This window comes from Adiantum capillus-veneris, chromosome 21 (genome assembly GCF_014529385.1).
Source record: "Adiantum capillus-veneris isolate H3 chromosome 21, ASM1452938v2, whole genome shotgun sequence".
In the NCBI taxonomy this organism is placed as follows: Eukaryota; Viridiplantae; Streptophyta; class Polypodiopsida; order Polypodiales; family Pteridaceae; genus Adiantum; species Adiantum capillus-veneris.
In genome coordinates, this window is record NC_140951.1 from 98,356,778 (window position 1) to 98,428,866 (window position 72,089).

General features: G+C 41.4%; 1 protein-coding gene across 1 annotated transcript; it reads left to right on the forward strand.

Moving 5' to 3' along the window:
- Nucleotides 1-20,859: 20,859 nt before the first annotated feature.
- Nucleotides 20,860-23,825, forward strand: LOC147431410 (uncharacterized). The gene has a single exon (XM_086494025.1). The coding sequence runs from the start codon at nt 21,437-21,439 to the stop codon at nt 22,979-22,981; it is 1,545 nt and encodes a 514-aa protein (XP_086350151.1). The 5' UTR covers nt 20,860-21,436; the 3' UTR covers nt 22,982-23,825.
- Nucleotides 23,826-72,089: the final 48,264 nt, after the last annotated feature.

Genomic DNA, 72,089 nt, shown 5'->3' on the forward strand with positions numbered 1-72,089 from the left:
AAAATAATCAGAGATGACCTTAGCTTTTGCCCTCTACCAAGGATGCGGACCTGGAAAGAACAAGAGTTGCTGAAGAAAAGCCACCCCACGTGGCTCAACTACCCAAAGCCAGGCTTGAAGGGAGGTGAGGGATTGAGTGAGCAATACATGGTGAAAACCCTAACGGGCGCCATTAAATTGTTCACTGGCTCGCCTAACCTCTCTTGCATTATGATCAGGAAAATATGTAAAACCCTTCTGGCAGATTTTGAGATCTTTAAATCTGGACAGGCAACAGATAGCATATTTTTCTTCCAAGATACATATAGATGTGCGTATGAATTGTCTACTCAACCTTCCCATGAGGTGATACATGCCCTCTATCAGCGAATAACATTTTTGCCCTCATACCATCTCCAGGCCTTTGAAGAAGCCTTCTACACCGGTTTCTTAACCATTGACATAGATATATTCGGCCCTACATTACTGGCCCCGCATGCACGGTATGAGTCTGTTCTGAAGATGCACGAAAGCCTCCACTGAAGAAGCAGTTCTACTGTCATGTCGGGGACGACATGATCTAGGAGGGGGGGAGTGTTAGCGGCTGGACACACTCAAAGGAGGATGATTTTTCGACGGGATACTAATTTCCTTTGTAATCATTCCTTAATTGAGAAGAAACCGTCATTTCACCTTTTTAAATAGTGGGGCTTGCAGAAGCTTCTAGATTGTATCCCATTTTTGACATTTAGACTGAGTAAATGGTTAAATTGGAATATTAGGGTTTGAGATTGTAAGGTATTTATACCACTTTTTACCTTAATGCAAAAAACCTTTTGTCATTTTATAAGTTTTGTCTATGTGAGTTGAGCGTACTCTATGTACTAGAGAGAGTGAGAGTTTATCTTGACGCTACGCGTGCACTGGTGGTCGAAATCAAGTGCGGAGAAGTGTAGCGTGTTGCCCCCAAAGAGAGCTACGCGCCAACACCTACATTGCAGGTGTACGGCCAGTTTTGCGAGATCGACCCCCGAGCTATATCTGGTGATTCGGTGAGCATACGTTGTCCGTTTTTGCATTTCAGCATATCCACACATTCGCAATGAGTAGAGCTACACATAAGCACTTTAGTTTTCAAAAACGATGACCTGTAAAAACCTGTCAGACATCCTACGTGATTTTGCACCGGGTGTTTAGGGTTGGGATTTTGGGTCATGGACCTTAGGGAGAATGACCTATTGGTGTTAATAGGATTTCCCTCAAGTTCCGTAGCGTTTCGAAAACGTTTGATGGGTATTTGGCTCTTGAAAGCGTTGTAAGAAATCTCCTCTTGTGTACTCTTGAAGGCTGTAACTTAGACATTGGGTAGAGACCTCTATAGGAAGTAGTCAATAGTTGGTCGAGTGTAGGTTGACACCCTATGCTTGCTTCCACGCGCCTGCGGGTTGAGCTTCGTCCTTAGCTGACAAATCTTGTTAGGTGAGTTCTCGTTGTGCTGACGTCCGTCGCGGCGTATCCGCCAACAGATGGACAATTCAAATCATTTTCCACCGCACTACTCTCGATTTTGACGGAGTTAGCAAGGCTCCTATACTTTACGAGTGCTCTCAATATCAGGTATTTTTTCTGAGTACCTCTTTCACCGCACTGTCTAGCCATGGATTCGGATATCAATATGACATTCGATTTTGAGCAAAGTACTCCTGATCCTACCAATGATGGCCCGCGGCCGGATCCTCTCAAGGAGAGTACCCGCGACGCTACGGCAGGAGAAGATACTTACGAATTGCTCGATATTCAAGAATTTCGTCCACTTCAGACATGCATGACAGTCATGGATGAAAATCTTTAAATTAAAATGTTACTAAACTATCCACATTAGTAATTCAATTAATGCATCAGTAGTCTAAGAGTCCTGCTGACATGCACCTGCATAAACACGTTGCCACACAAGGGCAAGGCAATTCTAATCTAGGGCAAGGCCCAAATGCTAATACATTGCATACTCTCATTGCCAAAGAGGTGGATGAATTGTTAAAGAACACTAAACCACCAATTTTTAAGGGAGAAGACCAAGATCGCAATAAGGATGCAGTGAATATCTTTCTCAGCAAGTGGGATGGAATTCATGCCTTACGGCGCACTCCAGATGCAGTCAGAGCTCTGAAAATGAGCTTAACTCTAGAAGGCAAGGCCTACAAATGGTGGATGTCTCTCGAGGAGAAGAGCATCATACCGCAGAGTTGGGCAGCTTTTGAAGCAATGTTTAGCAAGGAATTTTTGCCTACAAACGAGGCCGATCGGAATTGGACGGCTTGGGACACATGTTCCATGCGCCAATACCCATCACTCCTTGAATATATCTCTCACTATCGGGACGTTATCCTCAAGTTGGAAGGCTTGGATACCTTTCAACAAGTACGGGGGTCCATACAAGGTCTAACACCCGAGCTTAAGAAGTATGTCAAGACCCAAGACCCTAAAACACTTGAGGAAGCCATAGTGAAAGCACATATTCATGATGATCCTGATGAGAAGAAAACACATAATACTCACATGCCTGCCAGCATACATGGTAATACACGCACTCAGTATGGGCACAATAAAAGAAAATTTTTAGTTGCTAATTCAGATGCCTCTAAAAAACCCAAGGGGTCCAGGGGTCCTCTTTCTCCTAAGGATTTTGATAAAGCCAAGAAAGAAAAGTTATGTTTTCAATGTTTAGGAAGAGGTCATGGAAAAAAGGATTGTCCCAAGGGGAAATCTGCTGCTCAGGGAAAGGAGAAAGCAGTGCACACGGTGCAACTACTACCTCTTGAGTCTTCCTCAAGATTCTCTACAATGGAAGTAACACACACTGAGGTGGTGCATGAATGATGTCTCACCGCTTCCATGTGTCAACCAACCTTTGGACCACATGAGTTAGTACGTATGCACGGATATCTGCAAGGGCACAAGGTGCGCATCTTGGTAGATGACGGTGCTACTCACAATTTCATCAATTACAGATTGGTGAAAAAACTCAAACTGCCTCAAACTCTGAGTACCCACTGCTACAAGGTATCAATGATGAATGGATATGATACTGAAATATGGGATAGTCAATGCCAAGTTGTTCCATTGGAGGTACAAAAGTACTCTACATGTTTGGATTTTTAGGTTATGAACATGGAAAGGGCTGATGTGGTTCTTGGTAGGGAGTGATTGCATCGCCTAGGACCATCATTGAAGCGTAGCTATGAGCACAACAGCTTGATGTTTGAATCCCATGGCGTACATGTTTTGTTGTTAGGAGAAAAAGATATACCTTCATCACCACTGATTTGTACCGCTAAGCTTATGCAGCTCATTTCTGATAATGAAATAGATCAGGTTTTCTTGTGTTACTCACTGTCTCATTTTCTTTCTAACAAAATGAGTCTGTTGAACATTCCTCAACGCCGCATGATTCTCTCTCCTCTATTCCACCAATTGCTAATTCTAAACAAGCAAACATTGCTAGTCAATTACCAAAATTATTGAAGGAATTTCAAGATGTATTTCCTAATGATTTGCCATCAGGACTACCGCTGACAAGATCAGTACAACATAGCATTGACGTGGCTGCAGGCTGTAAACCTGTTAGTAAACCACCTTATCGTATGAGTTATTCAGAGGCTGTTGAGGTGGAACGTCAGCTTGCTGACTACCTTAGCAGTGGGTTTATACAACCCAGTTCTTCAGCATGGGCTTCGTATATCCTCTTAGTGAAGAAAAAGGACGGCAGTATGCACATGTGCGTAGACTATCGGGGCTTAAATGCGGTTATAGTTAAGAACAAATACCCATTGCCAAGAGTAGATGAGTTGTTTGATAAGCTCACTAATGCTCGCATTTTTACGAAAATAGACTTGCGGTCAGGATATCATCAAGTCCATATTCGACTTGCCGATATACCTAAAACTGCATTCCGAACAAGGTTTGGACACTATGAGTTTTTGGTAATGCCCTTTGGGTTTACCAATGCACCCCCCACATTCATGACACTTATGGATAGTGCCTTAAAGCCTTATTTGGGCAAATTTGTCATTGTTTTTCTCAATGACATCCTAGTCTATAGTGCTTCTGAAGAAGAACACTTACAACATCTCAGGCAGGTGTTTGAGTTGTTACGCACAAACAAGTTATATGCCAAGGAATCTAAATGTGATTTTCTAAAAGATGAAATTCATTATTTAGGGCATGTTATTTCAGCTAACGGCCTATACATGGATCAATCCAAAGTGGATACCATCAGGAAATGGCCTCCTCCTAAAAATCTGGAAGAATTACATATATTTTTAGGATTTGCAGGTTTTTACCGAAGGTTCGTTAAAAACTATGCTCAAATTGTTGTTCTTATGACGGATCAACTAAAAGGCAAAGGTAAAGCTTTTCAGTGGGGATCCGCTCAACAACACAGTTTTGATATGCTCAAGGATGCATTAGCTACAGCTCCTATCCTAGCTATTGTAGATCCTTTGAAACCATTCGTTTTGGAAACGGATGCAGCTTAGCATAACTATTCTGCTTACAAACGCGAACTCTATGCAATAGTGTCTGCCTTAAAAACATGGCGGCATTATTTGTATGGTGCTCAGTTCGAGATTGTGTTTGACCATGAAAGCATCAAATGGTTTACACAACAAACAGATTTAAAGGGTCGAAAATCCAGGTGGGCCGAGATCCTTCAGGAATATGACACCAAGCTAAGGTATCGCAAAGGATGATACAATGTAGTGGCAGACGCTCTAAGTCGAATTCCAGAGATCAATTCGCTCTTGTTCACGGAACTTTGTAGTGAATTTTTAGATTCTCTCAAGGGAAAATATGAGCATGATGAAGCATAATCCAACGTGTGGAGCCATGTTCAAAAGAGGGATCCTTCTCACTCCAATGACGGTGATGTATAGTTAACCTCCACACCAAGTTCTCCTTTATCAAGTGATGAACTACAGCGATGGAAGCATTTTACCATCGACAATGGGTACCTACTCTACAAGGGGAGAGTTTCTGTACCGACAGACACAGACATTTGGCGCCAAATTCTTTATGAATGTCATGATAGTCCAAGTGTAGGGCACCCGGGGATTAGAAAAACTTATGCTCTTATACGACGACAGTTTTACTGGCCAGTTTTACATGGCTTTGTTCAAGCTTACGTCTTACATTGCCAAAAATGTCAAGTTAACAAAGCAGAGCGCCTGAAAGCAGGAGGACTCTTACATCCTTTGGAGATTCCCAATGGAAAATGGGAAAGCATCTCTATGGATTTTATTGTAGGTTTACCAACCACTGTACGAGGTCATGACTCAGTATGGGTGGTCGTAGATAGGTTGACTAAACTATGTAAGTTTATTCCGACCAAATCAACGGTTAAGACACCAGAACTAGCCAAGTTATTTGTGGACAATCTATACAAATTATATGGTTTGCCAAGTAACATTGTTAGTGACCGTGATCCCAAGTTTAACAACCACTTTTGGAGAGTTGTATTTAAATGATTGGGTACACAACTAAACCTCAGTACAGCTAATCATCCAGAAATGGATGGTCAAACGGAACGGGTTAACCAGGTGCTAGAGGATATGCTAAGAGCATACGGCAAAAAACAGTCAGACTGGGAAGAATACTTACCTATTCTCAAGTTTGCCTACAGCAATGCTAAGCATGTCACAACTGGTTTTAGTCCTTTCATGCTCAAGTACGGGTTTCAACCTAGGTCACCATATACGGTGGGGTTGGCAACCAAAAACTCCAACAGGTTAAGGATTTTCTCCAAGACCACATGGATATGCTGAAACTTGCTTGTTAGAATGTCCGGCAAGCACATGATCGGTATAAGAAGTACGCTGATGAGAAACATCGGCAAGTTACCTTCGAAGAAGGGGAGGAAGTATTTTTACGTGTGCCAGAACATTCAGAAAGTTTGAAAACTGGGCTGACGCCTAAATTATCTCCCCGATATTGTGGGCCTTTCAAAATACTCAAGCGAGTAGGTGATTGTGCCTACAAATTATTACTACCTTCACATTCTCGCATTCATTCGGTGTTTCATGTAAGCCGTTTAAGTAAGCAATTACATGGGGACGACAATGTCATTGACTAACAGGCTTTGGTTGATTTCATTGAACCTCCTACCCTACCGCATGAACCTGAACATGTTCTTGATTATCATGAGTTGCAGACACGTCATCACGTACATAAACAAGCCTTGATCAAGTGAAAAGACTGACCTGAAGAAGGTGCCACTTGGGAAAACATTAGTGTTCTTAAGAAGAAGTTCCCCACTTTTGTTTTTGAGGACGAAAACTCTTCTTAAGGGGGAGTAATGTCAGGACACCGGCAAGGCCGGACTGGACAAGGGCAGGGCCGGGCTAGGCGGTGTGGAACGAGGAGTCCAACTAGGGAAAAGGGCCAGGGGCTTGCCTATATAATGGGTGGTAGGGTGGTGGACTCTCAGGCTCTAGCTTCCCTTGCCTTGCAACAGGCTATCAGGAAATTTAAGAACATGCTTCTCGAGGCTCTGACCTTGAGGAAAGTTGGCTACAAATGCGGACATTGCCATGCTACGGTGGATAGCCAATATTAAGTCTCTTAACTTTGAATTTTGTCATATTGTAGGTAGAGATAATCCTGTTGCAGATATGTTATCAAGGGCTAGGTTTGAATATGAAGAAGAGATGTTTACCCTAAGTGATGATGTTGGCTTGAAGTTCTATACATCTTCTTATCTACATGCAAATTGTGGTAATATTGCTCATGTTTTTGAAGTATTTTTTGAAGGATTCTATGAGGGAGAATGGCTTATGATTGGCCGCTACCTTCGCACTCTCACTAGACAAGAAGGATGGAGTGACCAAGATTACAAGAGGATCAAGAAAACGGCCTACGGCCATTTTCTGAAGGATGGACATTTATGGAAGCAACCAAAGCGCCCAAGAGGGGTACCGCAATAGGTTGCTTGTGATAAAGCAACTCACCAGTAGGTTATCAAATAATTTCATGAAAGTTTATGGGCTGGACAAAGAGGAGTCTATGCAACTTTTGTCAAGACTAAAGACAGGTACTAGTGGAAAGGTAACGGTATAAAGATGTGGCTCAATTTGTGGAAGCATGCTTAATATGCCAACAATATTCTAATGTGCGACATAGAGATGGATTGCATCCCACCTATCCGCTGGCTATGCACTACAAGTGGGTGGTGGACCTTATTACAATGCCAGCAGGAGTGTGGCAGATGAGGTATATTGTTCTTGCTAGTAGAGAAGATCTTACTAATCAGGTTGAAGGCAAATATTTGCATACCAAAGCTACCAATTTTGTATGAAAATTACTACTTGAGGATGTTATTTCTAGGTATGGATGTGTTGGTAGATTTACTACTGATAGAGAAGAGTTGAATGTAGATAAAGCTCTAGAGTTTTTTGCTCGTATGCGCATTAAACTGGCTCTCACTACAATATACAATCCAGAAGGTAATGGGAAAAGTGACAGAGGACATTTGCCTATTGTTAAAGCTTTAGCAAAGGTGTGTCAAGGGCATATTGGTGATTGGCCTAAACTACTATCATTTGCTTTATGGGCTGATCGCACTACACACAGTTTTGTTACAAGTTTTATGCCGTTTGAGCTGATGTACGGGCAAAAACCCATTATGACTACAAAGTAAGTGGTTATGACGGACCATAATGCCATGGGAAGAGGGCATGTCTATAGAAGATTTTATTGCTCTATGTATTCGCCAACTTGAGAGGCATCAAGAAGATATCGACCAGGCTATAGAGAAGCTTAAGGAGGCAAGGTTGAAGAATAACGCAACATTTGATGGAAAGCACAGACTACGACCTCATGCTATCAACGATGGCAATTGGGTACTTGTTTATGACAGTAGCTTGGAGAATCAATATACTGCTATGTGGAAAATGGTTAAACGATGGTTTGAACTATATATAGTGCTACATGTTTTTGATAATGCAACATATCAATTATGCAAACTTGATGGTAGTGTGCTCAAGGTGCCTATTGCAAGAAAATGGATCAAGCTATTCAAGAAGCAAGAAGGTGAGATTGTTCTTGAAGATTTCAATTCAAATCAACCTCCAAAAGATAATGTTATGTATGCATCGAACGATGTGTCTGATGATGCGTTTGATGACACTGATTGAGTGCAATTGGCACAGACCAGAGGCTGTACAGGTTCAGAGGGAGTGAAAGTCATGCAGCTCCGCTTCCATGACAAGAAAATGAGCAAAGGGATATAAATTAGGTTTATTTGAATCCTATATGATTATTCAATAGTAATAAGTCTGGATAACAAGCCAATTTTAAGCTAAGAGTATGCCAGATATGCGGCTATAAAGGGCCAAAAGTTGTCTTGTTAATGCTAACAGAGAGTATTATTGAAGTGTTCATAGCTGGGATTTTATTAATTAGAATTGTAGTACTTGAAGTGCTCTACTGGCCTGCCTTTACAGCTCATCAATTGGAGCTACAGATAGGAAGTTATGTCAGTTTGAATTTTGAGTCGATAACAGATCCGTACCGGATTGGGCATATGTTGATGAAGGGTAGAAGTTGATATGAATGCATGGCCTAAAGTGCTCACTTTGAGGAGCGTGTTGGTCTTTTTAGTTTGTCAATCGGAGTTTTGGTTGTCAAGATATGGGCAGTTTAAGTTTCATCACGGGCGAGTTCCGTACCACTTTGGTCACCTCGGTCAGTTCTTCATCTGGTATTTTTGAGCTTCAGTCACGTTCTGGGGAATAGCATCTTGTTCAGAATTTCATCTCTTGAAGTGCATTGATAGCTGGTGCTTTATAGTTGAATTGTATTCCATGGCCGGCTAATGAAGAAACATGATGCGCTTAATTGCGCTTTGGCCGATACATATGCCAAAAAGGGCAATATCAAGGGAAGTTCAGATTGATTTATACTAATCATAGAAGCCATCGAAGTGGAATGCTATGCTTAGCTATGACTTGGATGATGTAAACACCAAATGTGATGCCAAAAAAGGTCAAATGTATGCCAAATATGGTGCACTAAAAGGTCCGGCCGCCCACTACGTCAAAAAGACTATCACCCTTAGCCCACAAAAGGGGTTTTTTTTTTTACATAATGTGGAAGGGAAAGGATGCAATGGAGGATGGCAATGAATAGAGCAGGAAATGGGGGAGAAAGAGCTTGCGCTCGGCAGTAGAGGGCGCAAACGAAGGTGCCAATGAAACGAACATTGCTTGGCAAGTCTTTGCGCTGCAATTCAGCCTCATTGTTACTTTATACATGCAGTAGTGATGTGTGTGAACACACTAGGACCGCCAAGGAATTTTTTTCCTCTTTAGGAGGTTTTTTCCCCCGTGCATTGTTTATAGGCCCATTCATTCTAGGGCTATTTATCTTTCCATTGCACACTAAGTAACATACTCTCAGTTGTGTGCCTTGAGCTTCCTTCGTCTTCTCCAAGCTGTGTGTGTTTCTTAGCAACCCTAATTCCAACAATTGGTTTAAGAGCAGGTTGCGTCCTCCCGAGCAGTCGCCAGCAGCTCCAACACACGCCTGCTCACTTTCTTTGATTTCTGTGAGCTTTGGCAAGCATTCGCAGGTCAACAAATTTTTTGAGAAGGCTTGTAGAGCTTAGTCTGCTCAGATTTCTAATTCGGGCTCATTTTGGCCTCCATTTCCACTACAGCCAGGTCTGCACATACATTTTTGTCATTTTGTGTAAAAATTTTGTCAGTGCCAAATACTGCATAACATGTCCCATATAGTCTATTGTGGGTTGTGTTGTATACGACGTGTTGGTCTCACTCAGTTTCTCCTCATTTGGAGCAGTTTTCACATCAAGTGCAAGCATCTTCCATGGATGACAACAACACAGATGTGTTCAAGATGTTTGTTGTCGAGGACAGATTGGAAGGGGACAATTACCCTATGTGGGTTTACATGATGCAACATTTTCTTGTGTCAAAGGGTGTCTGGAATATTGTACAGGGCATTGATGTACGTCCTGGTTCTGAGGATGTAGGTGATGTTGAGGATGTTGCAGATCTTGCTGCAAGGATTGCTGCTATTAGAGTTTTTTGCCTACAACAAAACAAGCCCGTTGGGATGTAAATGATGCGTAGGCTCATGCATTGATTGTGTTGTCTGTGAAGTGCACCATCACTCCTCACATTCATTTAGCGAAATCTGCAAAACAAGCTTGGGATATTCTAGTAGGTCTTAATGCAAGCTACAATGAGGCTAAAATTTCTTTGCTGCGTAAAGAGCTGGAATCGAAGATTATGCATGAGGAAGATGATATGGACACTTTCCTTGCTGATGTCAAGGATATCAATGAGCAACTTATTTTTGCAAGTGAAATCGTTTCTAACAGTTCCCTTGTGCAGACTATTTTTGATGCCTTACCAAATTCATACCAGACTTTTGCTAGTTCTTGGAGACTGATGACCCAAGGAAATCCTGAAGTTATCGAGTCTGATGCATTATGCACATCGCTATTGCAAGAGTCACTTTCCAAAAAAAAATAGGACTAGGCAGCGTGCAATTGAACAGGCTTTTATTGCTTCTCAAAGAAAGGATGGTAACATCAATGCAACCACTTCTTATGGTTCTGCTGCGAGTGGCAAAACTTCTGTTCATAATGCTTCTGTTGGTAGTAATTCATTTGGAAATTCTGGTGATAAAGGAAAAAAGAAGATGCGTTGCCATTATTGTAAAGCTAATGATCACTTGATCAAGTAGTGTCCTAAGTTGAAGGCCAAAGAGGCTAAGAAGAAAGAGGGTGGTTCCACTACAAATGCTGGTTCCACTACAAATGCAGCCATTGTTGAGTCTTCTGTGAAAGGAGACTGTGATGCTGATGTTGATGCACAATGGGCTTTTAGTGCAGAGTGCACTTACAATCTTGCTGTCCATGATGCATGCATGTCAGTTTTGCTGCAGATTCATATGTGTGATATTTTGACAGTGGTGCTACAAAGCACATTACCTCACATCGTGAATTATTCACCTCTCTCGAGTCTGTCCCTCATGGGAATTCAGTCACTTGTGCCAACAATGCCTCTTATCCGGTTTGAGGAGTAGGAAAGATTGTGCTTACTACTGAAAATGACAGTTCTTTCACACTTGTTGATGCACTTTATGTACCTGGGATCAAGAAGAATCTTTTGTCTATATCCGCACTTGCTAGACGTGGACTTGTAGTCAAATTTGTGGATGACATATGTACAATTCATGATCTCAGTTTTGGTGATGAAATTGTTGCATATGGCCTTTTGTGCCATGGGCTGTATAAGCTCACTTTGTATGACAAGTGTGGACAAAATTTTGCAAATGCAGTTGCAGATTCAAGGGCTGTTTCAGATGCAAAATTGTGGCATGCAGGTTTTGGGCATCTAAATTTTGCCAGTTTGCTACGTTTGCAAAAATATGATATGGTTGCTTCTTTGCCGCCTCTTGAAGTGCTTGTCAAACTCGTTTGTGAAGGCTGTATTTTGGGCAAAATGCAGCGTTCTAAGTTTCCAAAGAATGGTTCAGTTAGGGCCACATGCAGGTTGCAGCTTGTGCATAGTGATGTTTGTGGGCCCATGCAAGCTCTATCCTTGGGAGATTATTTTTACTTTGTGACTTTCATTGATGATTACTCCAGGCATGCATGGGTATTTCCTCTTAAAGCGAAGTCCGAAGTTTCTTTGTGCTTCAAACAATTTCTGGCTATGGCTGAAAATGTCTCGAAATGTACTATGGGCACTCTCTGTTCCGATCGAGGGGCGGAGTATATGTCTCATGAATTTAATGCATTTCTGGCTAATTGTGGGATAAAACACCAATGTACCGTGCCTTATACGCCTCAACAAAATGGTGTTGCTGAGAGGAAAAACAAGTCACTTACGAAAATGGCACGATGTATGGTCAAAAGTCAAGCTTTGCCGCATTCTTTTTGGCTTGAGGCCATCCTGTGTGCCACTTATGTACTAAACAGGTGTCCTACAAAAGCTTTGCAGTCTATTACTCCATATGAAGCATGGTATGATAGAAAGCCTTCTATTGAGCACATGCATGTTTTTAGATGTTTGGCATATGCTTTGGTGCCACAAACACAGCGTAGAAAATTGGATGATAAGGCTGTCAAATGTATTTTTGTTGGTTATAGTGCTGAAAGAAAAGGTTACAGGTTGTATCATCCACAAACAAAGCGTATTGTTTCATGGGATGTAGTGTTTGTGGAAGATTCTGTTCAGCCCTTGCTATCATGTACTAGAGACAGTAATGTAAGCTCATAGGACATTTATGACACTTTGTTGCCTCTTTTTAGTGGTGGAAGTTTGAATGTAAATTTCAATGAGGCAAATGTACAGCCTATGGGGGTTTCTGAAAATGTTATAAACCAGCCTATTACTGATGCAAATGTACATGATGTACTTGATGAGGAAAGGGCTGAAAATGAGCAGGCTAGAGATATGCCAAAATGCCTGGTGCATACTTTGCGTGATAGTAAATTGGATGCACCTTTGTCTAGTCGTGCTCGTTCAGGCTCTCGCCATGCATCTTATGCATCAGATTGTTATGCTTTGGCTGTGTCTAGCTTACAAGATGTTGAGGAACCTTTATCTTTTGATGAAGCACAAAATTCAAAAAATTGGATGGCTGCCATGCAATCAAACTATGATGCACTCATAGAAAATGACACATGGACTTTATGTGGTTTGCCTCCTAGCAAAAAGGTCATTGGTATGAAGTGGGTTTACAAGTTGAAACGCAAGCCGGATGGTGAGATCGATCGCCATAAGGCTCAACTTGTTGCAAAGGTTATGCACAGCAAAAAGGCATAGACTATGAAGAAAATTTTTCTCCCACTTGTCGTATGACTACTGTTCGTTTTCTATGTGCATTAGCAGCTCATTTTGGTTGGGATGTATATCAATCAGACATTGTTACTACTTTCTTGAATGGTGACATATTTGAGGAAGTTTATGTAACGTAGCCTCGCGGTTTTGTCAAGAAAGGACAAGAGGACAAAGTGTGCAGATGTAAGAAGGCTTTGTATGGGTTGAAGCAATCTCCTCGTGCTTGGTATGAGAAAGCTGACACTCATTTGGTCAAATGAGGATTTCGTAACAGTCCAATAGAAAGCACATTGTATGTCAAGCGTGAGGGCGATGTACTTCTCATTGTTGTTCTTTATGTGGACAATTTGCTGATCACTGGTCCCAATGAGGCACATATTGCTGAATTTAAGGCTGATTTGAATGCTACTTTCAAGATGAAAGATTTGGGGCTGTTGCATCATTATTTGGGCATACAGTTTAAGCAATGTGATGGTGGTATTGCCTTTGTCAAAAAAGTTACATAGAGAGATTTTTATGTAAGTTTGGACTTGAGGATTGCAAACCTATTGCCACTCCAATGGAAACAGGTTTGAAGTTGAGTCTACATGATGGTGGTTTTCCTTCTGATGTCACTCTTTACCAAACTGCTATTGCCTACCTCATTTATGTATGCAACACGAGGCCATATATTCAGTTTGCAGTCTCACAGGTCATCAGATTTATGCATAGCCCAGGGTCTAAGCATTGGCAGGCTGTCAAGAGGATTTTCTGCTACCTTAGTGGCACTTTACATCTTGGCTTGTTTTATCCCAAGGGGGGATCATTGCCGCCAGACTTACATGCTTTTTTGAACTCAGATTGGACCGGTTGTTTTCACAAGCGAGTGTCCACAAGTGGTTTTTGTTTAATGCTTGGTAGTTCATGTATATCATGGTTGAGCAAGAAGCAACCTAATGTGGACACTTCGAGTTGTGAGGCTGAATACACGGCATTCTTCATAGCTATGGTTGAGTGTGTATGGCTCAGATGCCTTATGGATGATTTGGTTGTTGGACAGGACACTGGCAACACTATCTACATTGACAGTCAGAGCGCATTGGCAGTTGCAAGGAACCCAGTTTTTCATGCTCGCACAAAGCACATTGAGGTGCATTACCACTATGTTAGGGAGAGGCTCTCAACAGGAGAGATCAGCTTGGTTTATGTGCCAACACAGGACAACCTTGCAGATCTTTTCACAAAGGCATTGTCTTGTGAGAAGTTTGAAGCTTTCAGACCCGATTGCCAAGGCTACTGTCATTTCAGCTTTGGGCTACTCCCCTTTGTGGATTGATCATGTCCTCAGGGCATGGCACTTCCCTTTACTCATGTGCCAGCTCTCGTTCACCGCATCACTCCAAGGGGGATTTGTTACCATATACATGTGGTAGTGATGTGTGTGAACACATTAGGACCACCGAGGAATTTTTTCCCTCTTTAGGAGGTTTTTTCCCCCGTGCATTGTATATATGCCCATTCATTCTAGGGCTATCTATCTCTCCATTGGACACTAAGTAACACTCTCAATTGTGTGCTTTGAGCTTCCTTCATCTTCTCCAAGCTGTGTGCGTTTCTCTGCAACCCTAATTCCAACACTCATCACCATCGGATTGCACCTCGACCTCAAACATGCCACCTCATCAAGGGGTCTTTCCCACTAGCAATGTCACTAGTGGGTTGGCCGTAAATAGAAAAGGGCAGTTACCCATGCAAAGCAAAAGACTCCCAAGGTCAGCTCTTATAAATATAATAAGGAGGCCTCATATTTCTTCTCTCTCCACAGGCCATGAGCCTTGAGAAGTCACGAGCCAAGCTTCCATAGCCACTCTAATCAACCCTCCTAAGCCCACTCTAATCCAAACCCTCTTAAGCCCACTCTAATCCGAACCTTGCTAAGCAAACTTTAATCCGAGCCTCCATAGTCGACAAGCCTCCTTCACCCACTCTAATCCAAGACATCATAGCCCACTCTAATCCAAACTTCCATAGACGACTAATTGCAAGCTCTCTTTGGAGTCCATGACCTTGAGAACTTGCGAGCCAAGCTTCCGTAGCCACTCTAATCAACCCTCCTAAGCCCAGTCTAATCCAAACCCTCTTAAGGCCACTTTAATCCAAACCCTCCTAAGAGAAATTTAATCCAAGCCTCCATAGTCGGAAAGCCTCTTTCACGCACTCTAATCTAGGACTCCATAGCCCACTCTAATCCAATCTTCCATAGCCGACTTGAATTGCAAGCTCTCTCGGAGGAGAAAATCCGTCAAGCTCTCTCCCAAAAGCTAGAAATCTATTAAGTCTATATTGTTAGGCCCAATATTATTAGTTTGATTGAAATGAAGCCATAACCCAACCGATAATCTCTTCCATAAGCCATAATTAATCATTTTCCTGGGATCTCTCTCTCTCTCTCTCTCTCTCTCTCTCTCTCTCTCTCTCTCTCTCTCTCCCCCCCCCCCCCCCCCCCCTTGAAGCAACAGAGGAAGAAAGAAGCAGAGGAACATTATCAAGGCAAGCTTGGTAGGCCAATTAAGGCAGGTTAAACCAATGTAAGGAGCTTAAACTCCTCAATTAACATTTAATTTAAGCAACGATACTGTTAATTATCCGCTTTGGGTAATCAAGATTCGGAATCTTGTTCATGCTGTCAGTTTTAAACTTTGTCTACATAAATTGTGTCTATTGCAACTCTCTTTCTCACACCTCTCACAGCCAAAGGCCCCACGCCTTCCTGACTCACCTTTCGAACACAATTCCCCTAAGAGCGTAGTGGAGTCTTCCTCATGTTCCTTAACTTTCAGAATTTGTAAGGACACCAAATTTGGAGGGAATGTCCTCTCAAAGATGGATACTAAGTTTAAATTGTTTTTATTTTGGGCCCAAACCTCGTAGACATACTTTCACTTTATCATCATCATCGACTATAACACCAATTGATGCAAGTGAATAACATATGTTCTTCATCTATCAATGAATAGTCATTGATAGACAATTTTTTCTTCAACAATGTATCCAACTGAGTTTTCAACTATAGCTTCCTTTATTAGGGAATTTTTGGACTCTCAAATGGGCCCTATAAGGACTTTGACTTTCTCCCTCTTGTCCAAAACGGGCGCATGGTAAAATTTTTACAAATGAAATCAAAACTTGATGGACCTTTTGGATTAGAATGTACTCATCTAGATCTTTTAATTGATATATAGCATGCCATCAGATTTCTTATATGGTAGAAGATTCCATTTTTTGATGTGACAACTTTATCTTATAAATAGAATCTCTCCCACATTTCAACTTTAGTAGGGAGGCCATAACTTCTACAAATCAACTCCAATTTTGCCGGAGTTTGGGGATTTAGAACCTATTTTCTAAGATTTTTCCAATGATATGTTGGTTGATAGGGTTTTACAAAGCGTTTATGTACTTCATCGGGTTGCCCACTTTGGACAAGAGAGGCAAAGTCAAACCTCCTTATAGGGCCCTTTGAGAGTTCAAATTTTCCCTAATGGTTTTTGTGTTTGTCACATCCAACAACAATAAGATGTCCCAAGCCTATGGACAATAAAAAGTTTCTATGGAAAAATAACACAAAGTCCTCCAAGCCATGGCAATGGGCCTGTTGGGAGTCAGTCGCTCGGCCAGTGAATCAAGGAGGCCTTGGAATTCTCAACCCTGTGGCCCATGGAGAAGCTTGCTGTGCCAAATTTGTAGTCTCCTTGGCTAAACAAGACCAGGCTTGGGCTATCATGATCAGAGATATGCTAGAAGCAGCTAAACTTGGTTTGAAAGGAGGAAAGTGGAGAGTGGTAGAGTTTCATGACAAACTTTTAGCCTCGACGTGGGCTACACTAAGTCTGGGGGGCGGCTCAGGGGAATTGGTAAGGAAATGTAACAGAGCAGCGGGAGTCCTAAAGTGGGGGGAAGAAACCAGAAACTTCAAGAACCCCATTCTACATTGGTCCCCCTGGCTTTCCAAAGTTGTAGATCGGCCGCAAAATCCCTATTGGATAGAAGCAGCCAAGAAACTACATAATAAGGGTCTGAACTGACTGGGGCACTTTTGGGATAGTAACAACAAGAGCTGGAAAACCACTGAACTTATGGTAACCCAATTCCAACTTAATAGCTTGGAGGTTTTGCTAGTCAACAAAGTGATGAAAGAGCTTGACAGTGCAGTGATGCCAATCTGTGACTCGGAGTTTGACTGGAATGCCTGGAAATGGCCCGGAAGCAGCCTCTTATGGAAACCCTATTCTAAAGGCATTTACCATAGAATGATGCTAAAGAAGAATTGGTCTAGCCCCCTTAACAAGATATGGAAAAAGCAATGGTCGGAGGAAAGGTGGGAGCAAGTAATGGAGAACATCTGGGCGCCAAAGGTTCCGTATCACATGAAGATATTTCTATGGAAAGTAATTAGGGGTGCTCTTCGGACGGGGGTGAAGATTTAGGAGAGAGGGATAGGGACTGATCGATGCCTGGGGTGCAGGATGGCTACTGAGGATCTGACCCACCTTTTTATGGAATGTCCAGCTATCAGTGGCCTTACAGGAAAAATTTGCAAGTGGGTCCAAAGAACATGGAAAATTGGTATGTTCAAGAATGATTTACTCCTTGGAGGTAAGAACTTGGGTAGCCCTGCCATCCTCATTTGCACTCAAATTATCAGGTTTTGCTTTTTACATACTGTATGGCAAACAAGGAACCGTCGTGTGTTCGAAGGAGTTCCTGAGGTGGCAAGCTTCGCAAAATCATACAAGAAAGCAGAGTGCTAATATGGACGCTTGGATGCAAGCAAAACTCGGATGATTGGTCTAGGGTTACTTGTGCCTTGTTGTCAGCGGAATGCTTAGGTAAGGGGAAAATCATGACACAAGAAGATTAGTGAAGAACATGATAATGAACCTAGTGTATCAAGGGCATGGGGGCAGGTCGTTAGGGGTGGCTCCCCAGATAGCTGATGTAAGTTTGGTGTCTGGATGGTGTCATGGCTTGGCATGAGCATGGCAAGTTCTTGTAATTTTTTGAGATGATCAATATAATTCACTCACAATTGTGAGTTTTGCCAAAAAAAAAAAGATGTCCCAAGCCTCCTTACGGGTGTGAGCACCTTGTATGTGCCCAATCATAGTGCTCGCACACTCACAAAAAGCCAGTGCATGACCTTTCGAGCTCCCTAGTTTCAATCTTCAAAAATCTTTATTTACACATCACTTGCACCTTCCTCTTGTAATGCTGGTGTTGTCTCATGCTCTCCATCAATGTACTCCCAATAACCTTTACCCATAAGAAAATTGATCATTTGAAACTTCCAAGCATGAAAGTTATTCTTGTCCAACTTCTCATTGACAGTATGGTTAAGTCCTTCATTGTTGGACGACATGTTTTCAATCCTTCATCAAGTCTCTGAGCAGCCTACTAAAAATAGTCAATTACCACCTGTAACCAAAATCTGCGTACATAATCCTGTTTCACACTACCAAACATAAAGGGAAACTAGTACAATGGTCTAGTGTGAACCACTAGTGAGTGAGGTGAATGGATAAGTGTGCCATCACTGCAGTAGTAGACCAACTCGGTCTAGTACAACTGTAGTATCATTGACGAGGATATGCGTATCCACCGAGGCGTGCCAGCGATGATGAATGCCGGTGATAGTCATCTAGGAGTCCTACATGTTGAGCTTGACATCTCAACACTTTCAAGTGAAGTCTAATCGTTAAACTTAGAAAATGCATCTAACTCAAGCCAATCCTCTTCAAACATGGAAGCATGCTTAGATTACACGCCAAACAACAAATTATGTTACTTCTTTTGGATAAGAAGGTCTTGGATTTTTTTGCTACCATCAAACTTATGGATTTTGCAAAGTTCTTTTTCGCAGAAGTTTCCACTATCAAGCACGACACTATGGTGAACTCACAAGTAAATTTTGACGTAGTTTTGTTGGGCAATATGTCAACCAAAAGAATTGCTAAAGGGGACTCATAAAACAATATGGAGAGAAAAACTGGCTACAATTTAGCAGAGTTTATGCACTAAACAAAGAATATGGGAGGCAAAAGCTAGATATAAAGACACATAAGCCAAATAAACTATGGCAAAAGATATGACCAAAAGTTTGGCAGATTTCTGATAGTATTTTAACATAGATCTCAAATCACATCAACCATAAAACAATGTATTGACAGTCTTAAAAAAATGAGCACAAATTGAATCAACTTTCTCAAGATGAGCCCCTAGTCCCATCTATACATATCTTATGTGGCGAGGTTGTGACTAGTGACCTAATCCTCCTAACACTAGGTAATATGATCCCTCGTGCTTGGCTTCGAAAAATAGCACCATGACCCTCACAAAAGGTTATACAGACCCTCATCGTAAATTGGCAAATTTGGCACCACACATGTACTAGGCGGTGTCTCTTCATACATAAAACATGATTGATAGACCAAATCTAGCAATAATAGTAGATTTGCATGTAAACAAGCGCCAAATCAAGCAAGCAAGTCAAAACTCACAATCTTTCACCTCATCTAAAGTTGCCTCAAGTGTGCATGCAAGGCGTCAACAATCAAGAGATTAAAAAAAAAAACACTTCCATAAGTGTAGCCAAAGTTGCTCTCATTTGTCGGTAACATCATGTACAAATCAATGGCCTCAGACATGCATCCATGACCATAAACTAGCTCAAATTTCTACATAAATTGCATAACCATGTACATCCATGACAACCATTAAGTGACAGCTATCACCATAAACTTCCATGCATAATCAAGAGAGAAAAAGATTGTTCCGATGCTTATATACGACATCACAAAACTGTGAGCAATTGGCATAAGCAGGCCACACTTGTCATAAACATGACATAGATCGGCATCAATGACTATAAGTTGGAAATCTTGCATTCAAGACACTGATCTCGATGCATATAGCTCAAGCACTTTTATGTGCTTTCATGAGAGCATCGCTTATGGCATCAATATTGCTCAATGCATGACCATATGCAAAAAAACTACAAAATCTCACACGTTTTGTAAACTGAGAAAAATGTCATAAGAAGCTTTGTATCAGTAAGAAGCTAGCCACATATACACATCAATAGTAATGACATCCACATATGTCTTACATATCTAAGAGAAAAGTGATTCCAACGTCCTCTTATTGCATTCAATGAAAGCGAATATCGCCCCTCAATGCAATCTAAGAGATGTCAAATCACAACAAAGAAGCTCCCACGATGCCTTTTAGTGATGCCAACCTGCCAACATTGTGATAAGAAAGAATGGTTAGTTTATGGGTTAGTGGGTGATTGAACACAGCTGACCTTGCGTACTAGTTATGTAACCCCAACCCAACAAGCTTTTCTCTACTAGCTTCTTAAGAGTCTCCATCTTGTTAAGGGATATGTACTCTTGTTCAAGGTTAAAATGAAACAACCACAAATTAGTAAGCACATTCTTATACGAATGACAAGAATGTACATGATCGAGTGAGACTGAGTCAAAGAAATAATGTTCTTTGAAATCCATGAATAATTTAGGTTGTGCTCTTTTCTAACTGATTTGCCTTGACTTCAATTCAAAGCAACGGCCAACGAAGCACTAGTTGGGTCCAATAGGTCATATTTGACCTTCGAGGAGGATAATACAATCTATGGTATATCTCTGTAGCGTATGGAAAATAATGGAAGTTTAAGTAGTCAAAAGACTTCCCTTTCACCCAAATACACTTACACTCTTTGGTCTAGAGCGTTAGAACTAAATCAAACGCACCCCAAAATAGTGCAAGTTGCAACCACACCTTTAAAAGGCCACCTTTAAAAGGCCAGCCGCCAGCACATTTTTGTGAGAGAGGGACGCGTTTCTTACTCTATGAAAGACCGCCAAGTCGGTCAATGCTTATTATTCTTGGACGCCATGGCGCATCAAGTCACAAGTGTGAATGCGCTAGAGTTGAGTAGGTCTGCATTTGACCAATGAGGGAAGCTTGCGCATTTCAAAATATTCACGGATAGATCTTTTAATTTATCTGTTTGCGTGCAGAATCGCAATCCTCAGCACTACAGTGACTAGGGAGAGAGAAAGAGAGAGGGCGGGTGCGCTCTGTTTTGCTGACTGTGAGAGAGAGAGAGAGAGAGAGAGAGAGGGGGGGCGAGAGAGAGAAGAAGAAGAAGATTGTCTCAACGTCGTAGCAAAAAAGAGAGAGAGAGAGAGAGAGAGAGAGCTTCTGTAGAGTTCTAATAACTTCTGCGGCATTTGAGCGCCTGCGCCCTCAATTTGTGTTTTTGTATATGTGTGTGTGTGTGTGTGTGTGTGAGAGAGAGAGAGAGAGAGAGAGAGAGAGAGAGAGAGCGCAAGCAAACCCAAGTTCCCCATTTCCAATTGGTATTGCTCTGGACGGGTCTGGAATCCTTCCTTGGTACTTGCCCTAGCCCTGAAGCACGTCTCTCTCTTCACTCTTTTGCTGCGAGAAAACCTGCGTCGTCGCATATTCGTTTTCGGTGGCAGAAGAACATTTGTGTATGATCTCTGATTTGACAGTACTCTTCACCATCACAGCAGACATCGAAAATGGGTTCTTCTGCTTCAAAGGAGACCACCCGCAAGCGCACTGCAAGGGAAAGCTGGTATTCTCCCGTATCTCGCAGCACCTCTGCACCCATACATTATGTCACAGACGTCGAGGAGGATGACGATTCTTTGCTCTCAACCGCCTTCAGTTGCACAAGGTACAAAACTCCATGTTCGCATGATAGCAAGAGCTCTCTTGCGTCTTTGCTACAAGAAGAAACTCTTGCATCTGAGAGCACAGAAAAGCCTTCTCCCAAAGCCTATGTGTGCCATCCTAGTGCAAGAGACAACATTGAATATACATGTGAGCCGAGAAAACGGGCTGCCATCTCAAGAGCTCGTCCAAGGTACAAGACAACACTAATTCCTGTTACAGAGGATTCCGAGTGTGACAATGGCAGTGTGGACACAATCGACGTGCAAAAGCTCATGATGAAGAGGCTGGATGAAGACGATGAGGGCAGAGAGTCTTTGTCCATCAGGACACCAGCAAAACGTAGCGTGTTTGAGAAATCACAATCATTTAACAAGGTACATGAGCTCGATTCTTGCTTCACTGAGTTGAATTTGCCGGTTTGGCGAAGGGATTTTTCTGATCACGAGGCCCAGACAGGCGACCTTGAAATGTTAACTTCCAATGAAGGGAACAGCCTCTGTAGGACAGAAATGGAGAGTACTTCAACAAGCCCTGCCAAGAGTCCCTTAAGGAGTCCATCAAGGGCTCCATGGAAAACCCCAGAGCAGAGTCCTTTGAGGAATCCTTTGGGAAGTCCTCTGAAGAGTCCTTGGATGGGTTCAAATAGCCCTCTGTTTGATCCCTCGCTCTTGGCTAAGTTCGAGGAAGCTGCAGATGCTACTTTTCTACTTTCAGATGATTGCTTTAATCAGAGCACTAATGAAGGAAGCATGGCAACCTCTTCCTCATCTTTTTATAGTCACACATGGGGATTATCAGAGACAAGCTCAGGCGGGGAGAGCCCACAATCCACGCTTAAAGAGAGGTCGCCACTAAAACCTGGCAAGCTGCCTTCATGGAATAAGACTGTCAGTACATCATGTGAGCTTCACAACTTTGAGATTATATGCCCGCCTAAAGGTGAAGATAAGGTGGTGTTGTATTTTACCAGCTTGAGAGGGGTCAGAAAGACATACAAAGATTGCTGTGTTTTACGCAGCATTTTACAAGGGTTTGGTGTCCACGTGGACGAGAGGGATGTGTGGATGCATTCCCAGTTTAGAGAAGAGCTTACACAGCTCTTGGACAATATGCAGTTGCAGGTTCCAAGGTTGTTTATCAAGGGAAGGTACATAGGGGGGGTAGAAGAGGTATGCCAATTGCATGAAGATGGTTTACTGGCAGACTTGATTGTAGGCATGCCATATTTTGGCACGTTCCGTAAAGCATGTGAAGGTTGTGCGGATATGAGGTTTGTACCTTGCTTTACTTGCCATGGCAGCTGCAAGGTGGTTGATGATTTGGGCAGAGTCTTGAGATGTAATGAATGCAATGAGAATGGGCTTATGTTATGCCCTCTATGCAGTTAAAGGCAGTGCTTTGCATTAGCTTCCATTTGATGTCATCGGACAAGACTGTTGCGAGATGGAACCCTCGGAGGGATGAAGCTTTGCTGTATTGATGAGAAATAGCTTTATGATTCGAAAATGTGCAGGCATTTTTCAGCTCTGAATCTCCTTAAGGTGCAGCAATGCTTATTTGGAGCACTTGCAAGGGAATATGCTATGGTATGCCATTCAATTTAAGCATGCTTATGGTGTAAAAGTACATCTTGTTAGCCTCTGGTGCTACACAAGGGTCCATGGGGTGGTAGAAACGTGAGGGTGTGCAAAGGTGTGGAGAGGAGAAACAAAGAAGTGATTTTTCTGAGCCATGAGCTGAATCAATCTTAAAACCTCTATTGTTTCCAGTTCAACAATCTATAGAAGCAATTTACTGACATTTGTACTCATGTAGATGGTTCTTTCAATCACCATCTTTAATGCTCTTACTCTTAACGGTTAACGCTCTATACACCGGAACGACGTCACACTGATTTAAGGTATCACCATTGATATATTCTCAGTCTGGTTTGTATTCTGTTTCTCTGCAATTGTAGGTCCTAGCTGGTGTGGCCATAGCACCTATCTAACTTCCAAGTGAATGACTTCCTTGGAAGAACTTTAAGAAATATACGTTATTTACCGAAAGTAGCTGTGTCCATAGACACCAATGAGTCACCATTGCATGCTTTTACCCTTTTGTAGTGGAGCTAGTTTGTCCATTGTTGCTCTCTTTTTTTAATAAGTGGGATAAAGAGAGAGTTCTTGAAGTACATTTTATGTAATAGATATTTTGGGAATGGTTGAATGTCATTATCTTTGAATTATTGTATTATGGTGAGACGTTCATTCCATTTGCCTTGAAATCTAGATCACAAGCACACACTAATTAGGAGAGATGAATGGCCCTGTGCTTAAGTTCTTCTTGGAAGCAACATGCTCCTCCAACTTGTCTTCCGTGGAGGTTGCATGCTCTTCCTACTTCTCTACCTCCCCGTTTGCCATTTTATGTGGGGTACCTTTGTGCCATCTGTGTTGCCTAGCCTCTTCCTTTAGGCCCCCCCCCCCCCCCCCCCCCCCCCCCAAGTTGGCTTGATGTTCCTCTTGTCAGCTTGGTGTTCTCATTTGTAGTGGTTTCTATATACACTGACCATATATCTTATAATCTTGGCCCTAACCCACCAAGCATGATTGTTAGTGTAGCAATCCCTATTGATATTGCCAAGAATAGACAGTGTGTTAGCTTTCAACAACTATTTAAATTTGTGCATATATATTCAGCTAACAATTAAATTACCCTCGTCACAAATCTCTATCCACTAGAGAAAGACTCCATTTGCAATGGGACCTGACAAAGAGGTGGAAAATTAGGAGGCATCAGTGCAAACCATTACTTCACTTAAAACCTTGCAAAAATGTACCTTGAATTTTAGGAACTACATATCATCCATGAGCTTTGGAACGGGTGCACAATACTCTACCAAGTCTTGAGGCAATGCAATTTACAAATAAAGAGAGCATATCAAGCCAAGACTTATCAGAATGACAAAAATAAATGAAGTAGGAACATAGTAAACTTGCAGCCTAGCCCTTCGATGAGGTCCCTCAAGAGTGTAATATAAATCATGTCTTATCAGTGATGTCAATGGTAATGAGGCTCCAGTGCGAGCAGTAACAAAAGCAAAGGACTCCGTGAAAATTATATCAAATTTGGGTAGTTTGAAGAGTTTCAAAAACCTATTTTGAGAGTTTAATATCCACAAATTTGGTTTACGAGTTGAAAAAAACTTGGAATTTTTTGTTATATTAGTTTCATGTTTAACCTTATTCTTGCAAATGATTTCTCAGCTTAACTATGCCACCTTAAAAGTAATTTTAGTGAGGACTAGGTTGCTACATGAGTTGTTTTGTGAGCTAAAATTGAACTTTCATGATTTTTTTGGTAGCTTTAATGAAAGCTAGATGCATTTTTGTTTCTATAGGTGGATTCCATAACATCTATCTATTCTTCCTTGAGTTTTTTTTTCTAGGTAGGACAAGGGGCACTTGATACCCTTAACAATACAATAATGGAAAAGTTTTTCAATTCAACGAGTCATTTTGAGTTAGCGGGTATAGGCCCCTCAATATTGCTAATTTGAGAGGAAAAATATGTTAGCTTTGTAGCATATATGAATATCTAATCATACCTTCCAAATTTTCCTACATATGGATGATGTTCCAAGGGTTTGTAAAGGACATAATGTGGAACCTAGTTTTTGCATATTTACTATTTTTGTATTTCCTTATTATGCCAAATATTCTCATAGATGGGAGATTTTTCATGCTTTTTATAGGTTTGATAGCTACCTATATATACAAATGTCCATACTCCAAAGTGAATGAATAAAACTGGTAGTAATGAGCTTGGCATATACATGTTGATGATAGGTTAGCAAAATGAGAAAAACATGACTTTTGTGTACCTAATTCTTTGAAAGGGTGGTGGTAATGTGTGTGTTAGTCTCCACCCAACCGTGCTATCTTATAGCCTTCCCCTAGCGTACACACGGTTTCGGCCGTGCTGGTGGCCTTGCCCATAGGACCCATGTCGTTACATTACCCCCCCCCCCCCCTCCTTGGAGAATCGTTTTCGTCCTAAAAAACGAACGTAGGAAAACGTTTCTTAAGTGTGGAGACATTCTCCCATGTAGAACCTTCTTCAGGTCTATCTAGCCATTTTACCAACACCTGTCGTTTGAGATGATGTCTGGTGCGAAGCTCATGAGAATCCAAGATCTTTTTAGGTTCATGAGGAATGCTTGGCAGTGCCATAAGGTCAACCAACACACCTGTGGCAATGACATTATTATTCTGTCCTAGCTGTTTTCGTAAACGGCTAACATGAAAAAAATGATGAACTCGTGAGTGCTCTGGAAGAGCTAACTTATAGGCCACTTGACCTGTACGTTTGAGAATGGTAAACGGTCCACAATAGCGTGGTGAAAGTTTAGCAACTTTTCCCGTCTTCAGACTTTCTGAATGCTCCGGAACTTTGAGGAAAACCTTATCTCCTTCTTCGAAAGTAGCAAGACGTCGATGCTCATCTGCGTACTTCTTATATAGATCTTGAGCTTGCTTAACATTTTGTCGAGCAATTCGAAGCATGTCAAAATTGTATTGGAGAAATTCCTTCGCTTGTTGTATCTTCTCCTTAGCCAACCCCACTGTAACGGGTGATCTAGGTTGAAATCCATACAAAAGCATAAATGGACTAAACCTTGTAGTCACATGCTTTGAACTATTATAAGCAAATTCCAATATAGGTAAGTAGTGTTCCCAATTGGTTTGCTTCTTGCTAATGTACGCTCGTAGCATATCCTCTAGCACTTGATTAACTCTTTCTGTTTGACCATCCGTTTCTGGATTATCAGCCGTACTTAGATTAAGTTTAGTTTCCAACTTTTGGAACACAGCTCTCTAGAAGTGATTATCGAACTTTTGATCTCTGTCACTAATGATACTAGCTGGAAGACCGTAGAGTTTATATATATGCTCTACAAATAGCCATGCTAATTCGGGTGTCTTAACCGTAGTCTTAGTGGGAATGAATCGACCCATCTTTGTGAGACGGTCTACAATTACCCAAATGGCATCATGGCCATGATTTGTAGTAGGTAGTCCTACTACAAAATCCGTAGAGATACTCTCCCACTTACCTTGTAGAATCTCTAAAGGATGTAAAAGGCCACCTACCTTGAGGCGCTCTGCCTTATTAACTTGGCACTGTTGGCAGTTTAGTACGTACTCTTGAACATCATGATGTAAGCCCGGCTAATAAAATTGCCGTCGAACTAAGGCATACGTCTTACGGATACCTAGATGACCAGCACTTGGACTATCGTGACACTCAAATAAGATTTGGCGCTTAGTGTCTGAGTCCTTTGGCACACATACTCTACCTTTGTGGAGTAAGTAGCCATCATCAACAGAAAAATTCTTCCATCGCTTAAGCTCTTCCTGAGTAGAGGTGGAGCTCTATGTGTTGGAGTTTCTATCTGTGCATGCAGAGACATGCTGATCTGGCTGTTCAGAGACATGTGAGTGTGAGGGATCCCTTTTTAAAATTGCACTCCACACTTTACCAGACGATTGATCTTGTGCACACTTGCCACGTAATGACTCCAAAGATCCACTCTTTAGTTCCATGAAAGCAAGTGAATTAATCTGAGGCATCCGACTTAGTGCATCCGCTACTACATTATATCGCCCCTTGCGATATCGTAGTTTACAATCATAATCTTAAAAGATTTCTGCCCATTTAAATTTACAGCCCTTCAAGTTTGTTTGAGTAGTAAACCATTTGATACTCTCATGGTCAAAAACTACTTCAAACTCGGCACCATGTAAATAGTGTTGCCACTTTCGTAAAGCGTGAATTATGGCATAGAGCTCTCTCTCATAGGCATAATAATTTTGTTGAGCTCTATCTAACTTTTTACTTTCAAAGGCTATAGGTCTTCCCTCCTGGAGAAGTACCGCACCAATTGATTTATCACTAGCATCAGTCTCTACCACAAATAGCTTAAGTAGGTCAATGATTGCTAGGATGGGAGCAGTGGCTATAGCTACCTTGAGATGTTCGAAACTACGTTTTTGGGCTTCTTCCCAAGAAAAGGTCTTACCTTTTGCTTTAAGTTGATCCATCATAGGAACAATGATTTTGGCATAGTCACGGATATACTGTCGATAAAATCCAGCTATGCCTAAAAATATTTGAAGCTCCTCAACCGTGGTGGGATGTGGCCATCGAAGAATGGCAGTGACCTTGTCAGTGTCCATCTTGATGCCAGAATAAGAGATCACATGATCGAGGTAATGTATCTCTATTTTAAAGAAATCGCACTTGCTTTGCTTAGCATACAACGCGTGAGCTCGTAGCTGTTCAAACACTAATCATAAGTGTTCATCTTCAGTCTTACTGTAAATGAGAATGCCATCAAGGAAAACCACAATAAAATTTTCCAAGATAGGGACGTAAGACACTATCCATGAGTGTCATAAATGTAGCTGGAGCATTGGTTAGACCAAAAGGCATAACCAAAAATTCAAAATGCTCGAACCGTGTTCTAAAGGCAGTTCTGGAGATATCTTGCAGTAGGATACGTACCTGGTGGTATCCTGAACGAAGATCTTTCTTTGTATAGTATCTTGCCCCGTGGAGTTGATCAAACAACTCATCTAATCTTGGCAGAGGATATTTGTTCTTGATGGTTATGGAGTTTAATCCGCGATAATCTACGCACATGCACATAGTACCGTCTTTCTTTTTTACCAATAGAATTGGTGATGCCCAAGGTGAAGTGCTAGGTCTAATGAAACCACGGGAGAGGTATTCAGCCAACTGACTCTCAACCTCCTTGGCTTCTTTAGCACTCATACGATAAGGTGATTTACTCACCGGTTTAGTGCCTGTCAAGACATCTATGCCATGTTGCACATCACGTGTAGGGGGTAAACCCGGTAGTAAATCACTTGAGAACACATCACTATACTCCATGAGTAAGTGAGTTAGCTTTTGCCGTGCAAAAGGAGAAAGTAAACTAGAGTTATTAAACTAGAGTTATGCTGGGATGGAGAATCTTGTAATTCCTGTAATGTTTGTTTTACAACAGCAGCACGTTGCTCTATAGAATTAAAATTGAGAGCACTTTGCTTGCTAGACTTGTTAACACTTTGTTTATCAGTAGAATTCATTGCACTTTGCATACCATTACTAGAATTCACTGCACTTTGCTCTTGAGAATTCAAAAGACTCGGAGACAAGCAGTAACACAAAGAATTCATCTATTAAATTTGCTTTTTGCAAAATAGAAAGCTCGGCTGTACATATAAGAGGTGCAGATGGTATATTTTTATCACCAAGCAAAAGCACATGTTTACCATTGTCCATAAAGGATAAGGAGTTGTGTTCATAACTAATGTGCAATGTGTTTCCTAAACCATGCAGCCACTCTCGTCCTAAAACTACATCAGTATGGTCCATGTTCAAAACTTGGAAATCAAGGGTCATCGTATGATCTTGAACAATAAGCTCAACCCCTTGAACTACCGTGTCCCATACTTCTTTATCATTCCCAGATATCTGCTCCACCACATACTTGTGAAAGCAGGGAGTTTGTGTAAGCTTCAATTTTTCTTGACTAGCTTATAGTTCAAGAAGTTATGAGTTGCACCATCATCCACTAAAATATGAACACGTTGTCCATTAATAGTGCCATGCATGTGAATCAAATCATGGGGGCCAAAGGTGGGCTGCCACATTGAAGCAGACACACAACACTTGTGCTTTTCTTCCATATGAGGAACCTCTACAACACAATATTTAGGAGATGAATCTAATGTGAGGCGTTGCACCGTGTGCATGGCCATTTCTTTGCCTTGCAAAAGAGGACAATCTTTCTTGTTATGCTGGTCCGAAAGACATCTAAAACACAAATTGTGTTTCTTTGCACGCTCAAAATCAGCAGTGCTGAGAGACCCACGTGGAGTATCTCATGAGTGCTTAGACTTCTTAGCCTCTTGTGGGCGTGGAGAGGTAGATTGTCTCTTATTCCTCTTGGAACGTGTGGGAGATCTACCTCGCCATTGGCTCTTAGCAAAAGTATTCTTAGAGTAGGGAACATTTCCTTTCCTCTTTTGGTCATCACTATACCTTTGCACACGATTGATGGCTTCCTCCAAAGTTTTTGGATGTTGGGTCTTGACATGAAGACGACAGTCTTTGTCAAGACCCCTATTAAAACCTTGTATCTTTTGGAATTCATATAGACCTTCTAGTTTTAATATGATTTCCCGATACTTCAAAAGGTACTGTATGAGAGAGAGGCCAGACATGCGGCATGCATCCCATGCTAACCAATTCTTATCTTCTTTATTGGAGTCCAAAAACTCTTTGGAGAAAGAAGCTTGAAACGCAGCCCAAGACGGAGGACGAACATCTATTGGAAATGTCATCCACCACTTATAGGCCTTGCCTTTGAGAGATAGACTTGTTTCCACAGTCGTCTTTATATCCGGGGTGTGTCTCAATCTATGAATATCACTCTATTTGTGTAAGAACGTATTGACCGCATCCTTGTTGCGATCACGCTCTTCCCCGTGAAACTCAGGAATGGTGATATTCTTAAGTAATGCATTACTACCTTTTGCATCTTCTGAAACACTTGTCTCTTGGACTCCTTGAGTCGTGCGAGCTTGGTTCCCTTGAACCGTGCCACTTGTGGCTCCTTGAGTCGTCCGTGAATTCATAAATTTCACAAGTAACTCCGTAAAATTGGTAACATTTGCATTGATTGCAGAGAGGTTGCTTTCAAGTACTCTTTGACGATGTTCCAAAGTTTTGAAAGAAGCCATATATACAAGCCCATGATGTCCTAGATCATCATCATCATGCATATTAATGTCAGCAGCACCCGTGGTGCCCTGAGTTTGATCTACGTGCTCAAAATCAAACGTGTGTGTGTAGGTGGGATATCCTCACTGGCCATAATAAACACACACTAATGTAAGGAGAGAGAGAAAAAATAACTTTTACATTGAAGTCTTTGTGTTTTGTATGCTCCGCGATTTGCATTGCATGCGAACCTTGCCTTGCGAAAATTTGAGCGCTTCACTTGTCGTTCGTTGTAAGAACACCTTTGTTGATTCTTCACAAAAACTCGTCGTTTTGTGAAGGCTTTTCTTCACTTTGAAGCCACCTCCTTGAGGAAAAATGAATTTTTGCACAAAAACTTGCCTTTCTCCATGAAGTGAAAAGGAAGGGTTAAGCTACTTCCTTGAAGTTTGAAGCTTTCCCTTTCCTTCTAGTTTTCCTTTCACCACAAGTAGACTATCTTTCCTTGTTATACACACCAAGGATCAATAAGTAGAATATCTTTCCTTGTTATACACAACAAGGGTCAATAGCTTGATGGTAAAGTGTTGGCCTCTTACCTTCATGGGGTGGGTTCAACCCTCCTTCATGCAAGGGTTAAGCGGGCCTTCCTATGCGTGTAGCCAATGGAAGCCTTCGGAGCCTTGGTGCCGTCAAGTTGCTAGTCGAGTTTGCCTTGGTTGTGCGTTGTGGAGGGTGTATATGGGACAGCTAGCATGCTTGTCTTCTTTTGCTGCACAGCGTCACTGTCTACGGAACATGGGAGAGAGGCGGAGCGTCGCACACACATGCAAGCCGCTTTTAACCTCCTCCCAAAAATAGCTCGAATACCAGTGAAAGGGCGGTGGTAATGCGTGTGCTAGTCTCCACCCAACCGTGCTATCTTATAGCCTCCCCCTAGCGTACACACTGTCCGACCGTGCCGGTGGCCTTGCCCATAGGACCCATGTGTTGCATATGGAAAAAACATTGTAAACACTTGTCTTCGTTGAGAGAAAACCGCCTTGAAGATTTATGGTTGTTTCTCATCGAAAGTGAGAGCTTTGCATGTAAACTTTACGTCCCTTTCACAGTCATAGCTTCTCAAAGTCAAAAAACTTTTCATTGCTTCACATATTGTAACTTGTAAGCTTCATGACTTCATGGCTTTGCATGGGGGCAGCTGTGAAGTTTATGGCTTTGCATGGGGGTGGCCCTTAGGGTGTCCCTAGGAACCTTTGGGTGCCCTAGGTAATAATGTATGAAAGCACCACACTGGTGATTTTAGCAACGTAGATACCAATGAGAGAGAGAGAGGAGAAATCCTATGGTCGTCATCCCCCATTTTAGGAGGTAACTCTCTGGGATGTCATCGATAAAAAGATCAACATGTTCATTTAGAAATGAATGGAAATCACTTTCTACTTTTAATGAACCATTAGAAGAGTCAACATTATTTTTAAAAACATCCTTGACAAATATCATGTAAGCAAAAATAGAGCTTTTTATTGATTTGTCAAAGGAGTCATAAGATACAATGGGAATGGTGTGTCCCTTTTCATTGACTCGGAGAGTAATGTCTCTACCCTTGTACTGAAATGATACCAACCTCTTTGGAAATTTGATGGAAGAAGCTACACGATCGAAACATGGTGCTCCAAGCAATACATCCTCATTCTTGAGTGGAGAGATGGGAAAATCCTCTTTGTCCACATACCCTTGAACATGAAGCCTTAACTTTCTAATCAAAGGTGTGACTGGAGTCTCTTGGCCTTCAAAGGGCCCTTCAATAACATGTGTTTGTCCCATCTCATGAGCATGTATCCCTAGCTTTAATGCTAATCCCACATATATATAATTGTGTGTAGAACCAGAATCAAAGAGGATGAGTGCATCATGTTCTCTAACCATTCCCCATGCATAACATAAGGGACTTCTAGGTGGAAGACCGCCCTCTTCTTGAACAAATACCATTGCAATTCTAGGGGGTTCCTGTTTTGCATGCTTTTGAGGGTGAGTGTGGTAAGAATGACCTTGTTCACCGCATTTAAAACATCTATTATTCTTACAATAATGCTCTATATATTTAGGAGATAATCGATTCTTACCTTGGTAGCTTGTAATGGAAATGGCTTATGAACTTTGAGAATAGCGGAATTAAGAGAATTAGAGTGAGCATTTTTGTGAGGTTACTTTGAAAAATAGAGGGTGAACTTAATTGATGGTAGCAACATGAACATAGTACTTAATTAACTTGGCATGAACAATACTTCTGCAAGAGAGACAGTATTAGAGAACATGACAATAGTTGAGGACCAGATTTACTTGGAGTCGGTTCCCCCTCCAAAAGGCGTTTGTATTATAGATTCTGTCATCAAGAGAGACTTGTTACAATACAATCTTTGTGTTCCTTGTGACCTTGGTGATGCTATGAAGATGGAAAACTATATGCATCACGAGCTTAACATAAACTTTGTAAAAAGCATTAACTATCCCATGTCATGCCAAGGGTAGGACTATAGGAGGGCACGTCCCTGGCCAAGGGTCGACAGATACACATGCGGTACAGAGGCTATATATAGCTAAGAGCCAGAGGGCTAAGGGCATATATATAGGTATGGTTAGGTGGTTATTGGCATGTTTATCTCCCTATGTCCTCTCACTGATATCAGAGCTCAGGGGAGAGGAGATCCATGAAGGAAGGAGAAGGGTTGGGTTGCTTTGCATGGCTTGGCATGCTCTCTTCTCCCCCCCCCCCCCCCTCTCTCTCTCTCTCTCTCTCTCTCTCTCTCTCTCTCTCTCTCTCTCTCTCTCTCTCTCTCTCTCCTGTGAAGCATGGAGGAAAGGGCACGGCTGCTCGGATTTATTTCAAACTCTTCGAAGCCATGACGAGTGCACATATGCAGGAAACAACTACTGCTGTTTACCGGAAGGCCAATCAAGAGAAGTTGCGAGGGACAAGCTCGGACCGTAGGACGCAACCCTTGCACACAAAAGGAGCAATGGCAACTTGCATCTTTCTGAGCGTGGTCATGCTTGATGACTTCGCACTGACAAGGGCGTTCAAGCTCGACAGTGAGCACTGCGAGGGTCATCAGCTTTCCTGCATCAACTCCATCGCCGTTTGCAGAAGGCCCAAAGTATTTTCACATTAACTTTTTAATTTTTTTGTTTGGTGGGTGCCCTTAAGCCGCTTGCATACACCATGCAAAAGCATCATCGTTCATGTATGCCTTGTAAAGAGGGCGATCATCATCAATATTTTGTTGCAAAAGCTCTGTAGTTTCTGCCATGGTTTTGATAACCCATTCAAGTTTACTTGCAATAAGATTTCGACAGTTTATGGAAAGCTGCCGCCGACAGACACTAAGGAGCAGAAACTTGGAATATTGTTCGACTGTATCATGAGGAGTATTACAAGGGCTATGAGCCATCGACCGGACGCCAAGCCGCCACGAACACATCCACTATATGCCCATCGAATTTAGTTTTTGATAAGGGAATCAAAACTCCAATTTGAAAGGCATTTTGATGTGTATTGCCATCTTAACATGCTCATCAGGTACGCTTTGTTTCTGCAGTTACTATAGATGTTCTGAAGTTTGGTACATTGTTTTGACAAGGTTAACACTCAGCTGAGTTCATATACTTTCCCCTCTGTTTCATCTGGCAATGTCATAAGATGCACCACAGTACATCAACTCTAACTAAGGAGCACGTCTCCAATGGAACTACGACAGAGATAATTGGCAAGGCCGATCATTGCTTTCATTCTCAGAAGCCGGCATCCCCACTGGTTCATTTGGTACCTACCAGTAATAGTGGGCAACATCAGACTTTCTCTAGGGCCAATTATGGTGCTTCAATCAAGCAGAGTTTGGCAATAGGTGACACTTGATAGCTAAGCTGTTGCTGCTATCTCTCTCACTATTGGGCCATCTCACGATTCTTAATACAGTGCACGGTTTGTCAAGGCCGATTCTCTATGAATTTTTGACATGGTCGATCTTCTTACTTGGACACATGTGTGTCAAGAAGCTTATCGGTTTTCTATATGAGCATTCCATATTAGTTCTACATCATTTTAATGATAGCCTTCTAGGAAGCAACACTTCACTCTAAGACATACGGCCTAGCAATTTACGACGTTCAAAATATGCTATCTGCATACAAACTTGGGAGTCTTTGCAACATTTCTACATGTTCTCTCAATAGAGATCTGATTAAACCAAGCTACGAAGGCATGTGTGGGACATCCGACAACTCTCCAGTTATTCGCATATATGGATATGAGCCGGATTCGAGCGCACTACCAGCAACCTGCTCACAAGTGGGTGACAAGGTTAGTCAATTTCAAGTTACATTTTTTTTTTGTCTATGTTTTACTTTTCATTTTGGAAAAGATCTCTCTGCTGTGCAAAGCAAAGTGCTTAGGCAAACTGTCTCCGAAGCCACTGTACAAAGCCAAGTGCTTTGCCCGTCTTCATGTGAAGCACGGATTCTCTTATGTGCCAAGGCATTATTGATTGAATTCAGATCAATGATAATGGCACACATATTTGGCACTATGTGGATATAAGCTCATAGTTCCTGCAACAACGCACTGTGATGTATCCATGCCAGTGTAATTGTGCAAGGCACGTATACCAGCGGCTCACATGGTTGAGACAATCATTGAAGCCAGGGGCTTATTCTTCTATTTTCTACTGTATGCATGGCATACTAGTACGATGGCTGGACAACACCCATCATTGCATACGCTTCCGCTATAACACTAAATACTCTGTCAAGGACAAGGTAGGTAACTAATATCTTCAAACAGTTTTTATGTTATTCACATGCAAAGTGCCATGTTTAAAGTTACCATGGTATGCTCACGCTCACATACACAATCAGTGGGTCACGATGTGACTTTTGGTACCGCTCTCTACGAGGGCATGGTGCAAGTGCATAGGTGTACGCTTATAGGATACGCTACGCCTCTCTCTACGAGGGCGTGTAGTTGTATGCTTATAGGATAAGCTACGACACAAGCATGGTCTACACGGGATCATATGCATACAACACATTCAAATAAGGGGATTTCCTCAGCCCAGCATCTCTCTCTCTCTCTCTCTCTCTCTCTCTCTCTCTCTCTCTCTCTCTCTCTCTCTCTCTCTCTCTCTCTCTCTCTCTCTCTCTCTGTTTCCAACTTCTATGCAGGAAAGGTAAACGAGGCATGATTTTATGGAAATATTTCATGACTTTTATGGAATATTTCTCTATCAATATGCCAACAGGAAGGGCTAAGAGCCATCTATTGCCATCTATTTTGGACTGGCTAAGAGCCATCTATTTGTAATCCATTAGTGATGGAACAATTTTATTTTGTTGAGTACCCATCGTGTCTAATGGACAAGCAAGAGTCTTGCCATTAGAAAATTGTGGGGCATTCTTTTCGCACTACACACTTTACATGTGAAAGTCAACTTGAGTTGTGAAACGTAAGAGCTTATTTCTACCTGTAAGGTCTCTGACCCCGAGCTAAAGAGCACCCTTGTATCACAAAATAACCTTATTGCAAAAAGTTACTATTTTTGGCAGTTTTCCTAAATTTTTCGGTGCCACGATGTTTAGAATCTTATAGAGCTTTCCAAAATGAATTAAAATAATTTTTGTAAAAAATTTCCTAAAATAGTAAGTTTTTGGTCACCCGACCCATCTAGTTTTGACCGTCTCGACAAACCGCACCCGTACCCCGAATTTGAAAAAAAAATGCATTTCTGAACACCGGGGGCTACTAAATATGGCAAGTACTCAGGATGATGCAACTTAGTTCCAGCTTAGTACAACAAGTTTCAACATCAAAATCCGATTAGAATTGCCCGACTAAGGTTAAAATCAATTTTCCTAAGGGTTGTGGGGGAGGCACCGGCACTCGGGGGCTGTGCGTGAACAAGGCCGAGGCCATTGCAGGCTTGAGATAGCAGGAAAAGGGCGCCCTCCCACACAGATAGGGCTCGTGGGGGTCTATCCATGCAAGAGAGAGAGACACTAAGCGAGTTATAAAGCAAGTTGGACACTTGCTAGCAATGCAAACTAGAGCTGCCTTGCATGACCTTAGTGCTCCTCTAGATGCAATAGAAACAGGGGTCGACCTCTCTAGCTTGAGAAAACTATTTAAGGACCTACTCACACACACACAAGCACATATGCTAACACACACACACACACACACACACACACACACACACACACACACACACACACACACACACACACACACACACACACACACACACACACACACACACACTCCTACACACACACATTGGAAAGGTGTTGCCGACACACACAACTTCTAGAGAAGGATAAAAGGAAGGAAGTGCTGCCCAAATCTCGCCACAAGAACTCCATTGAATCAGCAAATCAAGTCAAATTCAGCCCAACCTACGGTAAATTAAAGTTAATTTCATGCTTATGCTACAATTCTCTCTATGAATCTCCTAATTCCGCTAATATTATGCATAATCCTAGCTAATCTACTCAATAGATACTCTCTAAATCACCCATGTGATTAGTCTATTTCACTTTCTTGATCCCATTAGCTAAATTATGCATCAAGTCAACCTCCTAATCACAAATTAATCCATGGTTAGTAAGAAGGAATCACCAATTAGTCAGTTCAATGATTGGGTAGTGGAGATTGACCCAATTTCTAGCAATGTAACTAATTAAACAATCCCAATCTGTCATTTCATTAGGAAAGAGTTTAACTAAAGGATTAAAATCATATTACAAGAGAGTTAAATCCCCCTCTCAAAATTAATTGTCACTAGAGAACGGAATTTCTTCCTCATATGCATAAGACATAACTGCATCTTTTCGTTTATTTTTGAGAAGGAATTAGTACACTAAAATCATCATTCAACCACTCTAATTAAGCAAGTAATTACAAGAATTGAATTCTCCAATTGTCTAAGCTAAGAGCCTTAATTCAGATTCAATTTCCATAAGTTCAAAAAAAGATACTATCCTAAATTGATGTAATAATGACTTGGATCACCTAATATTATCCCAAATTTACCCAAAAATAGATAGATGAGTAATAACCATATTTGAAGTTAATCTACTCCTTCCGAGTAATTGCTTGATAAGGCTAACCATGTTGTATCAGGACCGTTTGTGGTTGTTATGGTAATATTGGACACTAGTTCTTTTCCAAATTCATCATCTTTAGTAGTGAGTATAATGGCCCCAAAGAGGACCCGTTTTGGTGGATCTCACGACCATGAGGCCGGAACAAGCAACACCAACAGAAAGGGAAAGGCTCCTATCGTCGAGCAAGCACTGGCCATCTCACGAAGCAATCAAGAGGAGATTATTGAGGTAGGTCTAATTTTAATTCAAGTACAAATTAATAACATTGCATCCTGTGAGGTAGGGAAGTAACATTACCCCAAAACATGTTGGAAGATCCAACGGAGACCACGGCATTTTAATTGATGCATTTAAATTCAAGTAGGAAAGAATGTTTTTGGGATATACTGTATGGTATAGGAAAAACTGTTTGCTAGGGAAAATTAACTCGGCCAGTTCATTTTTAATTCCAATGTTGATTTAGTCTTGACCCCCCTCTTGATCACATGGAGCAGCTCGCGAGGTTCTTGTAGTAGCTAGGATTACCTAGCTTATGGTTTTGATCCACATCTTGCATTCTTTGCAGTGGATACCCACGACTTGCGTTCTTTGTGGTGGATGTCCATGTCGTGCTTTTTATGCGGTGGACAAATCTAGTTGTATAGGCAACTAGGTGACAACGGGTGGAGTTAACACTCGCTGGGGGATTTCGTGCCTCCAGGACATTGGAAGTTTAAATGAAATGAGCTATTGAGTGAATTTTTACTAGAAAGATTGTTTTGGTGCCGCTTTGAAAAACTATTTGAAGGGTTGTCTTAGCACAACCTGTGAATCGGTATTAATCAATGAATATATATGTTGAACAACAATTGTGTTAGTAATTAGGACACACAAGACAAAGTGTGAGTATGGGGGTGGAAAGTGGGGGCTTGGATCGGGTTGCCAATGCCTATGAGAAGGGTGGTCCTGATTGGTCAGGAACTCTCTGTCCCCATAGTACGGTTAATGACGCTAGAATTTCTCATTGCACCAAGAGCAGTGAAGTCCCAAGTGTACGTGCCTTTGAAAGCGATGGGGAAAAAAGCACTCGAGACTTCTCTCCTTCTGGAAGGTGAGTCTTAGGGCCGATAATTAGTTAGACACGCTTTTCCCTGTGGGGTGGAACTAGATCTCGTTGCTAGTAGGCTCGACTCAATTCACTTGGCGATGAGAGCTCGTCCGCTAGTTGATCCCTTAAACCACTTTGTTTGCTTCCGCTATAGATCTAGTGGCCATCAGGTTTACCATCAGAACCGTAGTTCGAGATGACGGGGTTGGGACCTCACACCTGGTATCAGAGCAAGGTTAGGATAGATTGGGAACTAAAATTCGTACTGTTTGAAAATTTCAGAACTAAGGAAATCTAGGTAGCTAATCCGAACTCCATGCATTGGTGTTGCAGGAAGATCCCGCAGTTGAATACCAAAAGTTTCAAGTCTTTAAGCTTATTTATGAGCAAGCACGTCGTTCCGCAAATTATAGTTTTTGGCGAGATGTGATGGAGATGCTTCTAAAGGTCAATACACCGCACTCCACTCGCATTGATAAAGGATGGGAGATCGAATGGACCCCCAAAGGAGGGATTTACTACATCAACGCTCGGAAGTTAGGATGCCTGGCTACCGACTTAAAGAAAATCCGTTGGGGAGAATAATTGAGAGTAGTGCAATTATACTACTTGTTGCCTACACATTCGGGCGTCACTGTTGCTACTTCTGATGGCACTGAACAAACTCTCGATGAGTGGCTTTGAGACAAGGTCGCTGATGTAATTCCAACAAAATAGAGTTAGAAATTTTGGTGTTCCAAGACATTTATCCAAGAGTACGAACACCATAATTTACTACCCGCTTAAGGATAAGTATAGGGACTATTTTTGAGGAGAAATAGAAGATTGTAAGAATAAGACAACACATAAACATCGTCTGTATCATTATATCCCAGGAAAGCCTGCCAGACGTATCATATAGATATCCCAAAATGCTATGTAATAAATTGATGAAAAGTTATCCTAAGCCTCAAAAGGTTACGATTGTAATAAAATTTCTATCAATAAAAGAGGAGTTTTTGTCTCTGCGTTTTTGTCTCTCGGTGATTTGAAACTTGGATTTTATTAAAGTCTCGTTTTTATTTAAATCTTGAACTCTAGCAATCGTATCAAATTCAGTGTAAACCATGTAGGCACCACCTGTCGCTCTCTATCCGACAACACAAGAAAAGAAGCTCCTCCTTAAGCAAGCCCAACCTTTGACCTTTAAGGGCGAGGGAGCTAATGTGGAGAGAGATACGGAAGTGTGGATGGAAGCGATGGATGATTATTTCGAGGCTGCACGAACTCAACCCAAGAACCAGACCATGCTCACAATGTTCCGTCTCTCTGGTGATGCCAAGATTTGGTGGAAACAGCATTGCAGAGATCTGAACATCAAGGGATCTTCTCAAATGTGGGAAGACACCAAGACTGCAATGATGGGGCATTACTTACCACCCGCTTATAAAACCTTGAAGATGAACGAGTTCTATTTCCTTCATCAATCGACTTATTCAGTCGAGGAGTATTACTCAAAGTTTGTTACTCTTCGAAGATATGCTCCTAGAATGACCCTGGATCAGCAAGTAGCATGGTTCTACCAAGGGCTCATTGAACCCTTGAACAATCGGCTAGAAGCTCTCAGGCCAACAACTCTTCAAGATGCCTTGCTAAGATCTAAACCCTTAGCTATGGAAATTCAGAAGGTCAATCAGAATAGGAGGAATCATTTGGCAAAAAGGGCAAGGATAAATGTTTGGAATAATAGACCAACCAACCAAGCATACGAACAACGCCCAATAGTAGCCACTATTGCAGTTATGGAATTTCCAAATGTACATTGTTATGAGTGCAACGAATTTGGGCATTACCGATCTAAATGCCCCAAGAAGACTCAAGCAACTAGCGCCAATGCCATACCTCTAAATGTCTATGGGCGAGGACAACCTAATGGAAGAGGAGGACGTGGAAGGGTAAACAGAGGGAGAGGGCGTGGAGCTACCGCCAGAGTGAATGCCGCAGTGGTACAACAAACTGTGGGAGATGAAGCAGAGGAGAGAGAAACCTTGCATGCTGCAATTGACAACCCCAATGGTTGCGAGAAATACACAGTCATTCATACGCCAGGATCTCTCAGAGGTGAACAAGTTAACTTCCTTATAGATTGTGGTAGTACTCTTTCATTTCTTTCACCCAGATGCATGAGGAAGCTAAATTTAGATAAGTATCCAACAAGCAAATTAGTTGTAGAGTTAGCAAAACGGCAAGGAAGTAGTATCTCAACACTCTGCAGGTATAATCGACTTTGATCTAGGGGGACCCAACTTCTGCCCAATTTCAAACCCTACCTTTAGGATTCTTTGATGGGATACTAGGGATAGACTGGCTAAAGCAAAATCAGGCCCACATCCATTGTGCGCAAGGGAACTTTACCTTTACAGATAACTTGGGTAATGAAGTCTTAATCCAAGGGGAAAATGGGAGACCTAGGGCTAATCTAGTTAAGGCCAACAGACTTTTGAAGGGACTGAGAAAGGGGCAACAAATTTATGCAGTAAAGCTCAACAAGGTGGAGCAATGAGACACCAGACTTCAACCAAACTAGTTGAGGGAGTATGATGATGTATTCCCTAAAGACCTTACGAACCTTCCACCACATAGAGAGGTAGATCATGAGATTGAGACTATCCCTGGATGTGAACCTATCTCAAAGCGACCTTATAAAATGTCACTTCCAGAGGCCATAGAACTCAAGGAACAACTTAGACAACTCATTGAATAGGGATTCATTCGACCCATTACTTCTCCTTGGGGCGCACCAGTTCTTTTTCAGAAGAAGAAGGATGTGACCTTAAGGCTGTGCATAGATTACCGTGGACTGAACCAGGTAACTGTAAAAAAAAAGTATCCAATTCCAAGGATTGACGATGATTTGGATAGACTCCATGGTGCCAAAATGTTTACAAAGATTGACCTAAGGTCAGGATATTACCAAATCAGGATCAAGGAATCAGACATTCCAAAGACAGCTTTCAACACTAGGTATGGACACTACGAACTCACAATAATGTTCTTTGGTCTAACAAATGCTCCTGCAAGCTTCAATCGACTTATGCAGGATATTTTTAGACCTTATCTGGAAGATTTTGTCCTGGTTTTATTTGACGACATTCTCATCTATTCTAAGAACAAGGCAGATCATGAAAAACATGTTCGCAAAGTACTTGATCTTCTTCGAGAACACCAACTTTACACTAAAGCGATCAAGTGTACCTTTTGCTCACCAAAGGTCACTTATCTTTGATTTATCATATTGGCCGAAGGGATTTTAGTGGACCCAGATAAAGTCAAGGATATCGTTGATTGGCCTCAACCATCCACCGTCAGTGAAGTAAGAGGATTTCTTGGAATAACGGGATGGTACAAGATTTTTGTCAAGGACTATGCACGTATTGCTGCACCTTTGACGGAACTCCTGAAGAAAGGAACGAGGATCGAATGGAAGATCGAGCACGAGTCTAGTTTTGCTAAGCTAAAAGAATTCTTAGTCTCAGCTCCTATCTGCAAATACTTGATAGATGCTATTTGGAATACTTAACTAGTACACTTAAGGTGGCCTCCTTCTCTTGGGATTTTCAGTCCTTTAAGACATATAATATTGCATTACATAGTAAGTCTCAGGATCAGGATGGAACATTACAAAATTTCTTCTGGTATATACTCTCTTGTCTTTAGCATACAACCATTCACATAACCATAGAACAATTTCATCTTTTAAAAAACTTTGAAGCAATTGAGTAGGTTTGTTAAGCCAGCAGAGGATCACACCCACATTTTTGCTCACACTCATCATTTTGTAACCATTGATTGTAATAAATGTCTTTCCGACATTAATTTTGATTTGAGCCATTCATTAAGTAACGGGACTCAATTGAGTTTCCAGCTTGTAATCCCGAAGTAATTTCACTTGCTGATGTAATTAGTTAGAGATGTTCTCACCTCCAAGGCTGAGGTATATAAGCCAAAGTTTTTGTAACCTAGGGGGATTCAGATTATTAATCAAAGTGAGTTTTTGAGCGTCGTGACTGTGTCTGAGAGAGAGTGAGAGAGAGAGAGAGAGTCTTATCTACTTGCTACGCGAGCTACGGAGCCGCCATTGGAGAAGCGACACTGCCATTGTGTTAGCAACGGCGAGAGCTACGCACAGATACCAAGAGTGCGCGCTATCGGCTTCTATGTGTGGTAAGTTCCTACAAGCTTCGGTGTGATTTTTCTTCCAACTCGTGTGTCGGAATGGAGTGTGCAGCATATCTATAGAACCACAACGAGTAGAGCTACACATTGGTACCATCGGGGTCAAGTTTCGATCACCTGTATTTTTCGGCCTGTCTTCATACGCGTTTGCCGCACGGAGTGGTTATAGGTTGATTTTGCAGTTCAAGTCTTTAGGGTGTTGTTCTTACCTAGTGTATAGACTTCCCCTTGAGTTTGAGATCGATTCAATGATTCTAGATTCTGTTTCGTATAGCATTCGTTCGTAGTAAGGATTTCAGTCACTTGCGTATTTTAGAACTTAGATTTGATTTCCTTAGTAGTGATTGTCATTAGAAGGTCGAGTAGGTGATTTGACACCCACCTAGTTGTTTCCATGCGCCTGCGAGTCAAACTCCGTCCTCGTTTGACAAATTCTGTTGTTGGTTGAGTTCTCGCTATTTAGCTTCCACTAGCGGCGTAACCGCCTTAACATTGGGCGTCGTTGCCGGGGACGAGAGCCCTAAGTAGGTGACCTTAGACTAATCCTACGAGGTGAGTCGTATAAACTACTTTGTATACTTTAGTTAGAAAAGATCTAGGAGTGGTGGACTCCGAAGATCTCGAGAGATACTAGGAAGTGGGATATTCCTGGGTCTTCCGTGTTGACAGTATTTTTAATTTAGCTTAGAATTGTTTGTTGTTTTGTTGGTGTTGAGTAGTTGTTGATAGAAGAAGAATTTGCTAGTCCGTGAGTGGCAGTGGATCTCTTTAAAATCACAATTACCAAACCCATTTTATGATTAGGAATAGCTTAGGTAGGACTTTATTTGATCTTGATCTAGAGCTAGTAATCATTGGAGTATTTGCTTGATATGGTTGATTACATGTTAGATCACTAAACCGTCGAGTTAGTAGTGAAACTTGCAATAAACAAAATTCAGAGAAATTTTCTGTGTATTTGGGAGTTGCGGAGCACTTGAGAAAGCTTTAGGAAGGATTCTGTGCCAAAAAACTGGAAATCTGCAACTTTAGACATCATACGCGTATGATGTCTAAATGACCAAACAGAGACCAAAACAGAAATTTTGACTTTACCAGAGTGTTCAAAAGGGGAGTTATATCCTAATTTTAACTTAAAACAAGAGCATAACACTCAAAGAAACCCAAAAAGACAAGTCGGAGTCCAAGAAACGCAAAGAATAGGAAATTTTGGATTCAAATCTTGTTTTTACATTCAAACCTAACAAAAACACTTGAAACTCAATTATAAACATTGGAGAAGGCTTAAAACCAAAAATAGTCAAAATCTGGGACAAAAGACATCATATGCGTATAATGTCTTTTAGCACATCCACTGCTTAATTTTGATATCTGACCTGACAAGATTGTTACAAACACTGTAGAAAGCATAAATATCAAGTCTTGACCCAAATCGATGAAAAAGACATCATACGCGTATGATGTTTTTGACCTAATTTTGGACATATTTTGATACTTTGCCAACACAGATCCATTGTAATAGCTGTCTAGAGGTTATATTTCAAGTTTCATCCCATTTGGATCACAATTGTCCCAAAACAAGTCAAAAGCGGAAAATTGCCAAGAAAAGCCTAAATTAGCCATAACTTGCTCAAACAGAGTTCAAACTGAATTTTGTGAGTGGACAGAGCATAAGGGGGCTACTGAGAGTGAGCATAACCAAAATAGTCCAAATCTGTGAAAAAAGACATCATACGCGTATAATGTCTTTTTTAACATAACTGCAACAAAATTCTCACTTGATGAAACAGAAGTTGTCCAACTGACAAGATTAAACAATTGACCAAGTATCAATCAGTTTGGATCAATTCTGACCACAAAAACTTGGGAAAACAAATTGCCGAGACAGAGAAGTTAAAGTCCTTTAGGGGAATTGATGAATTTGAGATCGGGCAGGAATCTCCAGAATAACCAACCAAAACAAGGGGAACAAGCAAGTTTCATATCAACCGAGGGAAGTGTAAACCAAAGTTGGGTGCAACCATTAGAGCCGATCTTTGAAGGAAGTGTTTCTGATACTTCTTCGGAGAGATCTTACGAGATTTTCACCGAACACTTGGAACACTTGAACCTAAACAACAGAGAAAATATGGCAGCAGGATCATCAAACCCTTCCGCCACAATGAAGCTATTGTTCATAAAATACCAGTACGACAATGAGCAAGGTGCCAAGATCTACAAAGATGGAATGGACTGCTATTGTGTAAAGATAGAAGAAAGACCTAGTGAGTTCAAGGACTTAGTGCCTGTGAGCTATAGTGGAGATAGATATCTAGATGACGAGGGTACCATGTACTTGGTAGTCCTAAACCCTAACATTGTGGACAAGTGGGGATTGATGGGCACCAAAGCCAAATTAGATGAAGAACTTGAGGAGAAAGCACCGATAATGAACTTACCTGATGCGAGGTTAAGAAGAGAGAATGAAACTACAAGGATCAACACTGATAACATCTATGTGGGGCTATACAAATATAATAATGGGGAGCAAGATCTCTATTATAGATGTGAAGAACCCTACACCGGAGAGTTGACAGACCAAAAAAGACTTTATGTCTTTACCTACACAGAGGGATCGGAAGTGAAAATTGCCGCTTACGACAAGTATGGGAGGCAATACTCAACAATGGGCAAGAAAGAATTAGAAGGATATACATACTTTGGGGGACCACTACATCAGTATTATGTTACTTCTAGCTCACAAAGACCAGCACCAACAAATGGAGTACAAAACCCAATGACAACAGGAGGACAAAGAACTCAGGTTGCTGACTCTTTCAGTCAACCTCAGTACTCGAAGCCCGGACCAATGGGATCATTACATTCCAGAGAGTCAATGGATACGAATCGAGGTAGTGCAGTTCCAATCCCCACATATACCACTCCAGGTCCAAGGTTCGAAGCGGAACCATCACATTTACCTCCTAGTAGTAGATTCAGGGCAGGGGAACCGACAAGGGTAACCCATGAAGTCCATGATGCTAGAGAAAGCTTTAGCCGGGACACAAGAGCAATGAGATTGGTAGCAGACCATAGACGTATGACACCATCTCAAGTAGCCAAGTGTATGCCAAAGAAGTATGGTGGTTCAGGAGATCCGTATGCACATGTGTCACTCTTTAAGCAAGTCTTAAGAGCTGAGCAGATAACAGATTTCCATACACAATACGAGGGATTTGGTCTTACTCTAGAAGGTACGGCATTGACATGGTTTCAACCACTGAACATAGGGGGATTCCATGACATTGACCATTTGCTAAGAGAGTTTGCTGAGGAATTCTCAAAACGAGGGATTAAGCACAATACGGTCTCACAAATATATGCTTTTAAACAGAGAGAACACGAAAAAGTGAAGGAAGCTTCACTTCGCTTCAAACAATACATTGAGCGATGTCAGTACGTGAACGACCACAAGATGACAGACTATCTGTTCTCTTTATTGAGGGACTGAGAAACGACACTCTCAAGAAGGACTTGCACTTGAAAGCTTGTATAAGTTTCGAGCAAGGAATGAGAGAGGCATTGTACTTAGTGGATAACTGTACGGTTTATGGAGAGGTGTCAGCGGATACAGATTTTGTATCCGGTAGCTCTTCCTCCGTAGCGAGCGAGACTACCAATAAAAAGAATGTTCAAACAACAACCATGCCAAATGTAGAGCAAATGATACAGGATGCTCTAAAAAGGATGGCACCATACCAAAAACCATTGCCAAAACCATTGAAATGGTGTGCTATTGAAAAAAAATGGACAAACCATCCAACAGAGGAGTGCTATTACAACAAAGGGTATGTAAGGGAGCGTCAGTATGCACCTCCTGCTCAATTAGCACCACCTCAAGTACATCCAGTACCTCGATACCCAACGGGAAATGTACCAGGATCTATGGGGATAGAAAGGCCACAACCAGTATTGGGACAACAACCACCTTTACCAGGAGCAAGACCAGTGGGCATTAGATATGCACCAACCTTAGAGAATCAGGAAGAACAAGCCTTAGTGCCTATTCAAGCCTATTATGAAGAATCTGGTGCACACATGTATCCAACTGTGTATTACCCACTAGAAGAACCCAAACAACCAGAACCATGGGGCATGATTGGGAATGTTGGAATACCAACAGTTACAAGTGCTTCTGATGAAGAGAGGTACAATTTGGACGCAAGAACATTGATGTTCATAGCTCATGGAGGGTTAACAGGACAAAGACCATCCTATCCACAAAGGACGAATCAAGTGGGACCAAGACCAACACTAGGACCCTGTTACAAGTGTGGAGGTGACCATCTGATGAATGTTTTTCCACATACGGAAATCATTAGAATTAACGCTTATTGCACTGAGTGTGGGGTTACTCACTTCATTGAGGATTGTTCAAAGAATCCAAACAAAGTGCAAAAGACGACATTGAATATGATAGAAACTATTCCTACCAGCAGTGGGTCTGAAAATGAAACTCTGATACCAACGCAAGTTGTTACTAGAGCTCAAGCTAAGAAAACCACTAGAGAACCTGAGAATGGAAAGTTAGCGACCGAAGTGGTTAGTCAAGGACCGCGGAGTCAAAGAAACACATGGAAAGCTAGAAAAGCACGCATGAAATTGAGAAAAGAACGTGAAGACGCTATTCTAGCTGAGGAACTAAAGCGAACTAAAGATAGATTAGAAAAAATTGAGAGTCAAAACGGGAAACGAGAGATGAGCCCGGAAAGAACGAAACAAAAGAGTATCAAAGAAACAACGAGCTTAAGCTCAGGGGGATCAGTGCTAGTCGACAAAGTACACGAACCATTGGACGCACTGATGAGAGCTTACGAAGCTAGGTTAAAGAACAACCAAACACAAGAACAGAGATGGATGACATACCCAAACGCGGAATTGGAAAAGCAGAGACTTGAAATGTGCCAGAGAATGATCGAGACTGCACAAGCCTTATTAGAACCACCAAAAGAAACAATGAATTGTGGAACGGAAAACCCAATTCAGCAAGAGACTATCAATTCACGGGTAGCTGAAAAGACTCCCAGTGCACAAAAGCCTGAAAATACACACAAGGATGACCGCAAGATCAAGAGATAGAGAGTTTTCATCCAGTCATACAGAGGTCTTACGGAAGAGATGAGGATTACAATGAATTTTGGAAACAAGTGAGAGAGGCAAACTTTGCAAACGAGCTAAGTTGCCAAGCTAATCAGACAAATTGGGAAAAGGACATCAAGAATCCTCCCATAGTGGAATTTGAGGCAGGATCTCAAGTGGACTTGGATCTGCAATCTTACTGGGGAGATGGGGGCTCTGTTAGAACAATGGAGAGCAAACCTCACTCACTGAATACCTTACCTTCATACTTAGGAGAGTATGAAGCAAAATCCGAGACTAGAGCACTTCCCTCACGAAGAATCTCATCAGAAAAAGTCATGGACTCGCAAGGATTGATAGAGATCTTGTCAACACCAGTGACATGCACTATCACTCTAGCTGAGCTTTTGAGGCTAAGACCAAATATGTGGACCACTGTAGGAAAATGCTTGGAGAAATTTGGGATAAAAGACCCAACATCGAGACTGCAAGAGGGAATACAAGAGCTGAGCAAACCACAAAAGAACGCTAAGCCTGTACCCTTAAACAAGGTCGGAGAGTATTGCGAAGGTGAAGAGGGGAATACAACCTTACCAGTTGAATTCCAAGGAGTGAACACAATGGCAATACTAGACAGCGGAGCTGGGGTAGCCATTGCTACAAAAGAAATCTGGAAAAAATGGGGGAAACCAGCAATAAGGAAGACTAGGTTGAAACTCCAATTAGCAGATGGACACATGGAGAAACCTATGGGGTTATTAGAGAAAGTCGTAGTGACTTCTTGCGGCATTGAATACGAACATACTTTTGCTATTGTCGATTTTGGCAAGGAGAATAACTATGATATCATACTGGGAAGACCATTCATGAGACAGTTGAAAATGGTCCAGGATTGGGGCTACGATCACATATACCTGAGAAATATGGAAACCACTACACGTGTGAACCTGAAAGACCATAGCTACAAAGATGTGAACCGAACACCAGTAGAGGAGTTTGATTCAGCTACTTTGGCGGGATCCGAATTTCCGGCCTGGTTAGGTAAGCCCAAGGAGTTATGGATGTGTGGAGCCTCGAAATGTGGAAGTCTGAGGCGAGAAGAATGTGTTTTAGAAAGGGCTATCGAAGGCGAAGCTTATATAGGAGAACCCTTTCCAGAGGACACGCTTGAACCATTAGAATGGACACACATTCTAGCAACCCTAGATGTTTGTGCAATTCCGGATGGTCCCACAACGAAATTTTGCGACAAGGACGGGTACGACGTGGTTCTGTACTTCATGTTGAGAACTGTACTCGAAAAAGAAACTGAAAAGAACGATACACTGGAAAAGGAAGATGAAGAGGAGGTGTTTCACGACATTGTCGATCATCCAGAGTGGGGAAATGAAGCAGACAACGAGTCAACGGACAATTCAAGCGGAAACGAAGAAACTATAACGGATGTCCGATTTTATGATTTTTCGAACCAAACTAAACAACGCCAGAAACGCTATAGAGCAAAGAGAAAAACAAAGGGGGTTAGAACCAATCCGATGCCTAGAATAAGAGGAAAAAATCAATTCCTAATGCTAGTAAAGGCGGAAGATTGTGTTACGGACAAGATTTCTGGAAGAATGAGAGGCAATGATCAAAAGAGCTTACGAAAAGACAAAAGAGGCTCAAGAAATCAAGTTCAAAGGAATGGAATGAAAACAGAAACAGAAAAATCAGAAAAGAACAAGCGCAACAGAGAACACACGGAGTCCAAGTTAGAACGTAGAAACAAGTACAGAGAGCTCAAGAAAACTCTGAAAGAAGTTTGGAAGACAGAATTTGAGAGTGGAGAGGACAAAAACGCCAAAATCAAGGAAAACATGGATGTTCCCTCTCACTATAGGAAATTTACAATAGAGGATAGGAAGGTGGTATTAACCCAACCTATTCGAGAGAGAAGGGAGAACGAATCTTATGACGGACCGGAGGATGCAAAAAAAGTTGATTTAGCAGCTCCAGATGAGACACCTAGACCGGTGTACATAGCCACAGATTTGTCTCCAGGCGAGGAAGAGAGACTTTTGAGTCTTCTCAGAGAGTATAGGGATGTGTTTGCATGGTCTTATAAGGACTTAAAGGGAGTTGACCCATCGATATGCCAACACACAATCCCACTGAAACAAGACGCAAAGCCTAGCAGACAGAGACCATACACATATAATGATACATTTGCTAAGCGAATCAAAGAAGAGATAGATAAGCTAATGGAAGCTGAATTCATATACGAGATCGAACACACCGATTGGGTATCTCCGATTGTGGTAGTACCCAAGAAGAACGGAAAACTCCGAGTGTGTGTCAACTTAAAGAAAGTGAATGCTGCAACAATCAGGGACAATTATCCCCTGCCGATAACTGATCATGTTCTAGAGCATGTATCAGGGAAAACAACATACTCTTTTCTTGATGGTTTTTCAGGATATAACCAGCTAGCCATAGCACTGGAAGATCAACATAAAACAGCTTTTGCAACAGAGTGGGGAATTTATACTTATCGGGTTATGCATTTTGGTCTAACCAATGCTCCCGCAACCTTCCAGAGGCTGATGACACATGCTTTCAAAGAATACTTAAGGTTGTTTCTAGAAATATACATGGAGGACTTATGTGTACATTCTCTTTTGAGAGATGAGAATCTAGAACACCTAAGAAAAGTATTTGAGAAATGTGTGTTTATGGTCCGACATATCGCATTTGTCTTAATCCTGAGAAATGTGTGTTTATGGTCCGATAGGGCAGAATTCTGGGACATATTGTCTCACAAAACGGAATATCCACGGAACTAGAGAAGATAAAAGTTATAGTGGATATGCCTAGACCAACCAATGCGAAACAAGTACAGAGCTTTATGGGACATTGCGGATATTGTAGACGATTCATTTACATGTACGCTATAATAGGCCAACCACTTTACAGGCTAATAGTGAACTTTGAATGGACAGAGGAGTGTGAGGAATCGTTCAAGAAATTAAAAGAGGCACTCATTACTGCTCCAGCCTTGAAATCACCAGATTGGGAGAAGATATTCCATGTGCATATAGATGCTTCGGCATATGCAATAGGATGCATTCTGGCTCAGCCAGAAGAAGGAAACATGGATTTTCCTATCTGTTACGCAAGTTGACAGCTCAACAATGCAGAGAAGAATTACACCACAACAGAGCGAGAAGGATTAGGAATGATATATGCTGTGAAGAAATTTCGGCATTATCTTCTAGCCAACAAGTTTGTGTTTTTTACGGATCACCAAGCCTTGCTCTACCTAGTGAATAAACCCTGCAATACCGGGAGAATAGATAGATGGTTCATTATCTTACTGGAATTCGACTTCACGGTAGTAGTAAAGAAAGGAAAAACACATCTTAGAGCTGATCATCTTTCGCGATTGACGAATGGAGAAGACCCTATAGGAGTAGATGACGACATGCCAGACGCATACTTGTTCAACATAGAAATGATACCGAAGTGGTCTCAAAATGTCGTTAGCCTATTAACCTATGGAGGAGAGTTTGATAAAAGAGAATACAACCAGAAACATATTGCTATTCAGCAATCCAAGAATCTTCAATTGGTTGTAGGAAGGTTGTATCAATTGGGAAATGATCATGTTTTACGACTATGCATCAATCCTGAGGAATATAATATATATCTGCGAGAAGCACATGTTCAGGAATGTGCATTTCATTGTTCAAGAAGGAACACATATAGGAATTTGTTACAATTGGGAGTCTATTGGCCAGGAATGAAAGAAAGCGTACACGAATATGTCACTGTATGTATTGTATGTTCATCAAAACCGCCAGCAGAGTATTCGACATTATATCAGATAATGATCGCTCCAGAATGGAGTCAGTATAGTGTTGAATATCTCACAAATAGAACTTTCCCAGAAGGAACGTCAAAAGCTCGTCAGAAATCTATAGAGACAGAAGCTAGAGATTACGCTTTAATAGGAGATCAACTCTATAAGAGAGGTAAAGACAACCAACTTAGGATTTGCGCAGCAGAGTCTGAGTATGTGATAATCCTAGAGCAAGCTCATGGAGGAGTAGGTGGAGGCCATTTCTCAGGTGATAAGACAGCAAAACTTGTCTTAGCCGCAGGAATATGGTGGCCAACATTACATATGGACGCTGAGGAATACGTTAAACGGTGTGATGACTGTCAGCGGACCAAAATACCACTTAAAAGAGATGATATGCCGCTTAGACCAATGATGGGGGCAAGAGCTTTTGCAAAATGGGGGATTGATTATGTCGGACCCATTTCACCTCCTGCCTATAAGACTCATGCACAATACATCGTTGTGGCTACAGACTATCTAACAAAGTGGGTCGAAGCAAAGGCAACTCAAAAAGCGGATGCCAGGACCACGGCACAATTTCTATATGAATACGTCTTTGTACGATATGGATTGCCAATAGAAATTGCGAGTGATCGAGGCACACATTTTATAAATGAAGTGATAAAGATCCTTCTAGATGAATTCATGGTAATCCATAGGAAATCAGCCCCGTATCATCCACAAGCAAATGGACAAGCTGAAGCAACAAACAAAACCATATGCACGGTCCTTACGAAGATTGTATCTGAGTCGAGAACTGACTGGGACCAGAAGTTGCATTCAACATTATGGGCATATAGGGTAGCATATAAAACATCAATAGGAACGACCCCATATAACATGGTTTTTGGGCTAAATGCTATCTTACCAATAGAATTCTTGATTTCAACCTTAAGGGTGGCTAAGGATCTAGAGTGGACAGGGCACGAGCTTTCTGATAGAATAGATGACCTGGAAAAGCTAGACGAGCTTCGCCTAAAAGCAGTAGCTTCTATCTACGCTCAAAAAAGGCGACAAAAGGAATTTTTTGATAAGCATGTGCGGACTAAAGAGTTTAAGGTTGGGGACTATGTCCTAGTTTACACTCTGAAACAGCATGCTAAGAAGCTTAAAAAGCGAGGGATGGGACCTCTGGTGATTAAAGATCTATCACCAAGTGGAGCCGTCAAGCTTTCTACATTAGACGGAGAAGAAATGCCCAATTGGATTAGTGGATGTAGAGTGAAAAAGTATCTTTTGCCGCTAACCCAAGACATGCTTCTCAAAATACATCAAGAAAAGCTGCGTGTCCAGAAAAAGAAAAAGATTGTGGAGAAAGCGCAAGCCGAGGCGAAGGAAAGAATGGAGAAAAGAAGACTACTGCGTCAGAAACAGCGCAATGAAGGAGCAATACGAATAAACGCAGTCTGTATAACAGAAATGGATAATGACAAAGAAGAACCCATCATTGAATGCAAAGTAGGAACCAACCAAATCAAAGCCAGAGCACTATTGGATTCAGGAGCTCAAACTAACCTACTTTCACTCAGTTTGTATAGACAATTGACAAATGACACTAAACTACAAACTGCCAAGTAAGAGTTAAAGAGTTACTCTGAGAATTTAATCAAAACTGTCGGATGCATAGTTTTACATATACAGATTAACCAGTATGTGTATCCTCATATGTTTTACGTGGTTGAAGACCAAGCTACACAACATCCATTATTGCTAGGGCAACCATGGCAGAAGCAATACAATGCAATGATTGACCGGAGTTCTAAATCAGTGCTTATCAAATACGAAGGTGAAAGTCAATCAGTTAAGTTCACCAAAGGAGAAGAGCCAACTCCAAAGGACGAATCCAAAGACAAAGGTAAACAACAACGAGAGAAAAAAAGAAGCAATGGCAACCAAAAGTTTCTATACAACCGGATTACTCTTCAACGAGGAATTCTCAACAGTGGATAAAGAAGACAAGCAATAATATAACAGCTCAACCTTGGGAAAAAACGGAGTCAAAGTTGGTATGGAGACCAAAAAAGGTTGTGCCAGAGAACACAAAGGTGGAAAACAGAGTCTTCGATACCAGACAACAGAGTGATTCCAGACAATCAAGGATAGTGAAACAGATCTGGATTCCAAAGAAGTTCATGACGGCACAAAGCTATAGCAAGCAAATTTGGATCCCAAAGATTTGTAAACAGGAACTCCCTTCAGTACAATCAACGGAAACTCCTAGGTATTTCAAGTCGAGGAAATCAACACAAAGAACAAAGCAGGTTTGGGTCGCAAAGAGTTTGTGGCAAGCACAAGTGAAGCGGAAGCAGATTTGGATTGTAAAAAAGAACAACAAAGCAAAGAAGAATCCATCTACTGATTCTACTACCGAAGTGCCAAAACCAACCCAAAACCCGACCACCAATCCTTCAATCAAACAAAGAGCAGCTTTATTGGAAAGACTGTTGTATCATCGCTCTACAATTGCATTGGGAACTTATGACCAAAACAACTATAATGCTTCGCCCACAGACACTTCATAGTCGTCCGGGAGGACTCAGACTAGGAGGGGGGGAGGTATACAGGTATACAGGATTTACAAAGCAGCTACAAGCGCCAAAAACAAAGAAAAACAAAAATTATATTACAAGGGCAGTGTCTTACATGATTTTGCAATTTTTATGTTTGATTGCGGATATTGATAATATTTATGCCCTTATATACCTTGTTTTGCAACAAGAAGAGATCAAATGATGAATTTGGGTCTCTAGACGTGTAAATATCACTAAATAAGAGTGTGTTTGGAGCTAAAAAGTGGTAATCCAAGTCCAGAAATCACAAATAAGTGTATATTCATATACACAGGGTTACCAGCTATTTATTGTGTATGTTTGGAATTTTTTGGCTTCAATTTGCTATTTTTCTTTATTTTTTATGATTTTCTTAATAAAAGTAAAAGAAAAATAAAAAAGCAGGTGAAACGAGATCAGAAAAAAGAAAAGAATAGATGGTGATGATCCTAATGACAAGGGAAACCCATGGTAAAAATTGAGTACAATTTGGGAAAAGTTGCGGAAAGCCCGAAATGACAGAATTTTGGCAAAGCGGACAGATTTCTAAGAAACAGGTCAAACGGAGTCCAAATTGAGAAATTTCAAATCCTAAAGTGCATTTCACGACGAGATAGGAGCACATGTCAAATTTGGTAACAAGTGATCCAGGAAGTCCGAAGTTAAGTATTTTTCACTTCACTTTCAAGCTCATTTCCACTATTACCTTCTTGGAGAGAGCAAAGAGCACGCAGGAGCATCCAACCTTCTACAGCCTTCTACGACTACTACGAGAGCTCAGAGGACACCAGACATGAGAGGTAGACTCGTTGCCATAAGCTTTTGATGCTTATCATTAACTTTTGTCGCGAAAACTGACCAAAACCAAGAAACAAGAGCAGACGGGGAATGCGGTAGAATGCTAGGTAGGGGCACAAACGCCTAACCAAACCTTGCAAGAACTTATAGGTGGGTTACCCTAGTATAGAAGATGGGTTTCTAACACTCAAAGCTCGAGAAAGAACGACTGGAAAAACCCTAGGTCAACAGAGCCTGCAAGAGGCAAACAGGAAAAAGTTGTCGAAACGACACGAAACTTCACAGGAAGTTCAACCACATCAAGGACAATGCAACCATAGAGTATCTCTAGGTTGGGACCACCAAAAGTAGGTCGGAACAACTGATTCGGCTACGGACACACAAAGCGTCATTTTGGCATAACGGTTGAAATTGACGACCGAATGAAATGAAACTTCACAAACAGCTTCAAATATACATGGATGACTTATGTTTGCAAGCAAAACCCAAAATAAAGCTGATTCACTTACCGATGGTGAAAAAGACGCTTTCGGGCAACCAAATGGAGAAAGATGGAGAACGGGGAGCCAAAGTCAAGTTCAACCAAATAGATGACTTCACAACATATCCAATGAGCTGGAAATGCAACTCTCGAGAAGAAAAGTTGAAGAAATTCAACCCCATGGCAAAGAGACGACTTCGGAGACTGAAATGCCTATAAGGGGGCTTTTTAGCTAAACTGATGACTTTTTAAGTTGAAAACTAGTTAGCAGGGCTTAGGGCACTAGCACAAAGCATTCTTTGCACAAAAAGACCAACATTTCAAGAAAAGACATCATACGCGTATGATGTCTCACAGCATGAATTTCACATCCATTTCAACATTTGAGTGCATAGCCTCATTCCACATGTTAATCACATCCTATGAACCAAGTATCATGAGAATTGGAGTTAGAAAACCCAAGGAAAACCAAAAAGACGCAAATTAGGCCATAAAATTGATTTTTGGTCCTAATTTTGTCAAAATAACTCCAAACTCAATGAAACTTTGTAGGATTGTTGATTAACACATCTACAAGCTATCTGGAACCAAAAAGCACCATTTTGACACAAAAGACATCATACGCGTATGATATCTATTTGCACTTACAGAGCCAAAACTGCTCATTTGTCATCATACATCCATTATATATATCTAATACATGCTACATATGAAATTTGGAACCATTTGGTCAAGTGGATCACCCCATTAGCCCAATTGAGGGAAAATCCTTCACTTAAAGCCTATTTTTGGCCCAAATCCAACATACTCAAGTCCAAACCAAGATTTGAGTAGATATAGTCCTTCACTAGTACATGGGGAGTCCACAGAACCAATCCCATGCAAAATTGATGAAAAAGACATCATACGCGTATGATGTCTCGAGAGCCATTTTTAGCCCAAAATCTATCCTAACTTCATAAATCCACTGAATAAGCCTATCTAAAGCCAAATCCAAGCTTATAGAGAAATTTGGTCCAAAAATACACTAAAAGACATTATACGCGTATGATGTCTCACTATGTGATTTTGGCACCTCAGGGCTTCAACCACCAAACAGAAGTGATCTACATGCCATTTGAAAGTGAACCACCAAGTTTTATCCAATTTGGATCATAAAATCCAATTCCCTTTCAAAATTTTACCAAGAGTCAGAACTGGACTAAACTGGCCAAAACTTGACCAAATGGGATCCAAACTCAAATCCAAGCATATGATAATCATGTATACACTATCAGCTACAAGCACAACCAATATGAAGTCATTTTGACACAAAAGACATCATACGCGTATGATGTCTCCAGCATGATTTTGAGCCCATTTTGCATATTTTTTCACCTACCTTGCATCCTTAGGCCCTGATAGCTCATGTTTCAATTTTCAAGTCATTTGGATAGTTAAAAGCTTCATTTCGGCTTTCAGTACTAAAAAGACGCTAACTTCTGAAATTGGAGTTACAGGATCCATGGATTCCGCCAAGTTATCGGCAACGAAGAGAAAAAGACCAACAATCAAAGATGCTCTTGCAGAAGCGGAACCCTTTGACATTCCAGCAGAAACCCTCAAGCCAACCAAAACTTGGGTGGAGGAAGCAGTATTGGAGAAAGAGGAAATAAAGATCTACCAGGGGACTTTCAGAGATCCTCAAGGGCAAGCGGTGGATGTACCGATGATCCCACAGGAATTGGTAGATTATATCAGGTCAGAAGACATCAGCAGGTACCTGGAAAGGGCAGACTTGCACAGTTTCTTCACCTCGAGACCATCACGTGTGGATACAAGAAGAGTGTACGAGTTGGCAACATCCATTCAGAAGGATGGGAAAGCCACATTGACAGCCATGGATGGAGAGAAAGTAGAAGTACAGATCACTCCACAGCTCATTGCAGACGCATTGAAGCTGCACAACAAAGGGAGCTCTGTCAGGGAAAGAAGGGAGGCCATAGAGGTCTATGGATCCAAGAAACATAATGCAACCTATAGAGATATGGCGGACCAAAGAGCGGCAACCCTTTGCCGACTGTACAACCAGTTTCTCCATGTTTACAGTAAGAGACCGCAAAAGTATACGACACCACCCCATGCCATTGCGACCACCATCACATGGGCATTAAAGAGCAATATGCCAAAAGAGGTGAATTACGCTCAACACATCCACGAGCAAGTAATTGCCATGCACAACGAGAAGCCAAAGTACATAGGAGGAGCGGAAATTCTGACAAGAATAGCTTATGAAGCTATTGGAGCTAGATATCAGTGGCCAAAGGTTCCCTCCCAGAATGAGTGGCTTAGAGAAGCCGACGAGGAGGAAGAACAGCCCGAAGTATCCAAGAGGGCGTCCACAAGAGCACGCCGGAAACTAGAAATAGTTTCAGAACCTGAAGAGGAGGTGGACGAGCCGCTTATGAAGAAAGTAAAGAAGAAGGTTGCTCCCAAGCAAACCAAAAGTCAGAAAGTGGCAAGAATGGAAAGACTAGTGGAGCAGTTTAGAGCAGAAAGAGCTCTAAAGGGTGACTTTGAAGAAAAGTGGGTGCCAGACCCCACCAAAGTTGGAACTAGCTCAGCTAGGCCACATGTTGATCAATACGATCAATATATTAAAGCTTATGAGGAGTCAGAGGCTATACTGGAGCAGCAACCTGTCGAGCCATACACTGAAGAGGAGGTACAGCTTTTAAAAGCTGAGCTGAAAAAGGACGACAAGGGGAAAGGGAAAGTAGATGAGTCTACTAAATCTCAAGAGAAAGACGGGCAAGCCGACAAGGGGAAAGCCAAGGAAGCTGAGGACAGATACCCCTTTATGACTGATGTACCAAGCCCGAAGAAGACGAAAAATATCGTGGAAGAGACCACAATAGAGATGGACACAGATGAATTGGAAAAGCCGAAGGCCGAGACCAAAGAAAAGGAGAGAGATCCAGTTCAGCAAAAGAGAAATGATTATGAGGATCTGGTAGCGATAGGATACACTGAAGCAGAGGCCCTTGAGGCAGTTTATGGGATCACCCTACAAAAACAAGATGATCGGAGAGGGACGGAGGAAAAAACAAAGAGTACAAAAGAAAGTGAAGAGAAACTGGACGAACAGAACGTACTAGAAGAGCCGAAGCCAGTGGAGGTGGTGGCAGAAAGAGCTTTAGAGTTGACAGATGAAGATGAAAAAGACGTGCAAATGGTGCATGAACTGCTAGGCAAGATCAAAGAAAGATCCAGGGCAAAGGAAGTAGAGATTGAGATAGCCAAACAAAGGGAAGCAGAGTTGCAGAGGAAATTAGAGAATGCTATGACTGAATCTGAAATTCATAAAGCATCACTCTATGACGCGGAAAACGAGAGAGACGGCTTGATACTCCAGCTAGCCGAGGCTTCAAGAGAGGTAACAAGTGCACAGGAAGCAAAGGAGCGGATAGAAGATGAGTTGGAGGCAGCCAAGGATGAGCTCATTGAGCTAAGGGAAAGAGTTGAGCTCCAAGAAAGAACAATCACTAGACTTAGGACTACCCCTAGAGCTAGCAGAGCAGGAACCGAACAAGAAGGAACTCTCGTACCAGCTTTAGAAGACCAGATCCGAAGCTTACAAAGAGAGCTAAGATTAGAGCAAGTGCAAAGGTTGCATATTGCAGAGGGATCATTGGCCACAGAGGAGAGGCTCACATTAGAAAATCAAACACTATGGACAGAGAATGAGGCCCTCCGCAAACAGCTCCAAGATCTACAAGAGCAACAAAGAAGAGAGACAGAGACACCACAAGAAGAATCAGGTGGAGCAGCCATAGAGCTACCAGAAACTGGAGAGGCAACCACAATTGAAGATCCAGCCCCAGCTCACGAGGTGGCCTCGACTTCAGGAATCTCTGAAGAAGAAGAACAGAGGCTCCATGACCAAATAGAAAAGTCAGCAGAGGAGAGTGCCAAGGCAGAAATGGAATGGGAGAGGAGACTCCTCATCTCCATTAGACTTCAGGGATTAGACACAAAAGTGCTCCATGAAGAGTGGATGCAACCCAGCCTGCCTTTCCCTTTGATGAAATTTGAAGTGCTAAAGACGAAAAAGAGAATAGAGGAGGAGCAGTATGTCGCTCTTTACGAAGGCGACATCACAAAGGAGGAACAGTCAAAGAAGATAGTAGATTCACAACCTAGATGGAGGAAAGGTTGGCTGAACAAATACCCAGCCTACCTCATCTACTTGGTGGAGGCACCAAAGGAGATTCGGGAGAATGCAACCTTCTGCCCGGTGCCAAGAGTTAGAAACTGGAAAGAGCATGGCAAGATTGCAGAAAAGAAGCCAAATTGGCTTAATTATCCCAGGATGCCAGGACCAAAGGCAGGAGAGAGAATAGGTAAAGTCTACATGGTGAAAACCCTAACGGGCACCATCAAGCTCTTTACTGGCTCTCCTGACCTTTCGTGTCAGATGCTCAAGAAAATCTGCAGGACTCTCTTAGCTTGCATTGAAATGTTCGCGCCAGATAAAGCCACGACCTCGAGTCTACTATCGACGGCCGACACAGTGACTGATATGATATATGATCTTTCATTGCAGCCTTCTCCAAAAGTGTTGCACCTCCTATACCAAAGGATTATGTTTTTGCCTAGCTTCCACATGCAAACATTCGAAGAAGCTTTCTACACCGGCTTTTTCACCCACCGTAAGCAAAATATTCGGCCCAACCTTGACCATCGGCAACCTACGATACGAATCACATTTGTAGATGCTCAAGACGACAGGACTTTATTGACCAAGCATAAAAGTCATGTCAGGGACGACATGAACGCGGAGGGGGGGAGTGTTGAGCCAGCAGAGGATCACACCCACATTTTTGCTCACACTCATCATTTTGTAACCATTGATTGTAATAAATGTCTTTCCGACATTAATTTTGATTTGAGCCATTCATTAAGTAACGGGACTCAATTGAGTTTCCAGCTTGTAATCCCGAAGTAATTTCACTTGCTGATGTAATTAGTTAGAGATGTTCTCACCTCTAAGGCTGAGGTATATAAGCCAAAGTTTTTGTAACCTAGGGGGATTCAGATTATTAATCAAAGTGAGTTTTTGAGCGCCGTGACTGTTTCTGAGAGAGAGTGAGAGAGAGAGAGTCTTATCTACTTGCTACGCGAGCTACGGAGCCGCCATTGGAGAAGCGACACCGCCATTGTGTTAGCAACGGCAAGAGCTACGCACAGATACCAAGAGTGCGCGCTATCGGCTTCTATGTGTGGTAAGTTCCTACGAGCTTCGGTGTGATTTTTCTTCCAACTCGTGTGTCGGAATGGAGTGTGCAGCATATCTATAGAACCACAACGAGTAGAGCTACACATTGGTACCATCGGGGTCAAGTTTCGATCACCTGTATTTTTCGGCCTGTCTTCATACGCGTTTGCCGCACGGAGTGGTTATAGGTTGATTTTGCAGTTCAAGTCTTTAGGGTGTTGTTCTTACCTAGTCTATAGACTTCCCCTTGAGTTTGAGATCGATTCAATGATTCTAGATCCTGTTTCGTATAGCATTCGTTCGTAGTAAGGATTTCAGTCACTTGCGTATTTTAGAACTTAGATTTGATTTCCTTAGTAGTGATTGTCATTAGAAGGTCGAGTAGGTGATTTGACACCCACCTAGTTGTTTCCATGCGCCTGCGGGTCAAGCTCCGTCCTCGTCTGACAAATTCTGTTGTTGGTTGAGTTCTCGCTATTTAGCTTTCGCTAGCGGCGTAACCGCCTTAACAAGGTTAGTTCCAAAACTTTGGAAAAATCATATAAGTTCCTTGCATATTCGACACCACTCGGTATGAACTATCACCAAATATTATAGTGTTGCCCCCATCTAAATAATCAAATAGCTTCCATATGGTCAAAATATTTTTGTGATAGGCTCTTTTGTAACCGATCATGAAATTTGAATTTTGGTAGCACCTGTTATCCATAATCATCTTGAATTTGTCACTTTGTGTAGAAAACAGTTCTTGATTATGTGCTGAGCTTTTTGTAAACGATGGTAGCTCCAAATCCAAACCTCAAAGAACTCAAAGCAAAATCTTAAGAAATACTCTGCATCTAAACGCACCACATACACCTTATTGTTATCTTCTACAATACACATGTACTTGGTCCAGGTTGGCCTTGAGTGAAGCTCAAATGTTGCAAGAAGCACACCCTCTAAATCCAAGATAATTGTTTTTTTCTCATGTTTGAAAGATGCTGGTAGATAATGAAACCATTGCTCTTGGTTTGAATGTTATATTTGATGTAATATGAAAGGGAGCTCCTCTATTTTGTGATAATCTAATAGCAAAACATTTTCTCTTAGAAGCCCTGAAATGATAAAAAGAAGAAGTTAATATAGAGATCTTAAGTGTGTTGAAGACCTTAGGGACATAGGGTGCTAATTTGTGGTTATACTTAGTAAGTCTTATGCAAGAACACATGCCAAACTATGACTCTATGGCCTTAGAGTCATAGGGTGTTGAGACCATAAAGTGCAAATCCCCCAAGGTCATAGAGAAAGATTTGACCTTATGACCATGTAGATTGTCCTTGATGGCACAATGAACTCAAATTTCAAAGCAAACAACTACAAAACCTTTTAAAAAAAGAGCATTTGGCACACAAAACTCAAAAGTTACTTATAGTATTGAAAGACAAATTAAAAAACGATTAATCATTTACATCTTCATATATCTTGAAACCCTAAGCACTCTAACAAAGTCTTTGAGTACATAAAGATCTTTGTAAATGAAAAAATGTTCCAAAACATTGCTCCATCATTTCTTGATATAGGGCTATTTGAGATCATACTGAATTTTGAGATGCTTTATATAATTCCTGGCTTCATGTACTTTGATCACAGGCTCCTTGTATCCCAATTTTTGGGCAAGCATACTTGCTTCTGTACCTTTCAAGGCTGATAACGATTTGATATTCTTTAAGACCCTTACTTTTTCTCGATCACGCTGAAAGTTTCTTGTCATGACTTTGAGTGGACATTCCACTAGTGCTAGATGTTGCAACTTTCTCATCGTGAAGAGGAAGAGAAACTTCTGGTAGTCTGCCCGTGGAGTAGGTTTTTCCTAGAAAGATTAGATTTCTCTCCTCCCACTCTGCAACAACCTTGTGTATTCGGTTATAAAGCTCATGAACTTGAGCTATGGGTGCTTGTCCATATAAATGAGACCCTATAACTGTGCAAATGTCATTAACATGATTGAGAGCTTTGATATATAGTAGCAGCTCCCCAAGGAGGATATTATCCTCCTCATCATCAACATTAAATGATAGTGGAAAATAACAATCCAATGCAGGATTCACGCATCCCTTTAATGGTTCATCATCTACAAGAAGAAATCTTCTTGCATCAAGCCCAAATTTTGATGATGCAATAGCCAACGATTTGAAAAGTGCTTCTACTCGTGGATTATCTAAGCGAGTGATCCTTGATTCTACGCATGGTTGACATTGGCTTTGCCCCCAGATCATAAATAATGGAAATCTTTCTTTAGCTTCCTTTTCTAAAATCTTGATGATGTCCACAACATGCATGTCATTAGCAGCTGACCATATCCCTACATTGAAATTGCTAAGTAGAGCCTTTAAAAACTCAATGCATCCTGTACGAAGAAAAATATTCTCATGTCCAAACTTTAAGCTCTTCATTTTCTTGGACTTTTGCCAGCATCTCCTCAGGGACAATCCACACAAGCTCACTATTATAGTCAGCATTGGTTTGTTGGTGGATGGAAGGTCCGACTCACCATGCACTTCGATTTCCAAATCCTAGGGTGCTAAAATATTTGTGTTGGATTCTTCTTATGGCGTTGCACATGTTCTCAAACTTGCATTTCCCTCTACTTTGATTGTAGTGCCATGCAATCCAATTTCCCAAATCTTGGGATACTAGAATATTTTCATTGGATTCTTCTTCTTGCCTTGCACATGTTCTGGAACTTTCACTGTCTTCTTCCATTGGATTACTCTTTAAATTTATATCCAGTCGTTGAAGCGGTTGACCTTCAAAAAATGGTAGATTCTTGTCATCTTCTTCAGTAACTCTTTGGTTTACATGGAGATTGATAGAATCTTTCTCAGTAGGGTCAATGGCATGAGCATCCTCTATACCAACGATCTCGAGTAAAACTTTGTCAGACGCAATATCTTGTTGAAGGACTGCAAGTTTAAAGAACACCTAATGTTAAATTCCAAAGTATCTACATTTTGATAAATCTTTTTTGTCACACTCTTAGAAAAAACTAATCGCAAATAGCAGATTTACTAACTGACAACACATCTATAACAAATTTATTTTTATGCTCCTCATTGTCTAGAGATTCCTAATCTTTATCTAGCTACATTAATTCTTTGTCCATGATGGTGGCGTCTAGAAGTATACTTGGAGAAACATTTATGCCTTTAAGATCTAGAACACAAGTCTCATTTCTATTTCACTATCTTCTTGCATTGGATGATTTCCTTGACTAAGTTTCTTATGGCCTTCAGGCCATAGGGTTCTCTTTGTAGATATCTCTATGACTTTAAGATAATCCAAAAGATGTCTCTTCATGGCCTCAAGGCCATAGGGTTAGGATTGTTAGCAGGTCTCAACATATAAATAGATCTATGGCTTCAAAGCCATATGGTACTTTATTTATGTGTCACCCTATGTCCCTAAGGCCATGGGTTGTCATAGGGCCACAAGATGCCCTCTATGAGTACTAGTAAGAAACCATCTATGCTTTGTGTTGGCACCCTATGACCGAGGGCCACAAGGTGTGCCTCTTATGCTAGTAAGAAACCCTTTATGCTATATGTTGTCACTCTATGGCCCTTGGGCCATAGGGTGTCCTCTGTGCTAGTAGCAAATCTTCTATGCTCTATGTTTGCACCCTATGGACCTAGGGCCACAAGATACCCTCTATGATAGTAAGAAATCCTCTATGCTCTATGTTTGCACCCTATGGACCTAGGGACACATGGTACCCTCTATGCTAGTAAGAAATCCTCTATGCTCAATATTGAAACCCTATGGCCTCAAAGCCATAAGATGTCCTCTATGGTAGTAACCCTCTACGCTCTATGTTGGCACCCTATGGAGACTTGAGGGCCACAAGGTACCCTTTATAATGCTACTAAGAAACCTTGTATGCTCTAAGTTGGGAGCACCAAATGGCCCCTAGGCCACAAGGTTCCCTCTATGCTAGAAAGAAAACCTCTACGCTCTACATTGGAAACCTACAACCCCCGGGCCATAGGGTGGATCAAATGGCTCCTAGGCCACAAGGTGCCCTCTATGCTAGAAAGAAACTCTATGCGCTCTACATTGTCACCCTATGGCCCCAAGGCCATAGGGTTCCCCCTATGCCTAGTAATAAACCATTGAAACTCTATATTAGCATCTAAAGACCATAGGCCACCCGATGCGCTCTATTCTAGTAAGAAACCATCTAAACTCTATGTTTGTAACCTATGGCCCAAAAGCCATAGGGTGGCCAAGGAACCCTTTAGGAGCATTCCCCACAAAGACCACCTTATGGCCCCATGGTGATTTAGTGGCCTAGGTGCCCTTCTTAAGACTCTTCTATTTTGGTATCATATGGGGGAAATAAGCTATCCTCTATGCTAGGAAAAAACCCTTTATCCTTTTTGTTGAAATCGTATGGCCCCAAGGACATAGGGTGCTCTCTACGCTAGCAAGAAACCCTCCATGCTGTATGTTTGCACCCTATGGAACCAAGGACATAGGGTGTCCTGCATGATAGTAAGAAACCCTCTATGATCTATGTTTGCACCCCATTTGACTATGTTGACACCCTATGGCTGTAGAGCCGTAGGGTGATCTCTATGCTAGTAATAAACCCTATATGATCTCTGTTGGAACTCTATGGTCCCAAGGGCCATGGGGTGGAAAATGTGACCTTTGAGAGTATTACTTACCATGTTTGCAAAGAACACATTAGCCTAGGTGCCATCTTAGAGACTCTATATTGGCACCCTATGACCTAGGGCCATAGGGTGCCCATTATCCTATAAAGAGATCCTCTATGTTAGAAATAAATCCTCTATTATCTATGTTGGCACCCTATGGCCTTAGGGCCACAAGGTGACCTTCATCCTAGGAAGAGACCCTTTGTGCCCTACATTGGTACTCTTTGGCCCCAGGGTCATAGGGTGCCTTCTATGCTAGTAAGATACATTATATGGTCTAGGTTGCCACTCTATTGGGTAGGGCTATAAGGTTTGGTCTACAAAGAAACCATGTATACTATATGTTGGCAGTGTATGGCCCGAGGGATAGAAGGAAGCCCTAGGTCTATAAGGTGTGCTCTATGCTACTATCATATGGCCCAAGGGCCAGATGGTGGCCAAGGTGTCATGTGTGAGAGAATTCTCTACTACATATACAAAAACCACTTTATGGAACTATGGTGTCCCAAGGGCAACAAGGTGTTAATAAAAACCCCTCTATGCTCTATGTTGGCACCCTATGGCCCCAAGGCCATAGGGCATCCTTTATGCTATGAAATTCCCTCTATGCACTATGTTTACGTGTATACTTATAAGAAGCCATTTATGCACTATGTTGGCATCTTATGACCCTAGATCCATAAGATGTCCTTTATGGTAAAAGAGAAATCATACATGGGCTATGCTGGCATCCTATGGTCCTAAAGTCATAGGGTGTCCTCTATGCTAGAAAACACTCTATGCCTAATGCTAGCACCCTATAACCCTAGGGTCACAAGTTAGCCCTCCATGCTCTATATAGGCACCCTATGGCCCCAAGGCCATAGGGTCATTCTATGCTAATAAGAACCTCAATATGATTTATGTTGGAACCCTATGGCCCTAGGGACACAAGGTGCCCTCAAGGCTAATATAAACCCCTAATGTTTCATGTTTGCACCCTATGGTGCTAGTACCATAAGGTGTTGTCTATGCTAGGAAGAAACCTTGTGTGGTCTGTGTTCACACCCTATGGCCCTAGGGTGCCCTATATGCTACTAAGAAACACCATATGCTCTATGTTGGAACCCTGTGTCCCTAGGGCCATAGGGTGCTATCATAAGAAACCATCTATTGCCAAGGTGTACTTGAAGAGAATTCCCTACTCATACATTTAGAATAATTTATGGCCCCAAGACCATTGAGTGACTTAAGTGCCCCTTTAAAGACTGTATATTTGTACTCTATTGACATTGAGTGACTTATGTGCCTCTTCATAGACTCTATGTTAGAGCCCTATGGAACTAGGGTCATAGAGTGCTCTCTATGCTAGTAAGAGACCCTATATGATCTTTGCTGGCACTCTTGGGGCCATAGGGTACATTTCATGTTAGCAAGAAACTCTACATGCTTTATGTTAGCACCCTATGGCCCTAGGGCCACAAGGTGCCCTCTATGCTTCTATGCTAAAAGGAAATCCTCCATGCTCTAAGTTGGCGTATGACCCAAGGGCCAAAGGGTGTCTTCAATTCTAGTAAGAAACACTATATTCTCTAAGTTTGTATCCTATGGCCCAAGGGTCATAGGGTGGCCAAGGCATCCACGGTACATTCACAAATGGATTTTGATTACGATGTCATTAGAGCACATGGCATTATTTCTAATATTAGTAATTTCAATAAAAAATGTCAAGTTGTTTTAGTGATCTTAAATACCATTTATATAGGTGATATAATTTCTAACATATATTTCAAGGATGAATACACATTAAAAGTTTTCATAATAAAATAGTCATGAAAAGATCCAAGTGTATATACACATTAAAATAATTATAGGTGGTATATATCAACTTAATTAGTTAATGATAGTCATGAAAAAATCCAAGTGTTAACTTTCTTATAAAATCTCAATGTATTTATGATCTTATTAAAATGTGTAAGTAAATACTGTGGTAAATATGCAATCCAATATACAAAATTGAATCATTATCATACATCATATAACTGTTTCTTTGCCACACAGTTGAAGTGGTCTTTGCCTTCAAATGTCGTCATAACATTCAAACATTTAAATCAAATTTGGACGTATTGTAATTCACAAATGCATTGATTTGTTGGTGGATGGAAGGTCCGGATAACCATGCACTTTGATTTTCAAATCCTGGGGGCCAAAAATATTTGTGTTGGATTCTCCTTCTGGCATTGCACATGTTCTGGAACTTTCATTGCCTTCTACTTCCAATTTACAAACTTAAACAATTGTCATATATACAATCATTTCTTTGCAATAAATCTTGATACAATGTTTCGATTGCTACATGATAAGCTAAAAAATTGTACTAGTCCTAGCTTCCCTCTATTGAAAAAAATTCAAGATATGAATTTCAATTCTTTGCATCATCTAGAAGAAAAAGAAAATATAGTTTGGAACAAAGTACGAGACTCGTACTTTATATCTTTGAATAGAATCTTGTTACAATTAAAGAACTAGATCTTCACATGATCCAAAGGACAAATTCTTCATAACCATTTGCACTTTGATATTCAATGTTTATTATCTAAGCAAATAGTTGGCATTTACAACAAATGTTGAATATATGTTTAATCTAGTTAGTTGCAATACAAAGGTAATTATTTGGAACGCCTACACCATCAATTCACAATAGAAGAACTTACACCCAACCAAAAATGATTATACATCAGTTGTTCACACTCTCATTTTGGAATTTTGAGGACTAAATACTTTTTAATGTTTTCTAGCTTATTTCATTCTCAATAGAATATTAAACCTTAATCATAAGATAAGCAATATAGGTCCCTAATGTATATGAACACAAGATAGTAAGGCCAAAGAAAAATGTTTTTGAAACACTTAAAGAGTCTCTAGATTACCTAGAATAACCAACCTATGGTCTAAAGGCCGTAGGGTGTCATGTGATATTCTATAGATGTGTCCATAGAGAGATAAGTGATTTGCATCCATGGGGTGGTTTAAGTGCCCCTGTGGAGATTCTATGTCAGCACCCTATGGCCCTAAGGCCATAGGGTATCCCAAATGCTCTTGGATAACTTATGTTTCCTTATAGAATAGCCCAAATACTTATATGCCCTTTTAGAGACTTTATATAATCACCCTATATCCATAAGATTGTAGGGTAGCCCAAATGCTTTTGGGGGATTCTATGTTGAAACCCTATGGCCTTAAGGCTATAGAGTAGCCCAGATGCTTATGTGCCCTTTTAAAGACTCTATGTAATCACCCTATATCCGTAAGATTGTAGGGTAGGCTAAATGCTTTTGGGGGATTCTATGTTGATACCCTATGGACCTAAGGCTATAGAGTAACCCAAATGCTTATGTGCTTTTTTAGAGACTCGATGTAATCACCCTACATCCGTAAGGTTGTGGGTATCCCATTTGCTTTTGGGGGATTCTATGGCTCTAGTGCCATAGGGTGCCATGTCTACAAACAACTCTATGATCCTCAAGTCATAGGGTGTTCTTCCCAAACCTCATATGAATCACTTAATTCTAAAGTATTACATAATATCTTATGACCATATATATGTGTAGAATTATATTTCCCACAACATGTTCATATAATATCATACACTTAAGTCTAATTCATTTATTGTGAAAAATCTCAAACTCACAAGTTCATATTTTTTCAAAGAAAATAAATTGAGAAAAATAATGAACCAAACATCAATGTTTTTAACATCATGGGTGGATTTGAGATGGGACAAATAAAATAAAATGACAACAATAATAATCTAAATATCAGTAATATAATATCATGGGTGGCTAGCTTAACCTGTTTCCTGTAGAATTTTTAGAATGGCCTTAGCACTTGCATCCAACGATTCTTCAATTTCTTCTTCCTCTATATCCTTGGCATTAACTTTCTCTATGGTATCCACACCTGTCCACCTGCTAAGATCAAGGTCTTCTTCCACTATGGAATGGAAAAGAGATTCCAATTGCGTCATTAGATAACTAGTACATGCAACTGATATCACCTTTCTCTGTTGTTGTAGTGCCTCTTTAGTCCCATAGCCTAATAAGAAGATGTCTATTACTTGATCATCTTCTTTTACACAGATGCATTTGATTGCACACACAAAAAAAAGGCTTTGGCTGTGGTCACAGCATCATACTCATCGTCGTTGATGTAGAGAGTATGCATTGGATCCAACAGTGACTCTTTAACACTAGAATAGTTGGTGTACTGCTCTCCTTGACTGAAGAATGCCCAAACCCCAAAAATTACTTCATGAAGAGCACATGTTTGGATGGTCTTTGATCCCATTAAGGAGCTCAAAGGTAGAACATGCATTTCATACCATTTAGCTTTTTCAGAAATTGCCTTCTCTAGGGAAGCAACATGCTGATACTTGACTAAGCTGGCAATTAAAAACTCTGATGGTTGATGTGCTATCCCACATAATCCATCAATTACTTTACCAAATTGGGTAGCACTCCAACCACTAGATGTAAGACTTTTGTGTGTTGTATATTGACACCCTATGTTCTTTCAGGCCATAGGGTCCCCTCTATGCTAGTAAGAAGCTCTCTATGCTCTATATTGACATCCTATGGCCCCAAGGCCACAAGGTGCCCTCATTGTTTTGAAAAAACCCTAATTGTATAGGCACCCAATGGCCCCAGGTATAAAACACTATTTGGTCCGCCATATGCAAGTATAAATCGATTTATGCTGTATATTGGCACCCTATGGCCTGAAGGCCATACTGTCCCTGTATGCTAGTAAGAACCTCTCTATGCTCTATACATCCTATGACCCCAAGGCCACAAGGTGCCCTCTATGTTTTGAAGAAAACCTTCATGAGGGTTTTTTGGCAACCTATGGACCTAGGACCATAGGGTGCTCTCTATGCTATTGAGGAGACATCGTGGGCTGAAGGCCATAGGGTCCCCTCTATGCTAGTAAGAACCTTCGTTTTCTCTATATTGACACTTTGTGGCCTGAAGGCCATAGGGTTCCCTCTATGCTAGTAAGAATCTCTCTATGCTCTTGCTCTATGCTCTATATTGATATCATATGGCCCCAAGGCCACAAGGTGCCCTCATTGTTTCAAAAACACCCTAATTGTTTTGGCGCCCTATGGCCCCAGGTATAAAGCACTATTTGGTCCGCTCTATGCTATTAAGAACCGATCTATGATCTGTATTGACACCCTATGGCCTGAAGGCCATACGGTCCCCTGTATGCTAGTAAGAACCTCTCTATGCTCTACACATCATATGACCCCAAGGCCACAAGGTGACCTCTATGTTTTGAAGAAACCCTTCATGAGGGTTTTTTGGGAACCTATGGACCCAGGGCCATAGTGTTCTCTCTATGCCATTGACGAGACCTTGTGGGCTGAAGGCCATAGGGTCCCCTCTATGCTAGTAAGAAGCTCTCTATGCTCTTGATCTATGCTCTATATTGACATCCTATGGCCCCAAGGCCACAAGGTCCCCTCATTGTTTCAGAAAACCCCTTATTGTTTAGGCACCCTATGGCCCCAGGTATAAAGCACTATTTGCTCCGCTCTATGCTAGTAAGAATCGAGCTATGCTCTATATTGGCACCCTATGGCTTGAAGTCCATAGGGTCCCTTGTATGCTAGTAAGAACCTCTCTATGATCTAGACATCCTATGACCCCAAGGCCACAAGGTTGCCTCTATGTTTTGAAGAAACCCTTCATGAGGGGTTTTTGGCAATCTATGGACCCAGGACCATAGGGTGCTCTCTATGCCATTGAGGAGACCTCGTGGGATGAAGGCCATAGGGTTCCCTCTATGCTAGTAAGAACCTCAATTTTTTCTATATTGACACCCTGTGGACTGAAGGCCATAGGGTTCCCTCTATGCTAGTAAAAAGCTCTCTATGCTCTTGCTCTATGCTCTATATTGACATCTTATGGCCCCAAAGCCACAAGGTGCCCTCATTGTTTGAAAAAAACCCTAATTGTTTTGTCACCCTATGGCTCTAGGTATAAAGCAATATTTGGTCCGCTCTATGGTAGTAAGAATTGATCTATGCTCTATAGTGACACCCTGTAGCTTGAAGGCCATAGGGTCCCCTGTATGCTAGTAAGAACCTCTCTATGCTCTACACATCTTATGACCCCAACGCCACAAGGTTACCTCTATGTTTTGAAGAAACCCTTCATCAGGGTATTGAGGAGACTTGATGGGTTGAAGGCCATAGGGTCCCCTCTATGCTAGTAAGAACCTCTATTTTCTCTATATTGACACCATGTGGCCTAAATTCCATAGGGTTCCCTCTATGCTAGTAAGAATCTCTCTATGATCTTGCTCTATGCTTTATATTGACATCCTACGGCCCCCAAAGCCACAAGGTACCCTCATTGTTTCGAAAAAAACCCTCATTGTTTAGGCACCCTATGGCCCCAGGTAGGATGCACTATTTGGTCCGCTCTATGCTAGT

Bases quoted from the DNA above. Each gene is read 5' to 3' on its own strand.
- LOC147431410 (XM_086494025.1), top strand. From the start codon at position 21,437: ATGGGTTCTTCTGCTTCAAAGGAGACCACCCGCAAGCGCACTGCAAGG.